At 37.5% G+C, this 58,926-nt stretch overlaps 5 protein-coding genes across 10 annotated transcripts; 3 read left to right on the top strand and 2 right to left on the bottom strand.

Moving 5' to 3' along the window:
• Positions 1–12,427: 12,427 nt before the first annotated feature.
• LOC117570189 (putative lysozyme-like protein) lies at positions 12,428–28,623 on the bottom strand. Of its 6 annotated transcripts, XM_034251678.2 has the most exons (6): positions 27,109–28,623; positions 26,124–26,408; positions 16,938–17,150; positions 16,801–16,883; positions 16,611–16,729; positions 12,428–14,848 (listed from the first exon to the last, which is right to left on the bottom strand). In XM_034251678.2, the coding sequence occupies exons 1-6, from the start codon at positions 27,762–27,764 to the stop codon at positions 14,573–14,575; spliced, it is 1,632 nt and encodes a 543-aa protein (XP_034107569.1). In that variant the 5' UTR covers positions 27,765–28,623; the 3' UTR covers positions 12,428–14,572. The 6 variants fall into 6 exon arrangements, with proteins under 6 accessions (XP_034107569.1, XP_051860936.1, XP_051860924.1 ...); XM_052004976.1 differs by lacking the exons at positions 26,124–26,408; positions 27,109–28,623 and adding an exon at positions 22,093–22,177; XM_052004964.1 differs by lacking the exons at positions 26,124–26,408; positions 27,109–28,623 and adding an exon at positions 22,037–22,162.
• Positions 28,624–29,610: 987 nt separating this feature from the next.
• Positions 29,611–32,220, top strand: LOC117566373 (putative uncharacterized protein DDB_G0282129). Its single transcript, XM_034245874.2, has 2 exons — positions 29,611–30,106; positions 30,176–32,220. The coding sequence occupies exons 1-2, from the start codon at positions 29,935–29,937 to the stop codon at positions 31,861–31,863; spliced, it is 1,860 nt and encodes a 619-aa protein (XP_034101765.2). The 5' UTR covers positions 29,611–29,934; the 3' UTR covers positions 31,864–32,220.
• A 1,552-nt stretch (positions 32,221–33,772) lies between these two features.
• On the bottom strand, positions 33,773–38,022 carry LOC117576765 (pyruvate dehydrogenase [acetyl-transferring]-phosphatase 1, mitochondrial). Its single transcript, XM_034261819.2, has 4 exons — positions 37,582–38,022; positions 36,983–37,484; positions 35,438–36,005; positions 33,773–34,470 (listed from the first exon to the last, which is right to left on the bottom strand). Exons 1-4 carry the CDS (start codon positions 37,693–37,695, stop codon positions 34,200–34,202), a joined length of 1,455 nt encoding a protein of 484 aa, XP_034117710.1. The 5' UTR covers positions 37,696–38,022; the 3' UTR covers positions 33,773–34,199.
• A 462-nt stretch (positions 38,023–38,484) lies between these two features.
• On the top strand, positions 38,485–40,645 carry LOC117577593 (ras-related protein Rab-39B). Its single transcript, XM_034262440.2, has 2 exons — positions 38,485–38,935; positions 39,806–40,645. The coding sequence occupies exons 1-2, from the start codon at positions 38,828–38,830 to the stop codon at positions 40,355–40,357; spliced, it is 660 nt and encodes a 219-aa protein (XP_034118331.2). The 5' UTR covers positions 38,485–38,827; the 3' UTR covers positions 40,358–40,645.
• A 588-nt stretch (positions 40,646–41,233) lies between these two features.
• Positions 41,234–45,850, top strand: LOC117573869 (mitochondrial import receptor subunit TOM40 homolog 1). Its single transcript, XM_034257349.2, has 4 exons — positions 41,234–41,620; positions 42,538–42,800; positions 42,863–43,280; positions 44,588–45,850. The coding sequence occupies exons 1-4, from the start codon at positions 41,395–41,397 to the stop codon at positions 44,725–44,727; spliced, it is 1,047 nt and encodes a 348-aa protein (XP_034113240.1). The 5' UTR covers positions 41,234–41,394; the 3' UTR covers positions 44,728–45,850.
• Positions 45,851–58,926: the final 13,076 nt, after the last annotated feature.

The following is a 58,926-nucleotide window of genomic DNA, read 5'->3' as shown; positions in this document are numbered from 1 at the left end:
CTGTGTGTGTTAGTCTCATATACATATATATATTTTTTTTTTGGCTAGCATTCATTTTTTATAAAGCGTACAATTTTTTTTTTTGCTTTCTGCTTAGAGATGGGGCGGGGAGGAGGGGAGGAGACGCTAATATATGCGACGATGTTGAGTTCGATACGTTCGATTTTTTTTTTTGGGAGTCCATTTGGAAGACCAGTTTAAGATGCTGCAGAGCTTAAGCTAAAGTGTTCTTTCGGTGTATTTTGTGTTGTGCTGTGAAAACTGAATTGAATAGTATCATCGATCGGTCGCGAGAGTTAATCAAATTATTACGACTATGGCTTCATTCCATCCAAAAAAATACTGAATGAATGATGAACTGAACTGGGAATGGGAATGGAAATGAATTTGATAAATGTGCTTCGATTACTGGGATCTATTCAATTCGACTATTCGATCTAGGGGTTCTTCTTCAGAATCTATACTATGTTATGTGCTTGAGATTGTGTTTGTGTATTTCCCAGATAGTTTCAGTTCGCGTATGTTAATTCATGTCTCGTTTAACCTTCGCTTAATTAGTCCGTTCGCTACGTTCCGTTCCGTTCCGTTTTGGGGCCTTATCACATTTATCAACCGCCGCTCGTTGATCCGATCAGGCCAATGAGACCGAATGGGGCTCATTTTGAATGCAGATATCTCGACTATACAAAAATAGACTAACTCTTATAACACAGCAAAATGGTCCCCGTCGAGGCTGTGGGGCATTTAAATCAACTCTAATAAGCACAAATATTGCTAAATTTCATCATTAAAAACACTTAACAACATTGTCACTAACAACAACAATAACAACAACTATGTAGTGTTGTCAATTTGCATTGCTGATTGAAAGCGGCACGCTGCAAATTTTAGCATTGACAATAATTCGCATCGTTTGTCAGTATCAAATGTCTGAATCTTTGTGTTGACAACAATTTCTATTCAAACTGGGCTTGATAGCGATCTTTACTTGTTGCCACATTTCAACATAAACATTACACTGTTGCCAATTTTCATTACAATATGCAGATTCATATATGTTGATGCGTACAGCTCAAAGATGAACAAGATTTATGTTATTGCTATTAAAGTCGTTGGAGATTTTATTGATATCTTTACTTGTTGCCAATTTTCAACACAAACATTACACTGTTGCCAAATTGCATTACAATCAATGTGGAGATCGCAGATGAACAAGATTTATGTGCTATTGCTATTGGTGCCTTTATAAATTAAGGCAAATGAGCTAGCAGAGTAATAACATTTAGATAAAGTCGATAAAGTGCCTGCAAAGCAAATCCATAAAATGCTACGCGCAGAACCAGAGATAAGCTTAGAGCACCGAACTGATCAGACCGGACACGCAGCGTATGGAAAACATTAATGATGATGCTTTTAATGCTCGTTTATGCTTAATAACCTAAACGAATGCCGCTTGGCATTCATATTTCAAGAATCACAAGAATCGAATAGCTCTAATCTTTATGTTTTTGGTCAGGTTTCTCTGATAAAAAAACGAAGAAGGAAAAAAAATCAAGCATGCTCGACTCTCAGAGCATTCCGACCACCGTTTCCAACTGACAAATGATATTTGCTGGTAATTTCAGAATTAATGAAAACGTTAAGCGCTTTCAGCAGCTTGTCAGAGTTGCTCAAAATTTGTCTCGCTTGCTGTGATCATGATCACAACGATGATAATAATAATAATGATAATGATAATGATGTTGTTCTTCTTCACGATGATCGTGTCCATTGCCTTGGATAGTTTGTAGTGATTTCGTTCGTTATGCATAACAAAGTCATGCCGAAAGCAAGCCAACAAACATACAATTTAACGCCCCAAAACACAAGATGGGGATGAGCGAACGAACAAAACTAACGATCGCTGATCGCTTCCAAAACTGATTTATTTGACACGCCCCATTGACAGTTGCGGAGTGATGTCTTCACTCCGAAACGAGTTTACCAACTTACGACTCCTCTCCGTGTCAATTGGTCACTCTCAACAACTGACTCATTTCCATTTCCAATGTCAAAGATTAGGCAAATCGAGGAGGGGGAAGACTTCTTCAAAACGATAAAAAGTGTGACAATAGAAGAGGTAGTAATAAAAAAAATAAATAGGAGACAGCTTTTAAGATAAAGCTAAATTATTTTATAAAAACTTAATTTAATTTAATGGCGAAATGACTAATCTCAACTAAAAGCTGCATAAAAATTAGAAAAGAATACTGCACAGAAAAAAAAGAGTTCTAAAATCAAGATGTTGGTCTCAAAAGTGCGTCGAGAACATGAAGAACCTAAAGTTAGAAAACACATCTTGATTTCAATAACATTTAATATAAATCTCAAGTTCTTATTGATAAGACAAAAAAAATTTTATAGTTTTATAATCAAAAATTTTATAGGATAAACAAAAATTTATTTTTTAACTATTTATTTATTATTTTACATTATTCTTTATTTTTATCTTTAGTTTTGGACGAAAACACTCAAATCTATAAAAAAAAACTTTATAGGAATTTCGATGAATTACAGAATTTTTTAACCTAAATCTTGAATTTTGGTCTCATTTGGAAAATTTGGCATTTTTTAGAGTAATGTTCTTAAGAAGAATTTAAGAAGTTGTTCGTAGAGTGGTTTGATTTTAGAACTTGGTATTTTTTCAGTGTGCCATTAAGAAATTCTAAAGATTTATGTTGTAGTTCATATTGTTTTAATACAAGATTTATTTTATGACGATGACAGACTGATTGACGCTTAAATTTCAAAAGTGATCAAATTTACTGTAGCTTTAACTCTTCTGAGATCATCCTATTAAATTGGCGCTGCTAAATGGATTTTTCCCCATTATCAGGCCGAATAATGTCACATCTATTTGTGGATTTGCAGTTGTCTCAAAAGAAATTCCCCCGAATGCAGATCAGAGTTAAAAGTAATGCTAGGAATATCTGAGTCATATCTAAGTGGATTGAAAGTTAAATATTGTGTGGAATTTGGTAAAAAGTCGGCGCATTTGCTAAAATGCAAATATCGATACATTATCGATAACATAACAATTATTGCTCTGTTTTCAGCTAATTTGCAATGTTAATATCCGCAGCTCGGCACAACGAAAAGAAAGTGTTTCTTATTTCGTATATTAATATCTTTAGCAAATTAACAGATATTCCAATGAAAACAACAACATCAACAACATCGACAGACTTGTTACGCATCGCCTTTGAAATGCGCCGAATTCGAAGTTCATTTTATTTATTTTTCTTATTCGCTGATCATTGTTGTTGTTGCTGTCGCTGTTGCTGTTGTCTTTCGATAGATAATAAAGAAGGCAATTAAAAGCTCGGATCGATAAATTAGCAATTATGTGGAGAGACAGACAGACGGACGGACAGACAGATAGACAGACCGAGCGATGGATACGGCAGATACACAGAAACAAGATTTCCAAGAACCTAAGCTCGATAGCAACATTATTATTGCGCGACGCGTATGTAAAATTATGTAAAGTTCAAGGCGTGAATGATTTGTGGGCATGGAATCATTCGCTATATTTGTAAGCCATGACTAACCCCGCACTAACTAAGCGTAGATTAATGCGATTCGCCACATTTACATACAAACACATATTTACCATACCACGCACTCAAAGCTGTAAGTCAAGGTGAAAGAAAGAGACGGATATATACTTGAATGTGCTTTCTATACGCATTCCTTGCAGTCACAGCAAAGCTCACTGCTATGTAACTTAGCTGCACTGACTGCTTCAACTGTGTGCTGTAAGCAAAGGTGAAAGAAAGAGACAGATGAATTGCTTTATGCAGATTCCTTGCAGCCGCAGCAAAGCTACTTGCTATGTAACTCAACTGTGCTGCGCCAAAAGCTGCCTGTCAAGTCCAGAATTTTTTTATATGTTGATCGCTTTTATTCTCATTGCAATTGCCTTCCATTTAACGGTACATTGTCGTAATTACCCAAACCGGACTCTTAATTAAATATATATATAGCAGGCAATTAAGTAAAATATTTATTCAGATTCGACTCGATTGCCTGATTTCAGCACTAAATTGGTATGTGAGATGCCAATCTAGCGCCTAATAGCTCCCGGCATTCCAGATCTGGCTACAGCTGTCAGATTTGGAGCATTTTGTGGCTTATTAATTTAAATTATTATAATTGATATTTTATGGCTGCATTTGCACGCCATGTGCCGGCTCATTTATTCACGATTCCCCCCACCCAAGACAGCAAAAAAAAAACACAACAAAAAAAACAGATTCGATCCAGGCTTTTGAAATTTAATAAACTGGTCAATGTTGTTGTTATGCCTTTTGTCGACAGTTTCAAGTCATAAATAATATCTAACTGGCTATATAATTCGTCTACCCGTAGGCACTGTACTAAATTGGGTAGCTTAGCGGAATAGTAATCAAGCGTGGGCGCTTTACAATGCCCGATCGAATTTCTTCTGTCTTAAGAAAATGTCTACAAATTCCAAAAAAGCATAGAAAAATATATGAAGGCTTTTCGAGGAAGTAACTGCAATCAAATAACAGATGAATATCATCGTTAAAGATTTCATTATTGCCAATTTTAAATTTTAAACATTACACTGTTGCCAAATTTCAGTACAATCAATGCTGGTGGTTATAGTTCAAAGATGAACAAGATTTATGTTATTGGTGTTACGATCGTTAAGGATTTTATTGCGATCTTTACTTGTTGCCAAATTTCACAATAAGCATTACTTACTTGCTGCCAAATTTCATTACAAGCAATGTGGAGTTCAAAGATGAACAAGATTTATGTGCTATTAGTGTTTATGACTTTAGAAATTAAAACAAATGAGCTTGCATAGTAATAACATTAAAAAAAAAATCGATAAATTGCTGAAGCAAACCCATAAAATGCTATGCGAAGGACCAAAGATAAGCTTAGAGCACCAATCTGATCAGAAAACTGTTCAGACTGGATGCACACAGCTTGCAAAATATTGAATAGAAGCAAAAGAATAAACTCAATTTGTAATCAGGTCGGGGTATGTTAAGGTCGACTAAAGTCGGCTTAAGGAAATGCACAGGGCAACGCCAATTAGAACGACGAGAGGAGAATGAGAAAAGACAAAAAAAGGCAAAAATAGAAACAAACTGTTGATTTTTGGCAAACGACAACGGGCAACAGCAACAGCAGCATTGGAATCAGAATCCGAATCTGAATCCGAATTTGAATCAGGTTTTGATTTCGATATTGATTTTGGGTATTGGTTCTGGTTCTCTGTGGTCTTTGACCGGTTATGCATATCAACCATATATTTATTTTTTTTTTTTTGTTCACGTCATTTTTTTTTTCTGTTTTTTTTTCGTTGTGCCTCAATCATCTCTCCTTCTCCTCTACTGTTTGCTCCTTTTTATGGCTGTTTTTATGTACGCCGTGTGTTTTCTACTCATTTTATTTGTTGTTGTGGTTTTCGGTTTTCGTTTTTTATTTTTCGCATATATTTATAATGCCTTACAAATAAATAACCAATCGAAATTTGCATAAGCTAAATAGAAAGCTAAACACGTTTTGCTTTTACCCGAAACGTAAAGTTTTTTTTTTTATAGTTTATAGTATTTTTTTTTTCTCGAAGCTATGATTGTGATATTTTGGGTAGGTGGATGATCGTAGTACGTAGGCAAATGTATGATGATGTTTTCGGCCAGGAACACATCATAATTTATCCATGCGAACCAGTTCTAAAAGCACTTGGATTCTTGGATTGTCATCTCGTTTGATCGTTCGTTTCGTCAATGATCTCAACGCATGTGGGGCGTGACGACAGCTGCAACACAGAACACATAGAATCAGCTGGTAATACCCAAAAAAATGATCAAGGAACCCACTCTTCTTCTTCTTAATGATCATCTTGTACTACTTGTCGGTTCGTCAATTCAAATTAACACGCGATAAAAATGTAAAATTCAGCAATGCAACGATTGACACGACGAGAAAAACACCCTGTATTCACTTTGCAGAAATCTTTCTTAAATTACAGTTAAAATAAAAGCAAAATATGCTTGATGAAACTGTGTTAATTAAAGGTTTGTATGACATAAGTTTGAACAAGTCAAAGATAAAGCATTTCACACGTTTTCTTTTGCGCATCAGCAAACATGAAGTGAAACAACTATTTTAATAAATCCCAAATTTCATGCCAAAAATGTTCTAATTTCAAAAATAAACAAATACCAAAAGAACAAACACAGAAAATTATGAATTTTTCCTTTTTTATTTATAAGTATGCCCCATAAATTTTGCCAAATCCAGCTAGCGAATTAAAATGACACGGAACAAAGACATTTCACAGCGAAATCGTATGAAGAACGCCAGGGAAGTGGGAAGATTGGGAAGATCGCAATTTAATTATACCCTTATTTATCTATTTTATGGCTAGAGGGTATCAAAGACACACAAAGACACCCATAAAACTGTTCATTATGTTTATGATGTATCTGTCATTGTGTGCGTGACTTGTCTGGTTGTTTTATCTTTTAATTATAATTTGCATACTAATTATATTAAAAGTCTTCATTGTGCGATTGTGATGCATGCAGAAAATGTGAAAGACGGATCGACAATTCCCACCTCCGCCTCAAGATTAATAAAAAAGAAAAAAATATAGTGTTTATAAATCATATTAATACAACAATCGAGATCAGTTCAGGTGTGCAATTTGAATTTGGATTTTACGAGTTGTTTATTAAACAATATTTAAATTTATTCCACTTTTCCGCAACGCTCACTAAAAATTAAAACAAAAAAAATCGAAATTATACTGACTAAATCGGGTTTTTCGACAGCAGTCTATAGCTCGTTAATTTCGGTGTGAGCGGGTTCTAAAAATAGCCAAGTCAAAGGCTATAAAGATAAGCTTCCAATAAAATGCAAGTCACAAAATTTAAAAAAAAGACTACAAATTCCAAGAAAGCATAGAAACATATTTTAAGGATTTTCGAGGAAGTAAGTGCAATCAAATAACAGAGAAATATTATGTTTATTGAGGAATATGATTTTATTGCAATATTTACTTGTTGCCAATTTTCAACACAAACATTACACTGTTGCCAAATTTCATTGCAATAAATTTGTAGTTCGCAGATGAACAAGATTTATGTGTTATTGCTGTTGGTGACTTTATAAATTAAGTCAAATGAGCTTGCAGAGTAATAACATTTAGAAAAAGTCTATAAAGTGCTTAAGCAAATTAAAAAAAAATGCTATACGAAGAACCAGAGATAAGCTTAGAGCACTGAACTGATCAGAATACTGATCAAAGAGCATGAAAAACATTGACAACAAATATAAGAATGAATGAAAAGAAATTAACGCAAGAACACAAGATCCAATGAATATTTTGGACTATAGTAGAAGGGAATTTGTATATATATTTCTAAACTATCCTCATAAATACATAAAGTGTCTTCATGATGAAAATGCAAATCTATTAATTTCACAAGTCTAGGAAAAATCAATAAAAAAAAACAAGAATAACCAATGATCAAGTACATCAAGTACTAATATGCGCATCAATCAAGAAAACAATCAGAAATATTGACTTACCCACAATTAGCTATTAAATAATCCAGCATTTCCAAGCTGCGAAATTCTTCGTTGATCCATCAATCAATAATGTATTAAAGTGATTGTATCGCACGTATCGCGCACTTCAAAGCAATCAAATCACATCAAATCAAATCAAATCAATCAATCATTCCACTTGACTTCAATTGTCACTCAATCAGCAATCCACGAGGAAGCCACAAATTAGTTAGAACCACGGGGAGCTTCACACTCACACACACACAATTCGTGATTGTAACGAACACACACATTTCCGTAAAAGTTGCGCAGCTTTCCATTAATTTATTACTATTCCATTACCACTCAATTTATCACTACAGCTTCTCGACTTTCCAAGGGCAACTGCAGCCGTAAATGCAGAGAGAAGAGCATCAAACGGAAGTCACAAAACTCGAAAAAAATATAAAATAAATGAAGCACACATCACAGAACAGAAAAAAAAAACACAAAAAAACAGCTGAAGACACTTGCTCCACTTTGAAAAGGTTTACACTGCCAGACAGAGCGACTCCAAAAGCTCACACAAGCACACAAATATACATACATACATACACATGTACAAGCATACTAGAGAGAGAGAGAGAGAGGAACAACAAAAGCAAAAGCAACAGCGCGTGCGCCGTTTGACAGCAGCGCAGCTTCGGCAGAGACGGCAAAGCGAAGAGAGCTTACAGTTAGTTATGACAGCGTGTGTATGAGTACGTGTGTATGTTCGTGTGTGTGTGTTTGCTTGTGTGTGGCCCAGCGACGCGTGCGCCGCATGCGCAGCTTACACTTCATAATTTATTTGCTTTTGACTTTGTGTTTGTTATTTGTTATCGTTATCGTTGTTGTTGTTATTATCGTTCTTCTTCTTCTTTTTCGTTGATTTGCTTTTATATAGCTTACACATGTCGCATTTAGCCTTTTTTTTGGCGTTGTGCGAGCTTTAGCTTTTTTTGCTTTCTTTGTGCAGCGCGCATTTCGCTATAGCTAAATTATGGACATTTTATCGTTCTTGTTTAGCCGCAGCTTTGACTTTTTTGCATTTGTATGTGTGTGTGTGTGTGTGCTGAGCTTCATCATAATTTGCACCTGCACGAAAAACCGCACTCGCAAATTAGGTTCATTAAGGCGCGGCAGGTGGCACAGTGGCTGCAAAAAGTCAACAGCTGCATCACTGAAATAATCAACAATCATTTCAAATTTCATTAATAAAATATACAAAAGAACAGGTGTTAGATTATAACATGATGACGAATGAAATAAAGTAAAATAAGAAAAGATATTTTTAATATAATAATAAACAATAATTTTCAATTTTATTAACAAAATAAACAAAATATAACAGGTGTGAAATCATAAAATTATAAAGTAAAATAAGAAAAGCGATTTCTGTAAAGAATTTTTTTGATTTTCGAACTAATTTTAAAAGTTTTGAATTATTTTTAATAAATTTGAATCTTTTTGAAGTATAGTGAAATATGAGAAGTGATTACTCTAGAGATTTTTTTGTTTATCAGACTAATTTTAGAAGTAACTGAAAAAGTTTTCTATAGTTGGTAATATAAAATAATAATCTAAAAAAAAATCTATTCAAACAGTTTCTCTAGAGATCACTTTAAGTTGACCAGATTATTCTTTGCTATATTATTTTGGATCTTTTTAAAGTTATATGTACTGAAGAAATTTACTATGGTTGGTAATATAATAAAAATAAGAAATCATTTTAAATTTCATTAAAAAAAAAAACAAAAAAAAAGGTGTTTAATTGTAAAATGATGGCAATTAAAATAAAGTAAAAATAAGAAAAATTCTTTAAGTGATTTCTCTAGAAATTTTTTATTTTGTCAGAAATGTTTTAAAATATATGGATCTTTTTTAACTGTAAATGTAGTGCAGAAATTTCTTTAAGTAATATAATAAAGATACACTATAAAAAAATGGTACCAAACTGTTTCTTTAGAGATAACTTTCAGTTGACCATAATATAATATTAATTGCTATATAGCTTAGTAGGTCCTGAAGAGATTTCTCTAGAGATTTTTTATTTGCCAGACTAATTTAAGTTTCAAAATATTTGAATATTTTCTAAATATATATATACTTCAAAAATTTACCATGGTTGGTATATAATAATAATAAACTATATGGAAAATCTATTCAAACGATTTCTTGACAGATAACTTCCAGTTTACCAGATTATTCATTGTTATATTGCTTATTTTATAAGTCTTAAGTATTTATAGAGTATTTGGACAACTACATGCAATATTTGAAAACTCTAGCTTTGGGCGAGAATGAGTTCATTGGGTTCAGAGCGCTGCAGATGACTGGTTTCAATCGAGAAATGATTGAAGATGTGTTTGCTTTTGCACTGTGTCTGCGTCTGTGTTGTTTAATTTGTGTGGAGGGGTTTTGTGATTTGTTTGGGATCGGTTGATAATTGGTAGCTTAGTAGATCCGCTTTGGTGGTGTTTATTAACTTTGCGTATAGACTGTCGTCGTTCCCCATGTCATGCCATATGGCAAAACAAGTTTAGCCATTAGAAGCAACGCTTGTATTTTGTATAATCGACAGATGAATAGACAATATCTAGACACACACACTTTTTCTTCATCTTCTTCTTCTAACTCTGACCCCCGTGAGTAATACATCATTTGGGTTCTCCGATCGTGATCATGATCGTGATCGTGATCGTGATGATCATCATCATTGTTGGCACTTTAATGGACACAAATCGATTTGAATCGATTGGATTCGTATCGAATTATTCGACATTTCCGCCTGCTGCTGTTGCTGATGCTTTTGCTTTTGCTGCTCACTTAGGCGCAGCAATTTAAGAATTGACAGCAGATCTACCAATTAATCTAACATAAAAACATCCGAATGGCAATAAAAACAAAAAAGCAGACACTAATAAAAATAAAAATACAAATCGAGTATCCAAATCCAGATAAATTGTTATAAATGTCTTTACGAATTAAGTTCATAAATTAAATCGCAGCTACAAAAAAAAAACAGAAACACAAAATGTCAGCCATAAATTTTACTCTGTTCCAATAGTTGAAAGTTGTGTGTTGAGAGGTTTTTGATACCAACTATTCATGGGGTAGAAGGGTATCACAACTTTCTGACTGCAGCAAATGTATAGGTATATAGGTATGAACCTAATAGTATGTCGATATACCAAATATAGTCTGCGGTATATTTTGTATCATTAGCAAATGTATGATACAGTGAGTCTAAATTGTTTTTGGTTGACAATTTGGTATTTTTGTAACGCAATGGTATATCAATATACCGAATAAAGTCTTTGGTACATTTTTGAATTTTTAGACATTACAACTTTGTGCATTTTAGTTGCTTTGGTTGACAATTTGGTGTATTTTGAACCTAATAGTATATCGATATACCATCTAGTCTTCGCTATATTTCAGAAAATGTATGTTCGAGTGAGTCTTTGTTGCGTTGGTTAGTTCTCTGGTATATTTTGAACTTAATAGTATATTGACATATCAAATATTTTTCGGTATATTTTGTGCCTTCATCAAACGTATGTTTCATTGGGTCTTAGTTGCTTCCGTTGACAATATGGTATATTTTTAACGTTATAGTATATCGCTATACCAAATGAAGTTTTTGACAAATTTTACTTTTATTTAAAAGAAGTAGCGGGTATCTCACAGTCGAGCACACTCGACTGTAGCTCTCTCACTTGTTATTTATAGTTTTGGCATCAGGAAACTGACAAATTCAACGAGACTCGTGACGTTTTACATTCTACTTTTAAGTTTTCTTCTATATGAACGCATTTCATACACTCTTCTTTTTAGTTTTAAAGAGTATTCACACTGCATTTTCAACTAAGGGTTTTTTTTACATTAGTTATAATGAAATGGAACACAACTTACCAAAAATAACTTTGTAGTTGATGCCTTGAAATTCTAATTTGTAAAATGAGCGTATTCAAGGTTCGCTGCGAGCTTTTAATGTGCTTCCAGATGATTAATGAAGTGTATTATATTTACGCGCTTGAAAGCTTTCAATGTGCTTCTGTTTTTGATGCTTCGAAATTTCAATTTATTCCATTTGTGTAAAGCAAGCATATTCAAAGTTCATTGAGAGCTTTTAATGTGCTTCCATCACACGTCAGAAGATTAATGAAGTGTATTCAATATACGAATTTTCTTGATGCCTTGAAATTTCAATGTATTCTAATTTTGTAAGTGTATTCAAAGTACGTTGAGAGCTTTTAATGTGCTTCCAGAAGATTAATGAGGTGAATTCAATTTACATTCTGGGGAGCTTTTAATGTGCTTCCATCACACGCCAGAAGATTAATGAAGTGTATTCAATTTACGCATTTTCTTGATGCCTTGAAATTCCAATTTATTGCAATTTTGAAAGGCAAGCGTATCCAAAGTTCGTTGTGAGCTTTTAATGTGCTTCCAGATGATTAATGAGGTGAATTGAATTTACGCTTCACGATTGATTGTGCAATAGGTGAAAGGGTATTGCGCAGTCAGTATTACCTCCTGCTGTGTCTTCTCATTCTCCGTTTCATGTGCTGACAATGCGGAAGTCAGTTCAGTTTCCTTTTCAGCTTAGACTTAATCGCAACAGCCCAAAAGTATGCATCACAATTTTTGGATGCGCTGAAAAGCACGCTGTGAAAATGTTTCGCTTTATGTTTGCTTTTTTGGTTTCATTTTTTGCTTTTTTGTTTTTTTTTGTTTTATTTAGGATTTATACAATAACTTAACATTTGTTTTGCTTTTGGAATCTGGAAATATACAATATTAAATATTGATTTCTTGTTGCATTTATTTTGTTGTTTAGTTCACTGATTTCATGTTTTTTTTTGTTGTTGATTTGCTTTTCTTTTCTTGTTTTTTTGCTTCTGGTTTCACGTTTTTTTTTTTGATTTCTTGTTCTTCTCTTGATTTGTATTCGAAATTTAATTAGCACATATTTTTCGGGGATTGCTATTACATATATATCTTTTGTTTTTCTTTTCTTGTTCTTTAATAATTATTATTACATTTATCAAATGCAGCACTTTAATGCTTAGGCTGAGTGTTGGTTGGTGTGTATGTGTGTGTGTGTGTGGGTTTGTATCGGTGTATTGAATCGGTTCTCGTTTATCTATTTGGTTTAGCTTTCTGTAAGTTATTTTTTTTTAAGCGCGACATTCTATGTGTGTGTGTGTTGGTCATTGTGAATGTGTGTGTGTGTGTGTATGTGTGTGTGGGTGGGTGGGTTGATGTGACATACATACACACACACACAGATCTAATTAAATCGCAAGCACAATTCAAATGATGCTGCTGAAAATCCATACGAAAAGTTGACTTTTCCACAAGCAGGAAAAAAAAACGAAACAAAAAAAAAAGGAAGCCTGAGAAAACATGAATTGGGAACGCAAAGTTTGTTTGTGTGTGTGTGTTGATTTCTGTGCGTTTTTCATGCGTGACAAATTCAACTGGGGTAATCGATATCGATATCGATATATCGAGAATGAAGACAGACAGAAAGTTATAGAAATAGAGCTTTTTGCTGTTTAAGGTTTCGTTTTAATACAAATGCAAAACTGCATTTTAGCTATGTATACGTGTGTGTGTGTGTTTATATATGTATGTATTCGTGTGTGTGTGTGTGTGTCTAGTTTTTGTATATTTTGTTTAAGGTTTAACATTTAATTTAATTTCTTTACTTTCATCGTCATATAAATAAAAAATAAATACATTTTTTGTTTTTTTCTTTCTCTTTTGTTTTCTTTTCTTGTTCTCATTTATGCATGCAGGCAAAACTTTTGTTTTTTTTTTCTTATTTTTTTTCTGTTCATCGTTTTCTCATTTTTTGTTTGTTTTTTTTTTTATGTTTATCGACTTTTTAAATGTTCTTTAAAAAGCTGCACTAATTTTACAAATACGAAAAAAATATATATTATATATATGTATGTATGTATATAAAGTCGAGTCACATTACAAAAAAAAAAAAGGAAAAAAATATTTATATACGCATATACATATATATATATCGATTCATATATATACGCTATATAATCAGCATCATAATAATTCAACAGCTGATCTCTCATGTTCGTTATGATGTCTCAACTGTTAGCATCGGCTTTGCACTTACATATATATATATATCCAGACTAACAAATATATAGACACACACAATATATACGAAATGTGTGTATATATTGTGCATATATATCATAGTTACAATTTCATTAAATTTAGGCTGCGACTGCAACGTGGGTTCGACAGCGACAGCAATAGCGCGCATTGAGTTTAGAGTGAGTCGGCAATAGCAAAAGCAGCAACAGCAGCCGAAGCAGCGGCAGCGGCTGAGTCAGCGACAACAGCAGCAGCAGCTGTTAAAAGCATTTAACAGAGTCGCTGTTACAGTCATTAACAGAGCCGCTGTCAAGCGTCGCTGTTACTGCTGTTACTCCAGCAGCAGCTGTTACAGCACTTAACAGCTTCACTGTTAAGCGCCGCTGTTACTGACTCTGCTTTTGCTTTTGGTTCTGTTGCTGTTTCATTTCTATGTATGTATGTTTTGTATGTGGGTTTTGTTTGTTGGTTCTGTTCAGAGAGCTTGCGTTTCATTTTCTCATTTAGCTATTTTCATGATTGTATGTGTGTGTGTGTGTGTGTGTAAGCAAGCGAATAATGCAGCAGCATTCAAATATCAACAGCTTCGTCAGTTTCAGTTTTTAGCATTTAACATTAACATTAAATATGATACGCCTCCCTCCCTCCCTCCTGCTCCTCCCTCTTCAACAAGTGATCCTTGCTTGCACTTGTTGCCATCCCTTTCTCTATTTCTTGTTCTTGTTGTCGTTCTGTATGTTTTGCCTCTGTTTTTGTTTGTTTCGCTGTTGTGTTGCCTCTCTGCTTCGTGTCTCGTTGTTGTTCTTGTTGTTCTTCTTCTTGATTATTGCACCACACAGCAGCCCTTTTTCTTGTTCTTCTTCTCGTCGATAACCACGTGACTAGCCGAAGTTGGTCCAGGTACCACTTGCTTTGAGACTTGAGCCAGCGAAGTGACGCCATTATTGCTCTCTCCTCCACCTCCGCCTCCCTTTCCATTGCCAGCCACCGCCGTTGATTTGCCACCTGCTCCACCCCCGCCGCCGCCTCCTGTTGATCCTTCCACCTTGCTGCCGTGGGAATTTGTACCATTTTGTGCTGTCGCTTGATTTTGCGAGAGCTGCAAGCGAATTAAGTTTCATTATTGCAAAAGTACAACAGAGAAATATTCAGTTGTCAGCGAGTAAACTTAAGCGAGTAATTGGAATAACGAGACATTCAGTTTTCAGCGAGTAAACTCAACTTTTAGCGAGTCAAATTTCCCAGTTCAACAAATAATCTGAAACAAAACTTCTAAACGATTCGCTTTTCATCAAAATTCAAACATTGAGCTTGCAACGAGTAAACTCAACTTTTAGCGAGTACGAACGAATCAACGAATCTTCTAAAACAAATTAGCTTTTTCTAAACGATATGCTTTTCATTAAACTAGTTTCAATTTCAATAAATTATTCCCTTATTTCAACGAAAGCAAAAGCTTTTGTCGAGTGCACTGAACAGAGAAACTTTCACTAACAAGACATTCAGCTTTCAACGAGTAAATTGAAATTTCTAAATGCTGTAAATAAATTATTCTCTTATTAAAATAAAGCGTACAAAAGAAGCAAGAGAGCAACATTCACTAACGAGACATTCAACTTTCAACGAGTAAGTTTAACTGTTTGCGAGTAAAATTTCCCTTTTCAACAAAATTTCCAACATATTAGCTTTACACAATTAAAAGTATTCTAGCTACAGTTCTGAACGATTTGATTATCAAATTTTTAGTTTTGATTTCACTAAATTTTTGCCTATGCATTAAAGTAAACTATTTTTTTTGGCACATTGCTTAATATAGAGTGATGTTATTATTTATTGAGTTTCAACAAATTGTTTGAAAACCTTTATCTTTAATCTTCTAAGTTGGGAAAATAATCTAATCTTCAAGGTTGTAAATGTGTTCGTTTTTAAAGTAAACTATTTCTGTTTAGCACATTGTTTAATATAGAGTTAAATTATTAAACTAAGAATGCTATAAAGTTTAGCGCTGACAAGTATTACTATTACTATTATTATTATAACTTAGATTAGAAATAAATTTATAACCTAGTGTAAATTTAGTAGCGCTGAGTGCTTTAGCCCTTGGCTTGGAATTGCAAAGTAACTAAATAATTTCTCTATTTTTGTAATGCTCAAGGAACACAAAACCGCTGTTTAGCTATAATAACAATATTAAGTCGGAGAATAATTGACGGCGTCTGAGCTTCGTTTTTAACTGAAGATTTCATAAAACTAATAGTCACCTCACAAACTAACATACTATAAACACAGATGAAGCGTCTACTCTAGTTGAAGGTGGGTGCTGACTTCCAGCTTTCCCAGTTCTTTGACATTTCGTCGATGACAAATAAAGATGAACTCTCTACTCTAGTTAAAGATGGATGCTGACTACTTGCTTTCCCCGTTCATGCAACTTTTCCTGAGTGACAAATACAGATGAAGCCTTTACTCTAGTTGAACTGCTTGCCTAGTTGATTGCTTGCTTTCCGTATTCATTCGACAGAGCTCTAATTGAAGATGGATGGTGACTACTTGCTTTCCCTGAGCATGCGACTTTTCGTAAGTGACAAATACAGATTATCCCTCTTCTCTATTTGAAAAAGGCTGCTGACTGCTTCCTTTCCCTATTCATGCGACTTTTCGTTAATGATAAATACAGATGATGTATTTACTCTATTTTGAGAAGGTCTGCTGATTGTTTCGACTTTTCGTGAGTGACAAATACAGATAAGCCCTCTGCTCTAGTTGAAGTTGGGTGCTGACTGCTTGCTTTCCCTTGTTTCTGGGTGCTGATTGCTTCCTTTCCCTGTTCATTTGACTTTTCGTAGGTGACATTTGCTTACATTTGTTTTGGTTACACTCTCGCCTATTGCAGTTGTTGCGCCGTTGCAGTTATCATCGCCATGCTGTGCGTTGCCATTGCCTATTGTACGATCCTCTGTGGGCGTGATGGGTTTGCCACCTGTCAAGCCGCATGAAAATTGGAAGAGATGAATCCAAGAGAAACGAATGCATAAAAAGAAAGAAACTTACCACGTATCATGCTAACAATTTCATCAGCCTCTCTGGATAGATCGCCGCCTGGACGAAAAGGATTATCCCAGCCGGAATCAGTGCTGCAAAAGTACAAGTTTAGTGTTGGTAAACGCTTTAAATGAAAGTCGACTCACCTCTGCTGTCTGTCGTAGGCTGGTCCTAGGCCTCCAGTCGGCTGCATCGTCGCCGTCGCCATTGTTGTATAGTCTAAGTTACAATTGTAGCTACTAAACGTATTATCTAAATTATCCGCAAAACTCGTCAACGAATAATCGTTGCTTGGTGGACAAATCTGTTGCGGTTGACTGCTTTGGTAAATTGAAACGCGAACTATCGAACGTTCCGATCTGAAATGAGGCACAAATACGCAAAAAAAAAAAATGAGTACTTGAAAAAGAGGCAAGACAACTATCGAGAGAGATAGAGAGAGAGAGGGAGACAGACACACACGCATTCCTAAACAGCTTCGTCACATTTTCCCCCCAATGTCAATTAAATTAAGTCATTTGCCAATTGCGCGTCGCCAGCGATTTGAACTTTTCATTCAATTCAATTTTCACGTTTTCAATTCGTTTCATTTCACAAATGGAAATTGACAACTCTCCGACCGCAAATCTCGACGCGTGCCTTTTGCATTTTGCATTATATAACGCCCCTGGAGAGTCGCTCTATAACTGCAGCTCTAAAAAAGAGTGTCAATCAACCTGCAACTAACATCTTCCTTTTCCAGCTTGAGCTTCTCTTTCTCTAATTGGGAATTGCGGCAATGAAAATTGCCAATTTAGTCACAGCAAAAAAAAAAAAAAGTGCAACCAATTCAGCAAGTTTTTAGTGCTGCCAAATGCCCATGAAATAACGGCAATGTCAACGCTGCATTCAACGCATTGAAGATCGTATTATAAGTAATGAAAAATGGAATTTTAAAATATATAAAATACTGTACAATAAATTTCAAACTTATAACGAGGAATACAAATTTAAATAAAATTGAAATTTAAATTTTAGTCACAGAAAAAAAAGTGCAACCAACAATTTTTCATTAAACACATTAAAAATCATGTTATATTTAATGGAAAACTGAATTTATAAATGAATTTATAAGATAAGATATTTAATACATTTAAATCGTATTATGAGGAATACAAAATCAAAAAAAAAAGAATGGAAATTCTCTAAATTAGTCGCAGCAAAAAAGACAATTCAACAAAAACAATTCCTCAAGTTTTCATTCAACTGACTAAAGATCGTATTATAAGTAATAAAAAATTGATAAAGTATTATATAATAAGTTTAGAAAAAAATTGAATTTAACACTTTCTTATGTGTTAGAGAGAGTCGAGTGTTAGACTGTGAGATACCCGATACCCATTTTTAATGAAAGCAAAATAGTTCGGTATTATTCTTGAAATATACCAAATTCATATACCTCAAACATACTATAAAAATACCGAAAATATACCATTTTGAATATAAACGAAACAATACAGTATTATGCACAAAATATTCCACATTGATATACCGCAAAAATACTAAAATATACCAAAAATCTATATTTAACATATTGATATATATATATATATATATATATATATATATATATATTCAAAATATAACAAAGACAACAAAATATACCAAATGCTATATTTAGTATATTGATACCACATTCAGAATATACTATAGACTCGAAAATATACCAGATTATCAGACAAAGCAATTAAGATCCACATTAAGAAAGCGTTTTTTTCTCATACAAAAAAATTTCTTAAATAATTTCGACATTTTTTATGTGTTCTGATTAAGAACCTAGCAATTAGTTATGTAATTCTTCGTTTAATATTAATTAATATTACTATTATTCAAGTTTTAAATTCTAAGTTTAGTATAATATATTTTTCATTATTCAAATAGAATGTTCTACATAAATAAATAACAATTTTTGTCGACCATATCTCGTGTTTACTCAAACAACATTTTAAAGAGATTTAGAAGTCGGATAAAGTTAACACAAGTTGATAAGAAATTGGAAATTTAAAAGTGCAAAACTGCGCTGGCGAAGTTTGAGTAAACGTTATGATATCAGACCTCATTCAAGAGAAAGGCAAAGAGGCGAAGAGGGCAATGCAAGGTGACGGACAGCGAAGCAAGGTGGAAAGTTGAAAAGTGAAAGAAATAAAAAGGGTCGAGTTGAGTTAAGTTGAGTTTCCCCCTTCTTCAGAACTAGATACAAAAAATAAACAAAGGGCAACCCAAGGCTACAAAAAACAATAAAGTTGTGAGTCATTTCTCACCGGCAAATCCTGCGGTGATTTTTATCATCTGGATTGCATAAGTTGGACTGTTTTATGTTAATTACTTGCGGTTTTTTCTTCTTCTTTTCTTTTTTTGTGCACGTCAATCACACGCTATAATTCACAACTGGTTCTGGTCGCAAAAAGAACGAAAAAAAAAATACAATTACAAAGGTAACTCACTTTACGGCCAATTTTCTTGCTCTTTTAACTATTTCTTTTTAATGGTCTATTCTTATGCCTCCACTTTTGTGCTTTCTATTTTGTCGACTGTTTCGTTGGCTTCCCAGAAATGCGAGTTAAGTGAACTAAGAACCGATATTTTAAAGTCTTCTAAGCTCCAGTTGTGTCTGTGCACGTTTCCATCAAACAATCTATTCTGCTTCCCCCTCTCTCTCTCTCTTCCATCTCTCTCTCTCTCACTCCACAGCTATTATCTGATGATCTTTTGTCTGCCCGTTTTAGGCTATTCTTCTGTTCATTTTGCCAGTCATTTTTCAACTTGTAACACAAAGCAGAGAAATAGAAAAAAAATTAAGAAAAACATGAAAAAACAAAACTTCGACAAATGTTTTAAACTATCGACTATCGATCAACAAGTTTTAGTTTTTTATCTGTTTTTTACACTCTCAAGAGTAAATAGTGAACTTGTGTTGTGTAGTCTAGTGTTGTTGTCAGCTCATTGAGCATGTGAAGATTACGTCATGTGCCGAAATTGATATGCGCGAATGCGACAACAATAACAATAACAACAACAACAATAACTGTAACAAGCTCAGCGACAAGAACTTACAAGCAAAAACAACACAAATAAAAACAAGTTTTTAAAATGTTTTTCGAGTGCTTTTTCGTTTGGCCTCGCTTCACGAAGGGAGGGAGGGAGGTAGGGGGGGGGGGCTGCTTCTGCTTATTGTCGTGTTTCTCATCACAAAACTTCCTTTGAAGTGTTTGAACACGAAAAAGTAAAAACAAAAACAGCAACAACAAAAATGAAAACTACCAAAAAACAAAAAAATACTTGTTGCTGTGCGTGTGTGTGGGAGGGAGACAACAACAGAGGTGTTGGCAGACGAAATGCAGCGCGAACTTGAAGCTACTGCTGCTGCTTCTTCTTCTTCTGCTTCTTCGTCTGTTTGCTCTGCTTATAACAGTAGTTCTTGTTGTTGCTGCGCTGCCCGCGATGAGCGCATCGGCTTTGGCGGCAAAGCAGCGCAGCTTTCAATTAGTCTGCAGACGTCACACACACACACACACACATACGCATATGGTCAGTAGCACACGCAATGAGAGCAGCAGTAAATTAATTTAACAAATTACACATGTATGTATGTGTGTGTGTGTGTGTGTGTGCCCCACCCGTTGCTGCTGCTGCTGCGTTTTAACAAAAATAATGAAATTAAATGTTAATTGAATATTTTTGCACTTGACGTCAAACGACAGCAACAGCAGCAACAACAACAACAAGCAGCCATTTATTTTGCATGCCAATTGGGGGAACGTAACGAAACGAAAAGCAACGAAAACGAAACGCCTGCAATTTGTTTTTGCATGCGATAAAAGGCAGCGCTGCATTGCGACGCAAACTGCGCTGCTGCTGTGTTGTTGTTGTTCTCCTTCTTCTTCTTGTTGCCCAGCAGTCGGTCGGCATTTCATTTTTGAAAATTTTAAAACATATACACCGCACACACATCACATGGACTTTATATTATAGAATTTATATTATACAAAGACAACTCAAGAGTGTGTGTGCGTGTGTGTGTGTATATATATAGAAATAACAACGTCGCAGCAGGCACGAACACAGCGTCTAAACTTAAAGCTATGTCTAATTTATGTACAAACAAGGCACTATATTTTAACACACACTGTTAAAACCGATACATCACACACACACACACACACTTGTACACTTGCTGCTAGTCGGGCAGTGTATTTTAATTGCGTTCACAGAGCATTAGCAGCACACTGAGCGAGAGCAACGCAGAAGAGAGAGAGCACAGTGAGAGCGAGCGTAAGTAGGAGAGCGCTTACTCGTGGGGAGTGGCTGCTGAGGGGGGGTGAGAGGGCGATGGGGTGTTGAAGTGGCGTTGGCGGGCAATGTAGGTGTGTAAGAAGCATGAAGAGGGAGGGGGGAGGTGGATTGGCAATCGCGGACTCGTGTGTATTATTTTTTGCGATGAACTCACTGCGCGCATCCCACCATGGACAACAAAAACAACAAAATAAATATAAGAGCAGCAGCAAAGCGTAACACAGTGTGTGTTTGTATGTGTGTGTGTGTGCACAACACAAATTACTTTCACATTGTTATTTGCCTATTTCAATTATAATAATATGTATTGTATACAATATATTTGCCAGGCCACTTTTAATTGCGTGCTTTCCACTGTGCGCTCCCAAAGCGCATTTACCAACACTGTTGGTGGGAGTACAACCTTAACACCCAACCCCCACCTGCCCCCGTCACTCTTCCACCCACTGTCAACCACTTGCACTCACTGACTGCGCTGCTTGCATGTGTTAGTGTGTGCGTGTGCGTGTGTGTTTTGTATGCGTGTGTTTGTGTCCCTCTTTGGCACGCACGATTGACTTTTGCATTTGAATCTGCTTTGCTGTTGTTTTTTTTTCTATTCACTTGGCATTTTTGTTGGCATTTTATAATTTGTTAACAAACTAATTCACGCACTTGACAAACTTTTGGATTTTTTGTTTTTTTGGACAGCTGCTTCTTCTGCTGTGTTTTTCAGCGTTCTGCTTCCTCTTTGCGATTCTACGCGCGTTTTACTTTTGCGACCACCGTTCTTGCTAGTTAGCTCCGTCCTCTCTCTCTCGCTCTCTCTCTTACTTGTTCTCTCTGCCCTTTGCTCAACGACGGGAGCAACGCGACGTCGTCGGATTCGGATTCTGCTGCTGGGGTTGTTTGAAACAACAACACAATAACGTACAATTTACAAAATTTGAAATGTATGATGATGAGCGTAGTTAACTTTTTTTTCTTTACTTTTTAAGCGCCCCGCACGTAATTCTCGTTTGTTGTTGGCTGTTTGGCGTTGTCGTTGCGTTTGCCTAACTAAACTTGCAAGCTTGCTGCTAAAAAGTAAAAGATACAATACACACACACATACACACACACACGAATGTTTGCAGGAGCACACGGCGCTCTCGCTTGAGCCGCTGAGAGAGCGTAAAAGAGAGCGTGTTCTCTCGTGAAGTTCAGACGAATGGCGTTGCCACCTTACTGCATATAAGTGTGTGTTTATTTGTTTTGTTTTTTACTGCGCACAATTACCGTTTTATATTTATTTACTTAAAAATTGCAACAATTTAAATGCCTTATAACAAATAAACAAATTTCGATTTGTATATTTTTTTGTTTACGAATTAAATGCAATAACCCAGTTGGAAACCTGTTTGGTGAATGCTTATCAAATCTGATTGGAGATGAACTCATCAGGCCAACTAAAAAACACAAAAATAAAATGACCAACTAGCCAAATTTAGAAACATTTGGGCTACATAATAAGCGCACATTATTGGCTGGAATTTCTAGCAAATGCGCGCAAAATTCGCCAATTTGGCCAAACAAAAACAAACACGAAATTTGGCAGCTGTTAGAACAAAAACAACAATAACAAGGCGAGAAGGAAAAGGCCAACAAACTGCGTCTTTTATTTCTGTCATATTGTCTGTTGATCTTTTATGCTTTGTTGTTGTCAAGCTGCGCATTAACAAGAGAAGAAAGACAACAAAAGAAAAAAAAGAGGCAACGCACATTGTAAAATTGTAATGAAAACAAACAAAAACTAAAAACGGCAATGCGCACACACACATCTGGCAACGCTATTAAACCAACAAACATGACATCACTTTTTTTTGCGCACTCACTAAAATGCCAAAGTAATATGGACCGAGCGAGTGAACTAGAGAGAGCGATCCAATAAGAGAGCAAAGCAAGCTCGCTCTCAATCGAATGTTTTGCGTTCTCTCTGTCGCTGCCGCCGCGCGCTCTGCTTATGTTATACACAGCAGCAGTGGCAGCAGCGAGCGGTGACGGCAGCGGACGACGACAGCGTGAACAAAAATAAAAATAATAACATAAGAAACATAAACACATAACTATATAAAAAAAAAAAGGTACTCGAAGCGCCGTCGCGCTGTCGCTGCCGCTGACGACGTCGCAGTCGGGGAAGCTGGGCTGATGAATGCAGAGCGGCAGCGAACATGTGAATGTGGAAGGGGGTGGGAGGGGGAAGGGGAGAACGCGTAACACACAAAATTGAAAACGGGAGCAGCAGTAAGAATTCTTTTTTTTATTTTATGTTATGTGTATTATTCGTGTGTATGGTTGGAGAAGGGGATGGTGATGGCAGAGGGAAGGGGGAAAGGGAAAGAGGAAGCTCTTGTGGGCGGAGGTGGGGAGGTTGCTGTGACAGTTAATAAACGGGGTTGCCACACTGGTCAGCGACAGACAGAGCGACGCGATGCTGCCAATTGGGAACGCTGTCCGTCCGTCTCTCTATCTGTCTCTTTCTATTGTTGTCGCTGTCGCCGTCGCCACAAACTATTCAGAGCAAACATGCACAAGCACGCACAGAATGTTTTATACTATGCTTTGCTATGTTCTCTATGTAGGTAATAAGGCTGACTAGCAACACAGCAACAACAACAACAACAAGTAAAGCAACTACAACAACAACTACAACACGCACTGCTGACCAGCGACACAATTACACGTGGCTGCGTGTTAGTGTGTGTGTGTGACAATGGCTGCCTGCCGTCCCTCTTCCTCTTCCTCCTCACACCCTTTGGACACTTTGCTGCTGCTGCTGCTTCTTCTTGCTGCTATGCATGTCAAGTGTGGCCACCGGAAAATCAATCGCCTGACTGACAATTCAACACACACTCTTACACACACATGCACACACACACACATACTGAATACTTTCACAATAGCTTTGCTCGAATTTCAAGACATTCACTAAAAATGTGCCCAAACATGAAGAGGTGAAAGGGGAGAAGGGGGCTTTTCGTTTCGCCTCATCTCACCTCAGCTCAGCACTGATCACCTTCACCTCATCATCGCATCTAGCACTGTGATTTCTTACAAATCAAACCGTTGATGTCGCAAATACATTTAAAGCTAGAAAAGAAGCTAGATAAATTTGAAAATAAGCTATATTTCAAGATATAAGCTAGATGCAGCCAGTACTCCCTTCTCTATTAAATGTAGTATTAAATACTAAATTTAATATAATAAAATAAAAAAATTAAGAAATAAATTTTACAAGCTCTTCCACCTTCAAATATGCTAGAACTAGCTTATAATAAGCTAAACTGGCAACACTGCTAAAACGTCTCTTCCGCAGCCTCTCTTTAACAGCATCTTCCCTCATCTCCCTCATCGTCACACATTTCACCTCACGTCACCTTTAACAGCTGCCATTCATCTCATAAACATAATCGATAATAACAGCAAACGCTTTGTTCTTGTTCTATGCTTTGTCTTCCCCCTTCCCCACCTCTGCCTTACCATACATCATTTATCTTTGCGTAGATTTGTGTGTAAAAGAAAGTTCTTCTTCTTCTTCTTTGGATGACATCACGTTGCGCTTAAAGCGGCCAACCGGCAAATTAAAGCTCTCTCTTACATACGACAACGACAGCAAAGGTCAGAAATAAATAAAAATCAGCTTGACAGCTCCAAGTGTGTGTTTAAGTTATCGATAAGCTCGCTGCTATCGATTAACAACTGCCAAAAAGGTAAACAAAGCTTAAGCGCTGCTTGTGTGTGGGCGTTTATCGATGGGCAGCTTAATTATTTGTTGTAGGCGCTTGCGTGGGTGTGGCACGTTGATTAGACAACACACACACACACACACACACACACAAATGTATGCAGCCGAAAAAGATGTGGGTCAACAACCACCAAATGGAGTTGACCTACATCATGCTTTAAAATGCACACACACACACGCTCACACATACACCAACACACACTTCAAACGAAGCATTATGTAATAAATGACGACGATGGCAGCGCAGTTTAACGGTATTCATTGCGACCGCTGCTGCTGAGAACGTTCAACTGCAGCGCCGGCGCAGACGGCAAAACAAAATGAAGAAAACACAGTTAGAGCAACTCCAATTGGAGTCGTTGGTGGTGTCCGCATGCAAAATGCTTTCCAATTGGAATGGTTAAACGGGAGAGAGCGAAAGAGAGAGAGAGAGCACGTGAGAGAACGAAGCCCCAAAGAGAGAGCGTAAACATTGGTAAACAGAGCGACGCATCCTGCTATCTTTTTAACCTCTCTCTCTCTCTCCCACTCTTGCGTGTGTTTTATCGCAAAAGGAAGTTTTAAAATGCAAAACGTAATTATCGATTAAAAGTTGAATGGCTAAAAGAAGGGGGGAGGGGGAATTTCTGTTTGTTTTGCGGGGCCAATGCGCTGCAAAAAGTTCATTGCATGCAATTTGGCACGACTATTTAATGCATGCAACTGTGTGTGTGTGTGAGTGTTTGTGCTTAGACAGAGATCAGCTTATGGCTTATTTGGCTTACGAATTGCCCCAAAAAAGTGAAAGCTGCCAAAAACTCATTATTCTGATTACATTCTTTTTATCTTCTTTCTATGTACATATGAGTGCGATGAAAAAAAAAGTAGACCTAAATTTTCGAGAGCAAGATGCATAAAAAAAACGAAAAAAAAAACAAGTAAAGGGTTCATTAACATTCGAGGCTAGATTTTTAACTAGAGATGAGAGCGTGAGTTAAAAGCAGCAGAGCAAAAAAAGCTTTCACTCAAGTATTAAAAATAAACTGCTGCTGCATATCATAAAAATAAAGAAACCCAAATAGAAAATCTAATCAAATTTGCCAAATTAGTTCAAATCGTTTTATTGCCTAAAGGCATGCAACTTAATTATTACGTCACAGCTGCTGCTGATCAAAGGCGCAGCCATTTTGTTTGTATACATAGTACACATCTCTTTCTCTCGCTCTTTCTAATTGCCTACTTAGTGCATTGTACTTACTCTTCCTGCACTTCGATGCCGCTGTCGTCCATATTGAGTTTCGCATAGTCACCATAACTGTTGTTGCTATTAAGCGTCGCGGTCGCTGCTGCTGCTGTTGTTGTTGTCCCCGCTGCCGCCGCTGCTGCTGCTGCTGCGGAGCTCAGCGTCTGTTGCTGCTGCGGCTGACCAGCAGCGTCGGCAGCATCGAAACCAAAGCTCGGCTCCACGTGCTCGGACAGCGGCGTCGGCGTCTCAAAGACCAGCGTCTCAACCATTGAGCCTTTTGACGAGCCAAACGAAACGCTGCAGAAGGAGAGAGAGAGGAAGATTGTGAGTAAAGGAGCAAAGAGAGATTTGCATAATGCGTAATCAGCGTTGCCAATTTAGCTATTTATCTGCTAGATCTGACGGTTTTCAAAAGCAAAATGCGGCATAAATTATAAACTAGCGGCTAGCGCGAATTATAGCTATTTTTTTTAGGCATTTCTGACGTAATTTTGGCTTTTAAAATTCATGTATCTTTGTGCTATCTTTTGAATGATATAAAAACATCGATATGCCAAAAGAGCTTTACATTTTTATCGGTTTTTACTATGAAAACAAATAGATACTAGTTCTAGACCATCATCCGTCAAAAATTCAGCTGCAGAAGACGGCAAATTGACAAAATTGGCGAAATACTCAAAAATACTTAAAAAAAAATAAATACAAATGAAAAAATTTGGCTTTACTAATCTATCGTTATTTTTTAGCTGGTGGTTTTTAGCTTTTTCATGTTATTTTAGCTTTATTATGAAAATGAAAAAAAAAATGGTTTCACTAAACTATCGTTATGATTTAGCTATCAGCAACATTTTCTGGCGGTTTTAAGCTTTTTTCGTAAGTTATTTTAGCTTTATTATGACCTGAAGAATTGACAACACTGTGCGTAATTAGGCGCAAAAAGGAGCAAAGCAAAAAGGAAATCAAAACAAAAAGCTTTTTTTTGTTGTTGCGTAGTTACCGTTTGAGGCCGACGCTTTTGGTGCCCAGCTTGCTGAGCTTGGGCTTTTTCTGATTGGTTGTTGTTGTTGATGTGATTGGCGGGCGGTTGAATTTATCACTTTGATCGCTGGAATCAGCGGCGCCAACTGTTGTTGCCGTCTCCTCGGACAGATCCTCGATGTCGCTGCGGTTGCTGTTGTCGTTGTTGTTGTAATTGTTGTTGCTGCTGCTGCTCTCCAACAGCAGCAGCTGATGCTCCTGTTGTTGCTGTTGATCGTTGTTATCGTTATTATTATTATTATTCATGCTCTCGTTTTCGTGTTCTTGTTGTTGGCGGGACGGATGCATTGTTGTTGTATGCACAAGTGGCAAAGCCAGCGACAACGAAGTTGGCGGCGACGTCGACGGCGGCGGCGGCGTTGTGCTGCCCAGCAGCCTACTGCGCTCATCATCTGCACTCGCAGCAGCGACGTCGACTGCACTAGACGTCGACGTTGACGGCACGTTGGCGAGCATTGCTGCGGTTGAATTGAGCTTTGCTTTGTTGTAGTTGTAGCTTTCGTTAGTAGTGAGATTCAATTGCTGTTGCTGCTGTTGTTGTTGTTGTCTTTGTTGCTTATGCAGATTCACAGATGGCGCCACTGTATCATTTTGTCGTCGGCTTAACGCCAGCATGCGTGAGTCGTGCGTGAGTTGAATGCACTCACGTTTAATGATCACTCACGATCACGTAAAAAGCACACAGGAAAAAAAACAACAAAACAACAAAAAAAAAAAAAGAACGGCAATAACAATGCGACAACGTTGGCAATGTTTCACAGTTGTGTGCTTTATTCACTCTCTATCTCTCTCTCTGTTACCGCTTGATTGAATTTAAACCGGACGCAGCGCGGCAAACGTCGCTGCTCGACGTTAACGTTATAATGACAACGACGACGACGACGACAATTCTTGCATACGAATGCTTCTCTGCTCTGCTTTGGCTTTGGGGTCGCTGCTTTGTGGCTACTGCGCCTTTTTTGTATCACCTTTTCTTTCACATACACACAGACACACACCAACACTAACACACATGGAGAACGAGAGATAAACGACTTAATTTCCGCAACACAAAATTGAATAGACTTTTGAATTTCCTTCCACACACACTCACGCTAAATATTTAGCACCCAAAACACAACACAAACAACAACAATGTGAAGGATGATAGTAAGAGCGAGGGGGCGGGAAGAAGAAGATGCAAAACGACGAACGACGCTCGATAATTGCACTTGGCACTAAACACAACGAAATGCGGCGGCGACGGCGGCAGCAGCGGCGACTGCTGTGTTGCGCATTTAACACACGTTTATAAATAAATATGCTAGATATGCATAAATCCGTTACGTTTCGTTTTTTATTCTTTGGTTCTTTCGACTCGTGTTGTCCTGTTGCTACTTATTTGATTGCGTTCTTGCGTTCTGTTTCTTCGTTTTTTTTTGTATTTTGCTGCGCTTCGAATTTCAGCCACTGTCTCGCCGCCAGTGTGACTGAAGTGTCGTATTCAAATAAGCCGACTGCATGGAGTACATTTGTGTTGGGGGCTCACCTTAACAGTTGCTTGTGCTCCGGTCACACTGCTGCAGACAAAGTTGTGCACAGTTGGCAGCATTGCGCTCCACAGTTGCAGCAAGTTGGCAGCAATGCCAAAGAGTTTGACTTCAATTTTAATGCGTTCTACTTTTTGTAATTATTTTATGCGTTTATTTTATAGTACTTGTTATTTTACTTTGTGTTCTTTTAGTAGCTAATTTAGTTATTTTTCTTATTATTTTACATTATTATTACGCACCTAATTTATCGTTTAAATTATATTATTAATCATTTAGTAGCTAATTATTAAACAATATTAATACGCATTTCAGAAAAACAAATTGAAGAGATATTAATTTTGTATTTGATTTATTCATATTTCTTTATTACATTTTTGTAATTATTTGATTAGATTAATCTACTGCGCTTAAACATATTATTTATTTTTTTTTTTAAATTTTTGTCTATTACATTTTTTTTTATTTTATTAGATTAATTTTTTGTGCTAACACATATTATTTATATTATTTTACATTTTGTTGTATTTAGTTTATTATATTAATTTATTACCCTTCACATAATATTTATATTATTTATTATTATTTTGGGTTTTATTTATTTTTTTATTTATATTATTTCTTTATTTTTGTCAAATACATTTTGTTTTATTTATTTTATTATTATTATTCATTTATTACATCTATTACATTATGTTATATTTATTTTATTAGAATAATTTATTGCGCTTAAATGCATTAATTATTTTGTTTCTTGTTTTTTTTTTTGCTTTTGTATATATTTATTTAATTAATTTATTTAATTGTTAATTAATAAAATTGATTTATATGAATTATTTAATTTTTTCGAAATCTATTCGCAATAAATCGAATATGCATATTCAGTGTACAATCGTTTTGCCACTAGGTGGCAACGCCGCTGCGGCTGCAGCGTATACAAAGGCGGTACGGCAACGCTGGCATAGCCCAAAAATTTTGTAGTCCAATTTTGTGTGTTTTTCTGCGTAATTCTGTAATATGGCTAATTCGTGGCTCGCTGCACAATATTAAACGCGATCGCTGGCTGTGTGTGTGCACAAAACGAAGAGGATAGCAACAGTTAAAGCAGTGTGCAATTTGGCTGGCCGTAGCGCACACACACACACAAGCAGGCGAGCGAGGCCAACTCCTCCACCCCCCCTCGCCCATCCACATACCAAGCGCCTGCCTGAACAATAATAATAATAATAATAGTGATACTTAAAGTGGACGCAACGATGTCGGAGCGCAAGCGTTATCACAAGGATAATGCGCCCACCGACGACATTATAACGTTAATCAATCTGGTGCGCCAGAATCCAGCGCTCTACAACTACAAATTGCAGCCAAATCAGCGACGACGTCCGGACATCTTAAGCGGCTGGATGAAGGTGTCCCAGCAAATGGGCAGTAAGTTGTGTTGTTGTAGGGCTTTTCCTCTTCCTGTTCCATCTAATCAAGTTAATCTATCAATCCTAGATAAGTACAGCGTGCAGGAAGTGCGACGCAAATGGAAAAATCTGAGGGACACTTATCATCAATATCGTCGCCGCTCCCCGAAATGCATTGAGGGACGATTGTCAAAGTGGCGCTATGCCAAGCCACTCGATTTCCTCTCCAAGGTGTATCAGCCGAAGTTAAAAGCTCAGCGCAATGCGCTCGCTGCAATGTTGCAGATCAAAAAGCAGCCCGATGATGACGATGAAGACGAGGATGGCGATGTGGGGGATGTGGATGACTTGGAGCACGATGTGATCGATGAGGATGGCAGCGGTGCTTTGGCCAGCCATCATCATCACCATCATCATCATGGACACAGTTCACAGATCACTTTGGTGGGCGGCGATGAGGCGGAAACGTTTATACTGACTGCCTATGAGGAGAGTGTGGCCGATGACAGCAACACGCATCCGACGCATCATCATGGCCATCATCATCATCACCAGCAGCAGCAGCAGCATCATCATCATCACATTCCCGACAGCCATCAGCAACATGTGCATCACCTGCAACACCAACAACAACAACAGCAGCAACAACAACAACAACGTCATCACGATGGCAGCATCTCGAGCATTGAATTGTCACAGATAACGCAAGATGAAGACGACGATGACGTTGATGGCGAAGTGGAAGACGACGACGATGTTGTCGACGATGAACTGGATGAGGATGAAGTGCAGCAACACGATGGCACCCAAGTGGTGGACATTGTGAAGCACGAACTGGACGAAGATGCCGCCACAGGAGCGGAAGTTGACTACGAGGAAGTGTGTTTGTATGAGGAGGCGAGTGGAGCGCATTGCGGTGACGATGTGGCCGATAGCAAGGGCTTCCATTACATCGATGAGTTCATCGAGGACATTGAGCCGGAGACGCACGAGACGCAAAAAGAGATCACGTGCCACATTTTGCGTGCCCATCACTTTGCCAGCACAACCGCAAGTGGAAGCGGGAGTGGGAGCGGGAACAGCGGAGGAGGCGGCGGAGGAGGAACAACAGTAACAGCGACGGCCACAAATAGCGTGCTTGCTGGCGGAGTGATTACGGCGGACACGAAGCTCAAGAATCTCACGCTGGTGACCACAACGAATGCAGCAACCACGACATCATCGACAAAAGAATCGCAGCAAATTGCGCTTGTCGATGTCACGGAGGCAACGAGCACCAGCGTCACAATTTCCCAACCCGCCGCCTGTCAACTGAATGCATCGACAGCAGCAACAGGAACGGCGACAGCAACTCCATCGGCTGCTGCTGTTGTCAGCACGACGTTGCCACCAACAGCAGCAACCACTTTGTGCAATAGTTCAGCGGGTCACTTCAGCAGCCCGACGACGATACTCCAACTGCCAACGTTGAGTTGTGGCGGCACCTCCATCAGCGTTGCCTCCAGCAGCACGCTCATCAAAGAAGACGAACTCCAGCAGCAACAGGTGCAACAACAACAACAGCAGCATCATCAACAACAGCAGCAGCAACATCAACAGCAGCAGCAACAACATCAGCAACAGCAACTCAAGCGAGATGAGCTCGATTTGTTCTTCGATTTCCTCAAGAAGAAGATGCAATACTTTAGCAAAACGCAAATCACGCACATCCAAATGGAGTTCCTCAATTGCGTCAGTCGGCAGGAAGTCGCCGCCGATCTGGAAGCCAAGGATTGAACGGAGGAAGAGCGCGTGTTTTTCATCAGATTTAAATTACTTACCTTTTTTTTAATATAATTATTTAGAATTGTAAATCGGTCATTTTTAAGTTTTAATGCTTTTCCTCTTCCTCTCTCCCTCTCCTTCTTCCCCATTCTCCCTCTCTCTCTCCCCAATTCTCCTCTCTCTTTCTCTTTTAAGTGTTCGTTTTTAGCCTTAGCTCGCCCATTTGAACGTAGTGTTTAGCGTTAACGATGCCTCGTCTATACCTTGTGTATAACCCCCGCCCCTGCCCCCTTTGAACCCTGCCACGCCCCCCCCAAACTGTGTAATGAATATAATTGTAAAATAAAACTAATCACATTTCTCGAAAAATGTTTTACAACTTGCTAAAAAGCCGCCTTAAATAATCCGTCAACGTGGTTTATAACACTGCCACGCCCACTATTTGCCGCCTTCGTTGTTGAACGAAAGTTGAAACTAGTAAGAAAGCTACTAGTCGAGTGTGCTCGACTTTGATATATCCAATAAAAGCGAAACGGTGCAGTATTATGCTTAAAATATACCAAATTAATATACGGGAAAATACTAAAATCTATATTTGGTATGTTGATATAGTACTGCATACAAAATATATCAGTGCGGTATTATTCTTAAAAATATACCAAATTAAACTACCACAAATATACCATAATATATATTTGGTATAATATTATAGGGCTCCGTCCATAATATACCACAGAGTGCAAAATATACCAGACTCAATATGTGGTATTATTCTTAAAATATACCAAACTATTGTACCGCTAAAATACTAAAAATATACTAAAGACTTTTTTTTTGGTATATTAATATAGTCTTACATTCAAAATATAGCACACAGGTCAAAACATACCAGATATACCAAATAATATACTAACAAGTACGAAATATAAGAAAGTCGAGTATGCTCGACTGTGAGATACCCGCTACCCATTTCGAATAGAAAGCAAAACGGTGCTAATGTTTTATAGAAAACAATTAATTTAACAATATTTATTTTGAATTCAAGGCATATTCCGTAATTAACTAATTTGTGCATTTTTGTATCAAATTATATAACTGCAAATTTTCTTTACTTCTAATTCGAGTAAGCAATCCGGTAACAGGCTGTAACAAGTCACAGCCACACAGAAAAAGTAAAGTGTAAATAAATCAAAGCCATCACCGCTTGTTACGCCGAACAATAATACACAAACAAACAAAGTTTGTTGTACTGAGCGCAGTAATAAACAAAAGCAAAACAACTCAGCAAAACTCTTTTTGGCGCTATGCATTCAAATCACAAATCGAAAGCAAAGTTATCGATATGCGATTTGACGGTAAGCATTCAAAGCAAAGTTATCGATAGGCGACTTGAGTTGAAGTGCGATTTCTCGCGCTATCACAAACCAGGACACAGCTATCGAGTAAGGAAAGTTATCGATAACAGGCGCCAAAATTTAAATTGCTTAAACTTTACAGAAATTGAAATCGAATTTTAAAATTTTTTAAAATTAAATTAAATTTTGAAAGAGAACAATTGAATATTTCACAATTTTTGTATTTCCATCACGAAATAAGAGTTGCACATTTAATTAATTAATTCAAATTTAAAACAAAATTTTGTATTTCTATAAAACAAATAAGAGTTACTTTTAATTAATTTAAATTTATTTCACAATTTTTATATTTTTTATCAAAAAAAGAGTCACATTTTGAATTACTTTAAATTGAAATAAATAACAATGAATATTCCATATTTTATTTTTATATTTCAATTGCAATTAAAATAAGTCTTTAACTAAAACAAAAATATTCAACTCTTATTTTTTATTTACGAAAATAAGCCAATTTAAAAAGCAAAATAAATCAATAAACTCTTAAAGAAGCCAATTTAAAAACCAAAGTAATGCAATCAACTTTTATTTTTAATTTCCTAAAAGAAGTCAATTTAAAAAGCAAAATAATGCATAATCAGTTCCAGCTTATTATCGTTAGGATAGCTTGTGTTTAAATTGTAATTTTCAGCGCTTCGATCGTCAAGGATCAAGACTTCGGCAACAACAACAATAGCAACAACTAGTGGCAACAATTAGAGACAGGGAAAAATTGAAGAGGAGGCGAAGGAGAAGGAGGAGATTGTAAACAAAACTTAAACGAAACAACTTTTGCGACTAGCTGAGATTTAGCTTAGACGCCGTCCAATAAATACATATTCATCATATACAAATACATATATAGTAGTTATATATATATATCGATTTAGCTTAGATGCTCGAAGGTACTCGTGAATCCATCCAACATCCAGATCTCGTTCTCGTCGTTCACTCAAATCACGCCGCTGGCTGAGGTTGCGATGATGATGATGAAGATGAAGATGATGACGCAGTCGATGTTTCGTTGCGCAGCTTGGCAATGTGCTCCGAGTTGAAGTAGATGACGGTGATGGTGATGTCGTCGCGATACAAACGCACCACATCCTGCGGCAGCGACAAATAATACGAGATCTTTGAGTGCTCAATGCCATACTCGGTGGCTCCTAAAGCATGCCTTATCAAGTGTGTCGCCGCATTCTGATCGATCGGCTTGCGCGTCAGTCCGGCTCTGAAAGCGAACAAATAATAGAGAGAGAGTTAATTTCAGAATAAAATTTAAAAATGCCCCGACAGCCTTCTCGGTAGTGTTCCTATTACAATTATTGGTAAACTATTACAATTATTGGTAAATAGAAGTAAACTATATTCTAGGAAAACCTAAACTAACACTTTAAAACATTACTTGTAAAAGTGTCGAGGACCTTCTTGGTAGTACTTTTTCTATTGCTATTAATAAAAATGATGCATATTCTCTCCAAACAATGTATAATACAAAAAAAAGTACTTTCTTCAAACCTCAGCTAACTATTTGCAAGTATTATTATAAAAGTACCGACAGCCTTCTAGGTAGTACGCATTCTATTCCTATTGCAATTATTTGTAATCAATGCAAAACAGAAATAAGTTATATTCTAGGAAAACCTAAACTAACACTTTGAAGCATAAAGTTCTACGACGACCTTCTCGGTAGCACTCATTCTACTCTTATTATTCTACTCTACTTTTATTATTTTTGAGCAGTGTAGAACCCATTCTATGGTTTTTAGTTACAATATTAATTGCATTGATTATAAACAATGTAAAATACAAGTAAACTACATTCTAGAAACACTTTGAAGCATTAAGCTCTAAAAGTGCCAACGACCTTCTCGATAGTACCCCCCTTTGAATAACATTTAGTTGCATTATTAATTGTAAAAATTAAATTTAAAATATATAGAAAATGCAATATACTATCAAAGACATATGTTGTGCTATAAAAATACCGTCAGCCTTCTCGGTAGTACCCATTCTACTGCTTACAATACTCATTCTATCAATTATGTGAACATTTCTAAACAATGGAAAATACAATCAAAATACACTATTAAAACCTTAACTAACACTTGTTAGCATTGTTGCAAAATTGTGATCGACCTTCTCGGTAGTACTCTTTTAACAGACAGACATAGAAAGGTGTTTTCTTTTGTACTCACTTGCGCTCCGCTAGCTGGGCGGAGATCTCCTTCAGCTTGACATCGCCACTGGGGAGACGCATCGGCTCGAGGATCTTCTTGGAGTTGATGTGCTCACCCACCAGACTGACGACCTCGCTGGGCGTGAGAAAATCCCAGAGGCCATCGCTGGCAATGACTAGAAACTTATCGTTGACGCCCAGCTCGTGCTGCTGGACATCGGGGCGTGCGGTCAGGTACGGCGGTGTATAATAATTCGGTGGCATCACATGCTCCCCAAACATGGGCACCACCTGCTGCTGCATCGTCTCCACCGGCCACTTGTATCGATAGTCGCCAAAGGCGCGCAACGGTGCCAATTGACTCAACAGTCGACCATTCCGGATGATCGTCTCGCGCTCCTCTCGCGGATGCTCCTGGAGAATGCGCTCCACCTCCTGCATGTTGTCCGCATTGTGTTCGCTGTTCAGCTTCTTCACTTGCCACTGATTCGTCTGCGGATCGAGCACTCCGAGCACAGCCCCACAGTCCCCAGTGCTGGCCACATGCAGTTGCAGTCCCTCCAGGTGCACCAAACAAGCAACGGCGCCTAAAATAAGGGAAGGAAATGAGTATAAAGGCATATTATATGGTATATTAAGCTATTGAGAAACTCATAGTTGCCCTCTTCTACAGTATTCTTAAGCTGTGTAAGAACAAGAAGAATGTTATCCCCAAATTTAGTAGCTTTAGATGTCAATAAATGGGATACAAAAATCCCAAAACTTATCCCTATAAATGATAATTTGCTGTTTATTATAATTTCGGATTAGCTGCAACTGTTAAGATACTTATATTTTACCTCTTCTACAGTATTCTTAAGCTGACTAGCAACTAGAAGAGTTTTATTACCAAATTTAGTACCTTCAGCTGATATAGTCTTTAAGATATAGTAGATAAAAGAGGAGGCCAGACAGATCGACGGATGGATCTCCGTATAAATTAATAGTTTGAAAGTTTATTATAATGGAAATTTATCATCTTTTAACAAAGTTATTAAAATGAATTATTTCTTTATTTATAATTTATTTTAGGGTTTATAAGAAGGGTTTGTCCTATTCTACAGCATTTTTAAACTGCGTAGGAACCAGAAAAGAATATAAATGTAGGCGATTAAAGAGGCGGACAGACAGAAAGGTGGATGTATGTTTCTATAAATGAATGGTTTGCCAGTTTATAATTTAAATTTAGCTGCAGATATTAAGATACTCATAGTACTCAATGCTTTTAAGCTGAAAAGTGTAATCAACAAATTTATTTGTTTTAGCTCTTATAGCCTTTAAGATATAAGAGATACAATAGGTGGACAGACAGAACGACGGAATAGATTTCCATAGAAATGATTTGTAAGTTCAATATAATTTAGATGCAGATTGTTACTAGAGAATATCATAAAAATGATTACTACTTTTTTAGATAGATTTCTTTAGGAGGCTAAGAGAAGCCGTGGCTCATTTCTAGACCAAACAAGAATTGCATAGGAGCTAATGCAACTTCTTCTACAATTTTAAAAGATGTTTTCCTTACCGGAGAGCGCAACGCTCATGGTGCGGACATCGTTGGTGGCCAAGGCTTCGAGGGCCAAATCCTCGTCGAGTTGCTGGAAAGCCTGCTCCAGCTCGGTGGCGACATCGCGCTGCGGCTCCGCACTCAGACGCTTGATGTACTGCTGGAAGCTGTTCTCGTAGATGGGACGAATCTCGCTGACGAAATCGACATTGTCGTTGTGACACTTGAGGAACGATTGGCTGGTGCATCCCTGCTTCATCTGCTCCCGTAGTACTTGGCGGGGCAACGTGCCCGCGGAGATGTAGCGGAGCAGACGCTTGGAGACCACTTGGCCGCAGGCGGCGCCGCCGTGGCCATCGAAGACGCCGCAGATGAAGCCGTTGCGATGGAGGAGACTGGCTTCGGTGCGTGAATCCTCGCAGGGGGAATTGGAGCCGAGTTGATTTGTTTCGTAGCTGCGTATGATGCCGTCCAGCGGGAAATTGTAAACGAATTCATTTTCGCGTAATGCCAAATTCACCTGCACATATAACAGAAACAACAACATCGTTACAACAACAGCGAATAATAAAGGATTAATCGATAGTTTTTTGGGTGCGATCGATAATTGTACTCACATCGTAGGGACTCAGCTGGGGAAGCTGCGGCAGCAGTCGGAGGGCATTGAGACTGAACTCACGCACATTGTTGCGCACGTAGCCAATGGCGTCGTGCAGCACAAACTTTAACATCTATGTGTGATTCTAAATACTATATGCTATGCTGGATCTGTGTGTGTTGCCTTACTTCTCCTTCCAAGTGCGGTAACCACACACGTTCTACTGCTTCTTCTTGTTGTTGTTGTTGTTGTTGCCTCTCTTTTTTTTATTTGACTAATTGTCGCGCAAGGCAGTTAACGGCAATTTATGGGCGCTTTGGTGCTGTTGCTCGGTTGCTGCTGCACAAGTTGCTGTTTATTGCTCGGCCTTCGTGTTCGATTTTATTGTACATTTGTGCAGCACAAAATTGAAAACAATACGAAAATAAAGCCGAAATAAAACGAACTAATGTCAAATATGACAGATAGCGATGACAGAAGCAGAGCACCGAATATCGATAACGATGCGTTCGCAGCATCGATAACACAGCAAATGTAAACTACTATTTAATTAATTACGATAAATGTTTTTTTTTAAACAAAATTTACTGAAAATAAATTAAATTTTTTCGGTATTCAATTTGCTTTTTTGTGTTCAATAAATAAAACGCAATTGCGCGACAGCTGCAGCGTTGCCACTCAGTAGGCAATTGAGTATTTTTTTATACTATTTATTAATATAGCGCTTGATTAATAAATACAAACAACAACAATCATTATTAAAAAAATAATTTTAGTGTTTCTCATAATTTCTAGACAGTTTTAACACATTAATAAATAATTTAAATTCGCGGCAATGGCAGCGATGCCACTGAGTACAAGAATGAGTAATTTGCTGGCAGCCCTGGAAACCAACCCACACACTTACTCACACACACACTCATACAATGACAGTAATAGCTGTGCGTTAGAAAAAAAAAACAAACAAAACAGTGCAAAGCAAGCAGCTGAGTTTAGTTAAATTTAATAAACAAAAAAGCAACAAATTGATTTATACGCTAGCAGCACGTTCAACGGTGAATTAATTAACGCCAAGAGCACAAGTCAAAAGCAAAACGCAATTTCGCTGGGCGTGCAACAACAACAATAACAACAACAACAGCAGCAACTAGAGCGAAGAAGAAAAGCAAAAAGGACAAAGTTAATTTGCGCATTAACGCAAAAACAAAAACAACAAGCGAAGCAAATACACAAAAGTCAACAAACAACAAAACAAACTAAACACGATGGTTGAGCCAATTTTTGATTATCAATTTCGCTTAATACTCATTGGAGACAGCACAGTGGGCAAAAGTTCGCTACTCAAATTCTTCACAGATGGAAAATTTGCCGAGGTATGTTATGCGTATTACTTGAAAGTGTTGTTTTTTTTTGTTTTTGTTGTATGTGCTTCTTAGTGCAACTGTGTCAAGTGCAATCATAATAATTACATAATTAAAGTAGCGCACAATATATTCATTAAGACAAAGGCAAGCATCTTTCCTATGTGTCCCCGCTTCCCCCACCCTTCCTCATACCCCACCCATAACCGCAGTGTCGCAGCGAATGGCTATACGGGTGTTAATGTGTGTGTGTGTGTAAAGTACTGATAATGCAATTGCCTAGGAGCACATAAAATAGTGTGGCAACCTTGAACATGTAGCGCGCACTTTTGAACTCAAGTAAATGTGTTGTATTTGTGCTTAGTTTGGGTGATGAACAAGAAAAATTAAGAAGTTAATTTAGTGTTGTTTGCACAGTTTTTTCTTTCATTTCTTCATCTTCTTGTCCCCCTCTTGCTCTTTCTCTGTGAAGTTGCAGTTGTAAAGGATAGCAATTTTCAACAAGAGTGGCAACGCTTAAGCACACTTGGCGCTAACTTAATGAATTTCAAATGTGGGATTAAAGCAATTTAACATTGGAATTGTTTGCTCAACTCAATTTACTCTAAATTTGTTTCATATTTATATTATTTGAATATTCAACTTAATAACTTGAATTGGAATGTTAACTCAACTATCTTTTAATACAAATTTGTGGAATTAAATGTTGTTATTTAAATATTCAATATATGTTCAACTATCTTTTAATACAAATATTTGTACCATTACTTAAACATTCAACTAAATACACTTACAATATAAGCTCAACTATGTCGTAATCCGAATATTTATACTATTTTTTTAACATTCAACTAAATACACTTTCATTGCTCTCTTCTTTAGCTCTCGGATCCCACAGTGGGCGTGGACTTCTTCGCCCGCCTCATCGAAATGAAGGACGGCACACAGATCAAACTTCAGCTGTGGGACACCGCTGGCCAGGAGCGTTTTCGTTCGATCACAAAGTCATATTATCGCAACTCGGTTGGCGTTCTCCTCGTCTACGATATTTCGAACTACGCCAGCTTCGAGCATATACCGCTCTGGATGATGGAGGCGCGACGTCACATTGAGCCGCATGTTCCGGTCTTTGCACTCGTTGGCTGCAAATTGGATCTGGTTAATTCGGGTTCGGGGCATCGCGAGGTGTCCACTGAAGATGGCCAGGGATTTGCTAAGTTGCATGGCTTGCACTTTGTGGAGACATCGGCGCGGACTGGCGCCAACGTTGAGGAGGCATTTCGCATGGTCACCCAAGAGGTTTATGCCCGCATCCGATCGGGCGAATATAAAGCCGAGGATGGCTGGGATGGCATCAAATCTGGATTTGCGCGACCCAACAGTCTTGACTTTAATCTCTTTGTCGCCGAGCCCGAGAAGTCCTCCTGCTGTTGATGGGATGATGATCATCGTGATCGTTGCGTTTCCAATCCAGCGGCAAACTTTGTTTAGTTTAGTATACATCAAATTTTTTTTTCCAAAACCAAAACCGTTTCCTACATATATATGCAGAACATACAATATGTTTTATTTTTTCTATGCGATTTTACATATTATTATTTTGTGTATGTTGATTTGATAATTGTATGCTGTCTTTATTTGTTGACTCGTTTTTAATAGTGCACCAAAAAAAAAAAACAAAAAAGAATGAAAACAAAATGTATTTTTGTTGACTCGCGACGATGACTCATAGTTAAGTCCAATCTTATATATTTTTGCATTTTCCCGGTAAAAAAAAAAACCCAGCCAAGACTCTTCTACACTGATTTTCATAATTGTTCTGTTCAGCTGAGTATTGTGCTGCATCTTATTAACCTATATACATGAGAAATACTTCAATGCATGTGCGTGAACATGTGAAACAAAAAATAAGAAAACAAAATTAAAAAAGAAAACAAGGATACACATATACTTGAACTTGAAATATAAACGTTTTTATTGATTAAATTGCTTGGCTTTTATTTCAAATTCAGCGCTCAACTAAGTTTAACAGTCTGGCAACGCTGCCCAGTGGAATGGCAGTTCAGCTGCTCGCAATGAGTATCGATTACTTGCTTAGCTAATCAATCAATATTTATTTCTTGAGTTGATTTCAATCAAATGATAATTAGTCATAATTTTTTTTTTACATATTTTGTGAGCTAACCAAGCAACAGCAACAGAGTAAACTGTGAAACAGTCGTCAGTCAGCAGCAAGCATCGATGCTTGCCAGTATATCGATAGGCAAAAACATATGTGATATCGAGACATTTGACTGTCAAAAGCAGTCTTTTTTTTTTGTTTTTTTGTAGTGTGATACCCCGTACAGCGCGTGCCACTTCTCTAATTTTCGTTGGCCAACAAGAAAAAAAAAGGAACACACACACACTCACATTCAATAACAACAGCAGTAATTTACACAAAAGAAGAAAAACTATATATCTAGGTAATAATGGGTAACGTGGTAGCGGCATCATCCGGCATCGAGCCAACGGCGGCGCGCAGCAACAGCGTTGCGGCAAGTCTCGGGCTGCCGGAACCAGCGCAACTGAGCAGCAGCAGAAGCGGCACAGATGGAGCAGCAGCCACATTGATTGCGGCCGATGTGGGCGATGCGTCCAAGGAGCACACACTCGAGAATCCCGGCACCGTTGAGGAGTTGCACAAGAAATGCAAAGGTATGCGATTCTCATTCATGAGCAAACCAAAAATGTTTTTGCCATTCTGATGACATAACCTACAAGCATGTGAAACGGGCTGAATATGGGGAGGGGGGGTTGCCTGCGCTAACCCAAGTGCGTGTATGTGTGTGCGTGCGCGTGTACGTGTGTGTAAGTGCGTGTTAGTGTGAGTGTGTGTTTCTGTCTCTGTGATTATGTATTATCAGTTGCACCTTCGATGTACTCATTCATGTGCATGTTTATCGTTATCGATATGAGTGGGGGCCAAATTGGGTTTTGACCTGCGAAAAACAGCTGCTTAGCAAAGCAGTGGAAACGGATCGCGCTTCGTTTTGAACTGCTTGCTTCTTTTAAGCGCAGCTTAATTCCGAATGACATTTCATCTGACATGTCCAACTAGAATTTCACACATTTCGTGTCGAGTCATGCGATGACATCCAAGCTGCATATGGCGTGCAGAAAATATTGTTGCCTGGCTTGCTTTCTTTGAGCGCAGTCGAAAAACAGCTGCTTAACAAAGCAGTGCATATGGATCATGCATTGCGTGAACTGCTTGCTTCCTTTAAGCGCAGTTTACTTGCAAATGACATTTCGGCTGACATGTCCAACTGGAATTTCACGCACTTCGTGTCGAGTCATCCCAGCTGCATATTGGATGCGGAGAACATTGTTTCCTTGGCAGCGGAAAAGGGAAGCATGCTTTTAAACACTTTTTAATGATATTTCAGTCGTATTTCAATTGCATAAAGCATAATTGCTCTGCAGCAGAAAAGAATGAAGGTTGTGAAGGCTTGTTTTGCAATTTATGGGCGATTTTATGACTGTGCAATCTTGTTCTTACATTTCCCACACTACAATTCCCTACATAGAACACTTTCTGATCATGTTATCACTCCTCTCTCTCTCCCTCACAGATGTACAGGCCATCACATTTGAGGGGGCCAAGATCATGCTGAACAAAGGGCTGAGCAATCACTTTCAGGTATCGCACACGATCAACTTGAGCACCACAGTGCCAAGTGGCTATCGCTTTGGGGCCACCTACGTGGGCACCAAGCAATACAGCCCAACGGAGGCATTCCCCGTGCTCCTGGGTGACATTGATCCCTCTGGCAATCTCAATGCCAATGTCATACATCAGTTCAGTTCGCGTCTGCGCTGCAAGTTTGCCTCGCAGGTAAGTTTTCGACTCGTTGATCAACCAGTGTTGAAAGTATCGTAATACTTATCCTTTTGCAGATTCAAGAGTCCAAGGTGATGGCCACACAGCTGAGCACAGATTATCGAGGCAATGATTTCACCGCCTCGATCACTCTCGGAAATCCGAGCATATTCACCAATTCCGGCGTCATCGTTGGCCAGTATCTGCAGTCGGTGACACAGCGCACAGCTCTCGGCGCTGAGGTCGCCTATCAGTATGGACCCAATGTCCCTGGACGCCAGATTGCCATCGTCTCTGCTCTGGGACGCTATACCAACGGCGACTCGATTTGGTCGGGCACTTTGGGTCCCAGTGGATTGCATCTGTGCTACTATCAAAAGGCCAGCGAGCAGCTGCAAATTGGCGTCGAGGTGGAGACAAGTCTCCGCATGCAGGAATCCGTCGCTACGATTGCCTACCAAATCGATTTGCCCAAGGCCGATCTGGTCTTCAAAGGTACCTAAAAGTGTTCTAGAATGTCGTAGATAGGATTATATATAATATAGTTATATTATTGTTATGTCTCTCTTTCCGATGATTATGATGTCGATGTATAGATATTTATGTCTGTCTGTCTGTCTGCCCAGTTAAATCGGGATGATTATGATTATGTCGATAAGTAGACAGTTTAGTTTAGTTAGGATATTATACTCATAGAAAGAAATACCATCTCTCCAATTGAATTGAGATGATTATTATAATGTCGATGAATAGTCATTTCATTTGTTAGGATATTATACTGATGTCTGTCTATTTGTCTGTCCAGTTAAATCGGGATGATTATGATTATGTCGATAAGTCGACAGTTTAGTTTAGTTAGGATATTATACTCATAGAAAGAAATACCATCTCTCCAATTGAATCGAGATGATTATTATAATGTCTATGAATAGTCATTTCTTTTGTTAGGATACTATACTAATGTCTGTCTGTCCAGTTAAATCAGGATGATTATGATTATGTTGATGTATAGAAATTTCATTTGCTACGATACTAAACTAATGTCGGTCTGTCTGTCCTTACGTCTGCCCAATTTTCGAGATGATTACGTTGTCGAGACATTTTATTTCATAGTAATGTCTGTGTGTCCAATTGAATTCGGATGATTCTGATTATGTCAATGAATAGACATTTAGTTTGTTAGCATGTTATACTCGTGTCTGTCTTTCTTTCCATCTGTCCAATTCAATCGAGATTATTATTATGTTATTCATCGACATTTCATTTGTGAGGATATTGCAGTCATCTCTGTCCATTAAAATTGAAATGCCATATCTCAGTTAATTGAAGTTAACATTTCGAATTTCCAAGCAACTCTTCTTAATTTCTAGCATTGACCTTAGGAAAGGGAAACAAGATATTTTGACATTTGTTAATTTAAGTATACTTTTAGCACTTTTAATTTAAATTCAAATTGTAAAGTTGATGGGAATATTCAAACAAAAATGGACCTTTAGAATATTTTCACCAACTTTACAATTAAAAATTTGAACTAAAAATACTTAAATGTTGCTAAGTTAACATAATTTAAACTTAAATTAATAATAGTAATCTTAGAAACTATCGAAAGTGCTAGAATACTATTTATCTTTATCTATATCTATATCTTATCAGCAACCATCAAATACTAAAAACATTGTCCGTCGTTCCGTCTGTCCACTCCTATAAATAACTATAACTCAGGGAATTTCAAAGCTAGCGCTACTTTAAACTTGTTCTTACTTTTCATTTTATTAATATAATGAATCTCGCTTATTTTGCAGGCTCCATTGACTCCAATTGGCACATTTCGGGAGTGTTGGAGAAGCGTTTGCAGCCTTTGCCATTCTCGTTTACGCTGAGCGGGCGCATGAATCATGTGAAGAACAACTTTAAGCTCGGCTGTGGACTGATGATTGGTTAATCGATAAATCGATTAATCGATACCACACACACACACATACCAACACACACACACACGGAGAAAGAGAGTCGATAGCATTCACACACACACACACAGTTTTCACAGAGCAATAGAAAGGAAGAAAAAAGGAAAAGGATTTTTGGAGCATGCTCAACACACAAACACACACTCACATGTATAGTTATATACATACACACACACACATACACACAACTGCAGCAAGTCAAGCATAATTGTTCATTTGTTTTAAATCTGACCTCATCAACGCTTTTGATCATTTGACATTTCCAACAACAACAACCACAACAACAAATTGCAAAATGTAAATGTAAAAATTCGAAAACTCCCTAGGCCACTCCCCCAACCCCCCTTTCCACCCACCAACCCCTTCAGCAACTAGAAGCAACAGCGACATGAGGCAACTAAAAAAACAAAAAAACGGGTGCAAAATTTATCAGCAATTAGTACAAGACGAAGAAGAAGATGAAGAAGAGAGGAAGCAGCATAGAAAGAGATGGAAATAAAATGTTATGTTATGTAAAAAAACACAAAAAGAAACATTTGAAAATACACAAATTGTGCTGTATTCAAATCAAACAACAATAAACTTAAGTTGTGCCCATCCCCTCATCCCACCCCGCCCCTTTCATCCCTCTGCACATTTCCAATTCCATTACAAAAACAAAAAACAAAGAAAACCAGATGAAGAAAGAAACAGTTATCTAATTTCTACACTTAAGATTGCTTCCTAAAACTAAAAAGAGAGAAAAATGAATTTGTGGCGCATTTACAAAACATTTGTTCCTCCTGCCAGAGCCCCAGTCGTAAAAAGTAACGAGTAGCGAGTAACGAGTAACGAGTGGAAAGAAGAACGAGCAGCGTATGAAGAAAAAGAAACAACAACAAAACGGAAAATGCAAAATGCAAAACAACAAAACTGCTTTAAGTTTATAATGCTTAAATTATAAATTAGTTTCTAGTTACACAATGACACATTTACATACAACAAAATTTGTTAAACAATTTGAAACCAATGTTTTTTTTTTCGTGTGGGCAAAAACAAAAAAAAAAACATTAAAAATAAAACAAAAAAAAACGCAAAATATGTTAAATATATATGCAAGTTTCTAATTGTATTTGTAATTTGCCAGCTGCGAACAACAACAACAAAAAAGAAAACCCAAAAAATAAACACAAAAAAACATGTAATTTCTCTTTGCATTTCGTTTGTAGTGCTATCTCTGTCGCGCACGTGCGCGCATTGCCAAGTGGCACACAAACTTTGCTAGCAGGCAACAGTGGCTGAAAAACTGTGCTGTTGGCTGGCGCTAGGGATCGGCATTGTGACGTAATGCTGGCAATAAGAAAAAAACTGTAAGCTATTTCAATGTGTTGCTCAAACTGTGAAAATTTTTTATTTGCTGTGCGACTATATTAATAATATATTATTAAACTTTATTATTTCATGTGCTTTTCCATTCTTCTTGTTTTTCTCTTTTTAAGATTTGTCTTTCTCTCTCTTGCACAAAAATGGTAAAGATGAAAGGGGACAAAATTCAGTGTTATGCAATGTAATGACACCAAAACTGTAGTCGCCAATCAAATCGAGCTACTCAAACTGTGATATCTAGTGGCGCGCAAACTGTAATGTTTACGGCACAGTTTTAAAGATGAATGCTCAAAGTTGAAAAATTGCAATAATATTATGAGCAGGTATTTTGCTATGCATATTTATGTATGTATGTACATATGTATGTCGCTTGCTGCAATGGACAGCTGCAATAATAATAATAATAATAATAAAAATAAAAGACTTCGTTGTTTGGCATTCTTCCTGCTGGAAGCTTTTATCAAAAACAATTTTTGCACTAGTCAAATAGCAAACTACAATAACAAGAACAGCAACAGCAACAACAATAACAAACTTTGTTCAATCAGTAAGAGAAAAACGTTGTCGTCGTCGACGTCGTTGACGCCGCCAAATATTGTTTAGATAAGAAAATGTTCCACTGCACGTGTGTGTGTGTGTGTGTGTTTTACATGCACATGCAAGTTGCCGTTTGTGCTTTGCTGTTTGCTTTGGCCACATTCTCATTCACTCTCACACCTTCTTGCTATCTCTTTCGCCCCCACTCTCTCCTCTCTCTAACAGTCAACGCTTCTTTTACATGCTGGCTGTTTTGTGTTTTTCTTTTTTGTCGTTCTCTCTTCTCCATTCGCCGCTTTTTTTTTGTGTGCATTTTGCTCAAATGCAATTTGAACTTTGCCAAAAAGAGGCAACAACAACTTTCATATTGCATATTATGCCAGCATCAAGAAGTGCAGTGAGCAGTGTGCAGTGTGAAGGGGGAAGCAGTGGAGCTTAAGCACTGCTTTCAAATTCAATTGCACGCACTCATGTCCACTCCAGCGGGATAGGGGATGACGGGGGGTAGGTAGGGGGCAGCTAGCCAGATAAGACAAAGGCAAGAAAACTCATTAACATATAAAGTAGCCGCACAAAATCTCAGTGAGTGTGCTACTATGTGCTTGTAATGCGGCTAATTACAAAATGGCGTCTTGCAGCAGCAGCGCAGCAGCAGCAGCAGCTTAAGTGGCCGCTAAACTGTGTTAAGCTTTAGCTTTAAAATCGTTCCCCAAAGCTCTACTAGATAAGTAATTAGTGCACGCACTTTGCGCTGCCCTGCCACGCCTCCTCACCCATAAATGTTATGCAATGCCGCCCATGGTCATCATTGTGCCTGGCACACAATCGGCTTTAACTCGCGTTGCTTTGTTGGGTATATTACGCCAATGCATAATTCGAAATCAATAATGTAAAACTGAGTAAGCCTTAAGGATCGCAATTGACAATGCCTGGCCAGTTGCATCAAAGATAATCGATAACACAGCGTTAGCGAAATCAGTGAGCAAGGATCGCAATAGGCGATAATTAAATCAGTCTGGCAGCACTGTAATGTGGGTGGGTGGGCAAGGATCGTAATCGCCGATAATCGATAACACAGCAATAGTTTGGCAGCCCTGCAAGCAAGCAGGTGAAGAAGCAGTAAAGTGTGTGCGCGAATTACTTCGGTGAAAAAGTTGTTTTCAATCGCATAAATTTCGTGATGCGTTCAAATAAGTATGTATGTAAATAAACTGTGCAAGAAATGTGTTAAAAGTGTGGAGGAGCAAAAGCAACGTAAGTAACATAAATGTAAAATGTTCTAAGCATGCAAACACACGCACACACGCACATGCATAGGAATGCATGCCAGCGAAAAAAGTGAGAGGGGGAGAAAAATAATGTCTGCTGTGTGTGTGTGTGTGTGAGCTTGCACTCGCATTTGTGTCTGTTTTGTTTTGGGGCAAATCAGTTAAATCCCATTCTTTAACATTCATTGTCTATGCGCAGCTAATTGGCTGGCGTGCTTAAGCCGTCTACACTGTTTACAGTTAGCGTTCTGCAAGTGTGTATTAGTATGTGTGTGTGTGTGTGTGCAATGCTTTATGCCCTTTTGCTGCTGATTGGCCAATTAAAACGAGCGCTTAATACAAATTACAAAATTAACACGCTTAAAGCTTCAACTGCACTAAGCTCTCTTAGCACTGACAACCGGCAACCAACAACAACAACAATAACTAACAGCCATGCAATTGTGTTTTGCAGAAAGGGCGTTAGACTGTCTGCATGTGTATGCGAGTGTGTGTGTGTCTGTGTGTGTGTGCTGCTGTTGTATGCTTGGCATATTTACGCCAACTTTAGTTATTTGAATTACGTGACTTCAGCAACAGTTCTATGACTGAGTTAAACAGCGCAGAGACTGGCACACACACACACACACAGACACGTGAGCACTCTCACATACACAGACACATTCACCTAGAGCTGACTTAAACTTTGTGCAATTTTTTAAGCACACACACACACACACATATATAGTGAGAGCATATTACTTACGTACATACTTATAAATACTTACATACTATCTGTCTGTTGATTACACATGCACGTAAAAAAATATTGAAGCAGCAGCAGCAGCAAAGGCAAAGCCAAAGAGTGGGCGAAAAAAAAAACACGCAGCAGAAGAAGAAGAAATGCAGTCACGGCACGAAAGTAAATACTCTTTGCTTTAGCTTTAGCTTCAACAGCAGTAGAAGCAGCAACAACAATTTCCATATTAAGTCGCTCTCAATTTAACGCTCTCTTACATGCGGATCTGCTTTTGCAAATGGCGGCGCTCTTAGGCTTTCTTTGCGTGATCTGCTTGCCAGCTTTTAAGCATAATTTGAATGTACGAAAAATTAGCTCTCTTCTTTGCGCTTTTGCTTTGGTTGAACTGTTTGCATTAGGGTAACATACTGTAGACACACATACATAGATGTCAGCTCTCTTCCAAGTGTATTTAAGCATTTGGTAAGCTCTCTCTCTCTGCTTTCATTTACTTCTTAATAATTGCAAAGTAAATTCGCAAGTTGCACTCGAAAAAAGTAGAATCACGCAAGAAAATACTCTTTGCTTTAGCTTTAGCTTCAACAGCAGCAGCAGCAACAACAATTTCCATATTGAGCTACTCTTTAAGTCGCTCTCAATTTAATGCTCTCTTTGCATGCGGATCTGCTTTTGCAAGATGGCGCTCTCTTAGGCTTTCTTTGCGTGATCTGCTTGCACAGCAACCAATCCTTAAGCATAAGTTGAGTGTACGAAAAATGTGCTCTTTATATCTTTTGTCTCGCTTTGGCTGATCTGTGACCACACTTTGCTGTCAGCTCTCTTTGCAAGTGTATTTAAGCATTTGGTGTGCTCAAGATGGCGACCTCAAACTGCTGTTGTTGTTGTTGCTGCTATTTTTGGCTTTGAGTTTTGTAGCCTTAAGCCAAATAAGTGTTTTAGCAGGCGGGCAGAGGCAGCGGCAGAGACGTCGACGCTGCAACAGCCGGAAGTTGCTACGACAGCTGCAGGAAACTCTAACTCACTTACACACACACACACATATACATCCAGAGCACCTTACTATCTATCTGTGTGTGTGCGTGTCTGTTCACGTCGCTGACTGTTTCTCACGCTCCTCTTCGTTGTGGAATTGTTGAAAGTTAGCAATAGATTTTTAACGGAAGTTGCACATGTGCGCACGTGTTTTCTACCAATGCCTGTCCCCCACCTCTCTCCCCCACTCTCTCACTCTCTCTCACACATTGCCGAAACTCAATTCACGCCACACACGCTGTAATTAAGGGCTGTGCATGGGCGTGGCACATCATCATTCAAGCGCAGCAGATTAGGCCAACCGATTGCCTTTTCCCCCCCTTCTTGCCACGCCTCTCTCCCTTGCCCCCGCCCCCGCTCAGGGCTGCGTGTGCGCGTCTACTTAACGAGAATTTATCGTCGTTGCTGCCGCTGACATATTTACCACTTTAGCACTTTGCTATTGCTCCAAAGATCCTCCAGCAAGCTTCCCTTCTCCCTTCCCCTTTCCACTCCTTGCTTTCCTACTTGTACATGCAATTATGGCAGCAGAAAACGTCTTGTCCAAGTATCCAATTCGGTTGCTGACTGCGTGTAATTTAATGGAAAAAATTGCCAAGCAAAAGGATCTCTGCACTTGAAGTCCTTCGTCTCCTCCTTTAGCCTCCTTCTGTTCCTTCCCTTCCCTCCTCGCAACTGCATGCGATTAACCCGAACCCGAAAAATTAATGCATTATGAATGTAAGCTGAGATTGCGCCACACTAACTGCCTATTTATCACCAGCCGATGCACACAGAGAGAGAGAGGGGGGAGGGGCGAGGAGGAGGCGGAGGAGGAGTAAGAGGGAGAGAGCATAAGCCGTCTGCTGTTTGTGTCACGCATCGTTGTCGAGGCGTAAAATGCGACAAGGCAGACAATGATGACAACGACGGAGCAAGGATAAACAACAACAACAACAACAGCCAAAGGCAGAGAATTAAAGTGGCTACAGTTGAGTGTGCTCGACTTTAAGATACCCGTCAGATAAAGCAATTGAAATAAAACGCTTTATTTTTCTCATTTCTTTTTGAATGATAGCTTTTGTGGTTTTACATAAAAGATAAAGATGAAGAAGAAGAGGCGCAGAAGAAGAAGAAGTAGAAGAATAGGAATAGAGGAAGAAAAAGAAGAAGAAAAATAGGAAGGGGAATAAGAAGAGCAAGACGAGTAATAATAGTAATAATAAGAGTAAGAAGAATAAGAAAAAGAAAAAGAAGACCATGAAGATAAAGAAGCAGAATCATTTTGTAGCGCTTTAAAAGTTGAAATTATTTAATTATTTGCGACCTCTTAAAATACAAGTAGGAACTTTTTTAAAACCACAACCGAATGAACAAAAGTATACTACCAAAATCAAAACATCAATATTTAGGTTGTGGTGAACTATCGATAGTGGGCGCCATCGATCTTCTACGATAGTCAATTCCACGTTTATCTAAAATTCGACACATTATAAATCGAAATACTTATACATTCAACAAGGCGATCCATATTTATTTGCTTTTTCTTAATTGCTGACAATTTAACACAGAACAGTGTAAGACGCTAGCTATCGATGACTCCATCGATAGTAATTGGGCCACTATCAAAAGTCCATGCTGCTATCGATTGCGGCTTGATAGCACTCAACCGTCGATAGTGTCGATAAAGCCATCGATTCTTCTCCACCTAAGCTGAAGGCCTTCGCTGCCATTGCTTTATCAATAGCGTTAGTATTAATTTTAATTATAGCTAGCCTTTAAATAAATAAATCTTCTCCACCTCTAGTTCATTCGATACGCACAAGTTTTCTCTATATAATCTGTGTCCTTCCTGTTCTGATTTGACTTAATACTTGATTTTTATAGAATTCAAGAAAATTCGACGTTAAGCGTTTTTTCTTATTTAATAAATCGAATTATTTTTTCTTCTAGCACCAACTTTGAATGCCCTTCTCAGGTTTCAATACCGGGTATAACTACAACAACAACAACAAAGGGAGTGATAGAGAGAGAGAGAGAAACCTTGCTTGAAGCATTTGTAGCTCAATTGCACTATCGGACAGAGTTGCCTGTGAAAGTGAGAGGCTGCATTGACTAGCTCTCCCTCTCTTTCGCTCTGTGGTAGTAGTGGCGCCACCTGGCGGCTATTGTTTGCCAGTTATGTAAATTTATGATTATTTTGCGTGTTTCTGGCCATGATGAAGAGGCTGTCAACCCAACAACAAGCAGCAGGAGCAAGCAACAAGACCTAACAACCATCCAACGGACGAACGCAGCAGCAGGCCTAAAGACAAAAAGACAATAGAAGAGCCCCGGAAATAAAAAATGCTGCAATATAGTGTGTGATGGAAAGTATGCTATATATTTTATGCAACACAACAACAACAAGATAAAAGACGGGGTAAGTACAACAAACAACACTTGACCAGATTTGAAGTTAACAATATAAATCAAAGACAATCACAGAAGCAAATGATAAACAAGAGCAATAAATGTTCTCAACACACAACAACAAACGAATTAATAGCAATAGACTAGGAAATTTATATAAAAAACAATGTTGTGATTTAATATAAGTATATAATAAAGATTTATCATAAATTTAGTTGAGCAAGAAAAGTCAGCTAAGATTAACAAGATAACTAAAAGAGGAAATTAATTAAATATTTAATGTTTTTTTTTTTATTTCAATTAAGAAATATAAATTATTAATTTAAATTTAGATAGGAAGATTTCTTAAATAGTTTTTTTTTCTTTACTTAAAGCTGATTCATAAAGCGATTAATTCACCAAAGTTCCATAAAAACACAGTTTTTGAGGTTAGGTATTACATATAGATTAAAGATAGACGGGGGAATATATAGCAAAGTATTTGACTATAAATAAAGATTTATTATATATTTATAAACATTTTTTTTTTTAGGTATTATTTATAAATTGAAGACAGACGGGGGAAAATATAAAAAAATGAATACAGATAACATTTATTTATAAAAGAAGATTTATTATATAGTTTTGAGGAGGAAGAAAAGTAAGCTACGATTAACAAGATATCTAAATAAGGATATTCATTTAATTTTTGCATATTCCGAGTAATTTCTTGACTTTAACTAACACATCTTTGAGTTTTTTTTTAATAATTATGTTTGCTTATGTAAGCTTTTATTCATCTATTATGCACTACTTCAGCAAGTTCCTTAAAAACACAATTTTTAGAGGTTAGATGCTGTTTATAGACAATTTATTTAATATTTTTATAGATATATAAATTATAAATTTAAATTACAAATCTTGTGGAAAGTTTTCTTAACTAGTTTTGCTTGTTTACGTCAAATTCATTTCAAAACTTTGATAGTTGAGACAACGATTATTTCCAGAAGTCCTTTAACACTGTTTAAACACAGTTTACGAGGTTAGGTATTGGTTAAAGAAATACTAAATGAAGCCACACTGATTTGTCATGTCTCATTGCAAGGCAAACTCGAAAAAAGTAGAAACACAAAAGTAAATTCTCTTTGCTTTAGCTTAAGCTTCAGCAGCCGAAGCAGCAGCAACAACAATTTCCATATTGAGCTACTCTTTAAGTCGCTCTCCATTTAACGCTCTCTTTGCTTGCGGATCTGCTTCAGCAAGATGGCGCTCTCTTAGGCTTTCTTTGCGTGATCTGCTTGCACAGCAAGCAACCCTTAAGCATAAGTTGAGTGTACGAATAATTTGCTCTCTTCTCTGTGCTTTGCTTTAGTTGAGCTGTTTGCATTAAGGTAACTTACTGTGAACACACATACATACATAGAAGTCAGCTCTCTTGCAAGTGTATTTAAGCATTTGGTGTGTTCTCTCTCTTCTATTTACTTAATAATTGCAAGGCAAATTGTGCAGTCGGAGAAACACTTGACGTCAGTTTAATCAGCGAATAAACGACTCAAGTGCCAACATTATTAAGCTGGGAGTAAATTAAATGAGCGAAAGAAAAACTAATTAAATGCGAAGCGAAACTCGTAACGTAATGGAGGAGTATACCCAATGGGGGGAGGTTGGGAATGTGCAGGGTATTTGGCAGCAAAATGAAGCTGTTCATAAATAAATGTTTATTGTCTTTGCGATTGATTCATGGACAAAGCTCTTTTTCTCTCTCAATGGTCATCTATCTAGCTAGCTATCTCGCTCGCTCTCTCCCTTTTGCACACTTAATCTGTCCCACTCTTTATCGCTTTATCCATCTCTGTTGGAAAATTAAGATTCAATTGTCTGAATTTCGTAGTTGTCAATGTTCATTACCAAAATGGAGCACAAAACGTATCAAATGTGAATGCGATTCAACAGAGCTGATGAAGATAATTTTGGTAGTCAGAGTGCGTCAGTGTGTGTGTGCGTGTGTGTGTGTGTAGCCATTGAACTCGTCGTTCGTCTGAGAATGTTACACTGAGACTGAGACGATTGCTGAATGCTCATCAGGCGGGGATTAGAGGCGTTACGCCACGCCCCCCAGGCTAGCCCCTTGCAGTTGCAATTGTTGTTTTTGCTCTCTTGCTGCATCTGTGTGCCCTTCTGTGTGTGTGTGTGCTTAATGGACTTCGTATGTCATTTTCGAATTGCAATAGACTTTGCAGTGCAGAGCAAGAAAAAATGTCACCCACAGACAGAAGAGGACAACGCACACACACACACACACACATACACATACGCATGCTGTTGACAGTTGTCACTGTATGTGTGTGTGTGTGTGTGACTCAAATAGCGCTAAATGACCGCAAAGTGTTTTCATTATTTGTGGCTGCCAACAATTTATATCGTTCATTTAGGAATTTCTCTTTACACACACATTCTCTCTCCCTCTATCTCTCTCGCTCTCTGCTTTTTCAATTTTTGCTTGACTGCTGGATACCCCGTAATTGCCAAAGTCAGCTTGTTCTTTATGCATTATTTATTTTCAACCTCATACTTTCTTTACATAAATGTACATATTTATTTCATATTCATAGTCATTGAAATACACTAATCATATTTTCGATCGCTCCTGGAATATATTGTTTTTTGTTTTGCATAAATATTGCTTCTTTGTTGTGAAACATTAAGAATAGTCCAAACTTAGAATAGCTTATATCATATTGTAATCTTCAAAAAACACTTCTTACTTCGTACTTTACTCATGCAATATACCAAAAATAAAAATACTACTTTTTATATTACTATTCTCCATCTTTATGAAACTTAGGATATTTCACATCATATCGTAAAATTCGAGAAGCATCTTCAACTTCATACTTTACTACTAATAATTATTTGGATAATTCTTGCAAAACTTAAAGAGTAGTTAGTTCATATCGTAATATTTCCAAGAAAGTTTCCAGTTCATATTTTAATTCATTTAATTTTGTACATTCAAAATAAGTTATTTATTGTTTCTTTTTGATGAAACTTTAAGGACAGTTGATTCATAGTTTATAGTTTAATCTTTGAAAACTATTTCCTACTGAAGTATTTTTAAAAACCCTCAATTTATTTAAAAAATATTGTCTTTGTGAAGCTTATGATAATTCATATTATATCGTTTGGATAATTCTATTGCTATATTCTTGTGAAACTTTAAGAATAGTTAGTTCATATCGTAATCCTTCAAAAATATAAAGGAACATAAATCAAAAATACTGTTATATGTACAACTATTGCTTTATCATTGGGAAAGTTTAATGATAGTTAAGTTTAGTTAGTTCTTTAAAAGTAAGTTTTAGTATTCTTATTTGTTTGATTTACTACAACTTCAACTACCCTCAAAGTCATCTCTATCAAGTGTCTAGTCCAGCGCATTTGGCGCCTTTTGCTACAGCTTACAGGATATATTGAAAAGGGGAGAAGCGCTTAAAGGAAGTAAACGAGAAAAAAGAGCGCGTTGTGTGAACCCTGGACAAGGCAGGACAATTGGTTGTGTGCATGAGTGTGGCCATCATTGTGGCCGTGACAATGTCTGTTACTCCAACTCCAACTCCAATTGCTCTGACTTCGATTCTAGCTTCCTCTCTTTGTCTGCCTTCGGTTAGAGCTACATGTCCACATCTTCATTATCGACTGACCGACTCGATGATGTGGTCATCATCATCATTATCGGTTTGGTCTCGTTGTATTCACAAAATTGTCAGCGAAACTTTTGCTGCAACAATTGCATATTAAGCAAGTCAATGAACCGGTTCGGAATGCGGTTCGTAAGCGGACCTTAAGTGTTGCAACTTTCTATGAAAAATAAGTGAATGAAAAGCTGCATCGAATGGAAGAAACAAGAAGGAACAGAAAGTTTATATGAACCGGTTCAGAAGTAGTTCCGATAATTGAAACGATTTAACTGTTCTATAAAGGGATCTATTTACTTCTTATATTCATAAGAGGACAATTTGCAACATTTTTATTGATTGATCGGTAAAAGTGCGGCTATACGAAAAATAAGAGTAAGTTGATGAACCAATTCAGAAGTGGTTCCGATGATTGTAACTTTCGATTTGGTTGTTCTATAAGGCGACTGATTTGCCATTTAAATGTTCGGCTAGATGAAAAGTAAATGTATAAGTAGTTGCACGAACCGAAGAAGTAATAAGCAACAGAAACATTATGAACCGGTTTGAAAGGCGATTCTGATCTATCTAGCTGTTCTGTTTACCTGTTAAATTCATTAGAGGATAACTCTCAACTGTGCGGCTAGACGAAGAATAAATGAAGAAACTCAAAGTTTATGAACCGGTTCTGAAGTGGTTCCGATGTTTGAAACTGTTGATCTACCAGTTCTATTAACCACTTAAATCAGCTTATATGTTAAATTCATACAATGTTGTCGAAATCTATAAAAAAGAGCATGAGTTTATAAATAGTTATTGGATGCAACATGATGATACCGAACGATGTGGCAACGCTGTCAATATAATTGCTTGGTGTCAAGAGGCATCAAGCGTATTGCATTTTCAATTTGAACTGCGCATCGAAATGGACTCGAGTTGAAGTTACTAAAGTGAAAGTTAAATTAATTTAGTGCGTTACGTTTCGTGTTCGATTCATTTGATCTGTCAACGAATTGACAGACTCTGTTGCCGCCTGCAACAAGAGAATAACGAGAGGGGAAATCAATAGAGTTGGCAGCCCAGCGAGTCGAAGTGGACAGTGTTTTGTGTGCAGTTTATAAATGTCTATGACGATGACGATGACGATGGGAGTGGAAATGGGATTGGGAATGGAAATGGCAATGAAGCTGCCGTTAGAGTTGCAGTTTGAGGTCTGACGATAATGGTTCTCATCAGAGGGAAGCGGGAGCGGGGACGGGGATTAAGGGCAAAGGAGCGAAGCATCTTTGTCTGTGTTGATATCCCGGGCCCGAACCACTGCATAGAAGGGCATTATGAGTGAGTGGGTTAAAGCGAGAGAGGTCGAGATATCTCTGACTGTTTGTCCTATAAAAAGAGCTGAGGAAGCTAAAATGAAGAGAGAGATTTTTGTAGACTACGCAAATTGGGTTGTGAAAGCATTTTGTATAGTAGTATTTAAATATACAATTACATTTTTCGCTCAGTATTAAATGTAGTGGTATGGATAGTATTTAAATATACCACTACATTTTTCGTTCAGTACTTAATGTAATGAATGGTATATTTAAATACAATTTATTTTTATTTAACAATTTTATCGAAATTAATTGAAGGTAATTTTTACCTTTTCTATAACAGTTAATAATAATAAATAGCATTTAAGTATAATACTATGACCAAGCTTTAGTTAATTGGTAGTATATTTATTTTTTAGTTCATTTTGATCACTCGAATCGCAATCCGATAGCAAAGTACCAAAATGTATTCTGGTATATGGTATATTTTAATGCCAATTTATGTTATGGTATGTTTAAATACCATTTACAGTTGGTTTATATATTTATTACATATTTTTAATCAAACTGCTTTTAGAATAAAAAAGGATGCACAATCGAATTACAATCTGATAGCAAAGTGTAAATGATGGTTATTTAAATGTCTATTTTACTTCACTTATTTTATTTTACTCGGAATAATTGTTGATATATTTGAAGTTTATAATCTGCAATCCGATACCAATGTTGCAACTTAGTGTGATATTCTATGATGTATTTGAATATCTATTATGCGTTATGGTATATTTAAATACCATTTATAAAGTGTATTAATTTATTATTGATATATTTATGTGGTATATTCTTTTGATCAATCCTCATTCATTCTGATTCCCAAATGAATTGCAATCCGATATCACATTTGCAACATAGAGTGATAGTTATAGTATATAGTATAATTAAATACTAAATACTTAATGTGATATATTCTGTTAGTATTTTTGTCAAAATGCGTAGCGAGTATTTCACAGTTGAGCACACTCGAATGCAGCTTTCTTCGTTGTATTTGTGCCTGTGTCCGCAGTTAACGCTTCCCTTCGAGTGTGCTGCTCCATCGATGAGGCAAGCACTGAGAGTATCTGCAACTGTCTGTGTGGCAAGTATGTTTGTGCATGTGTGTGTGTGTGTGTGTGTTCAGCATGTGCGTCGATGCAAGGAATTTTAGTTGATAACGATTGTTGCTCTTGTTGTTGCAGTTGATGATGGTGTCGCTGTCGTGGTCGTCGTCGTTGTCGTTGTAGAGTTGCACTTGCAACTGCTGCATGAGGCAGCAGTGAGGCAGCGAGGCAGCCGTCGCAATGGTGCAACGTTGCAACGTCGGCAATTGAGTGTTTGGTTTTGAATCGCAAGTGTCAATTTAGTAAATGTTTATTTTATGCGACACTTGGGCGTTGTTTGCCACGCCCACGCTGATAACACTTGCAGCATGGCTATGAAATGGGGGGCGTGACCCTTAATAATACCCTGTAGACATCAAATGAGCGAAGCGTAAGCCCATTAAATGTTAAATATACTCTACACAGCGACTCATTAATGATGGGTATGCTAAGCAACACAATCGAAGCAGATACTCCACAAAGTTTTATTTTATTATTGAGCTGCATATTATTCAATGACGGGTCTAACCTTTTTACTAAATATTCTATGTTTCTGTAATATATTCAATCTTTCGAATATTAAAACAATATAATAATGTATTTGCTATTTGATTACAACGTTCGGTTTAAGGACTTGCCACTTTATATAATAGCGCTCTTTAGAGAGACAATAGAAGTCAATATTACACAATCTTCTCTTTGTTTCATCTTTTTTTTTTATAATATGATAGCTAAAG

This window comes from Drosophila albomicans, chromosome X, assembly GCF_009650485.2.
Source record: "Drosophila albomicans strain 15112-1751.03 chromosome X, ASM965048v2, whole genome shotgun sequence".
Taxonomy (NCBI): Eukaryota; Metazoa; Arthropoda; class Insecta; order Diptera; family Drosophilidae; genus Drosophila; species Drosophila albomicans.
This window is presented reverse-complemented; position numbering and strand designations above follow the sequence as displayed.

Bases quoted from the DNA above. Each gene is read 5' to 3' on its own strand.
- LOC117577593 (XM_034262440.2), top strand. From the start codon at position 38,828: ATGGTTGAGCCAATTTTTGATTATCAATTTCGCTTAATACTCATTGGA. The intron at 38,936-39,805 runs GTATGTTATGCG...TCTCTTCTTTAG, and splicing joins CAGATGGAAAATTTGCCGAG to CTCTCGGATCCCACAGTGGG.
- LOC117576765 (XM_034261819.2), bottom strand. From the start codon at position 37,695: ATGTTAAAGTTTGTGCTGCACGACGCCATTGGCTACGTGCGCAACAAT. The intron at 37,485-37,581 runs GTGAGTACAATT...TTATATGTGCAG, and splicing joins CCCAGCTGAGTCCCTACGAT to GTGAATTTGGCATTACGCGA. The intron at 34,471-35,437 runs GTGAGTACAAAA...GTTCGCTTTCAG, and splicing joins GCCCAGCTAGCGGAGCGCAA to AGCCGGACTGACGCGCAAGC.
- LOC117570189 (XM_034251678.2), bottom strand. From the start codon at position 27,764: ATGCTGGCGTTAAGCCGACGACAAAATGATACAGTGGCGCCATCTGTG. The intron at 16,730-16,800 runs GTAAGTTTCTTT...GCGGCTTGACAG, and splicing joins AATTGTTAGCATGATACGTG to GTGGCAAACCCATCACGCCC. The intron at 14,849-16,610 runs GTAAGCAAATGT...ATTCGCTTGCAG, and splicing joins AGAGTGTAACCAAAACAAAT to CTCTCGCAAAATCAAGCGAC.
- LOC117573869 (XM_034257349.2), top strand. From the start codon at position 41,395: ATGGGTAACGTGGTAGCGGCATCATCCGGCATCGAGCCAACGGCGGCG. The intron at 41,621-42,537 runs GTATGCGATTCT...TCTCCCTCACAG, and splicing joins GTTGCACAAGAAATGCAAAG to ATGTACAGGCCATCACATTT. The intron at 43,281-44,587 runs GTACCTAAAAGT...CTTATTTTGCAG, and splicing joins GGCCGATCTGGTCTTCAAAG to GCTCCATTGACTCCAATTGG.
- LOC117566373 (XM_034245874.2), top strand. From the start codon at position 29,935: ATGTCGGAGCGCAAGCGTTATCACAAGGATAATGCGCCCACCGACGAC. The intron at 30,107-30,175 runs GTAAGTTGTGTT...TATCAATCCTAG, and splicing joins GGTGTCCCAGCAAATGGGCA to ATAAGTACAGCGTGCAGGAA.